Consider the following 71,596-nt stretch of genomic DNA (forward strand, 5'->3'; position numbering starts at 1 on the left):
CAACTGTGCTTGATTTTGCTCCTTTCTGACTCAGTCCACCCCCTGGCACCTTTTAGCAAGGCTTGTGAAAATCCCCATTTTTGACTTTTTCGACACTACCGGCCCTGTCGTTTTTTTCAATTTTTGCCCACTTTGGAAAATCCTTCACAATTTTCACAAAACGCCCCAACTGTGCTTGATTTTGCTCCTTTTTCACCCAGCCCCCCCCTCTGGCCTCTTTAAGCAAAGTTTGGGAAAATCCCCATTTTTGACTTTTTCGACACTACCGGACCTGTCGTTTTTTTCAAATTTTGCCCGGTTTGGAAAATCCTTCACAATTTTCACAAAACGCCCCAACTGTGCTTGATTTTCTCGTTTTTCAATCAGCCCGCCCCCTGGCCCCTTTTAGCAAAGTTTGGGAAAATCCCCATTTTTGACTTTTTCGACACTACCGGCCCTGTCTTTTTTTCAAATTTTGCCCGGTTTGGAAAATCCTTCACAATTTTCACAAAACGCCCCAACTGTGCTTGATTTGTCTCCTTTCTGACTCAGTCCACCCCCTGGCACCTTTTAGCAAGGTTTGTGAAAATCCCCATTTTTGACTTTTTCGACACTACCGGCCCTGTCGTTTTTTTTCAATTTTTGCCCACTTTGGAAAATCCTTCACAATTTTCACAAAACGCCCCAACTGTGCTTGATTTTGCTCCTTTCTTACTTAGTCCGCCCCCCAGGCCCCTTTTAGCAAGGTTTTGGAAAATTCCCATTTTTGACTTTTTCGACACTACCGGACCTGTCGTTTTTTTCAAATTTTGCCCGGTTTGGAAAATCCTTCACAATTTTCACAAAACGCCCCAACTGTGCTTGATTTGTCTCCTTTCTGACTCAGTCCACCCCCTGGCACCTTTTAGCAAGGTTTGTGAAAATCCCCATTTTTGACTTTTTCGACACTACCGGCCCTGTCGTTTTTTTTCAATTTTTGCCCACTTTGGAAAATCCTTCACAATTTTCACAAAACGCCCCAACTGTGCTTGATTTTGCTCCTTTCTTACTTAGTCCGCCCCCCAGGCCCCTTTTAGCAAGGTTTTGGAAAATTCCCATTTTTGACTTTTTCGACACTACCGGACCTGTCGTTTTTTTCAAATTTTGCCCGGTTTGGAAAATCCTTCACAATTTTCCCAAAACGCCCCAACTGTGCTTGATTTTGCTCGTTTTTCAATCAGCCCGCCCCCTGGCCCCTTTTAGCAAAAATTTGGGAAAATCCCAATTTTTGACTTTTTCGACACTACCGGACCTGTCGTTTTTTTCAAATTTTGCCCACTTTGGAAAATCCTTCACAATTTTCTCAAAACGCCCCAACTGTGCTTGATTTTGCTCCTTTCTGACTCAGTCCACCCCCTGGCACCTTTTAGCAAGGCTTGTGAAAATCCCCATTTTTGACTTTTTCGACAATACCGGCCCTGTCGTTTTTTTCAATTTTTGCCCACTTTGGAAAATCCTTCACAATTTTCACAAAACGCCCCAACTGTGCTTGATTTTGCTCCTTTTTCACCCAGCCCCCCCCTCTGGCCTCTTTAAGCAAAGTTTGGGAAAATCCCCATTTTTGACTTTTTCGACACTACCGGCACTGTCGTTTTTTTCAAATTTTGCCCGGTTTGGAAAATCCTTCACAATTTTCTCAAAACGCCCCAACTGTGCTTGATTTTGCTCCTTTCTGACTCAGTCCACCCCCTGGCACCTTTTAGCAAGGTTTGTGAAAATCCCCATTTTTGACTTTTTCGACACTACCGCCCCTGTCTTTTTTTTCAAATTTTGCCCGGTTTGGAAAATCCTTCACAATTTTCCCAAAACGCCCCAACTGTGCTTGATTTTGCTCCTTTCTTACTTAGTCCGCCCCCCTGGCCCCTTTTAGCAAGGTTTGGGAAAATCCCCATTTTTGACTTTTTCGACACTACCGGCCCTGTCTTTTTTTTCAAATTTTACCCGGTTTGGAAAATCCTTCACAATTTTCACAAAACGCCCCAACTGTGCTTGATTTTGCACGTTTTTCAATAAGCCCGCCCCCTGGCCCCTTTTAGCAAAGATTTGGGAAAATCCGCATTTTTGACTTTTTCGACAACACCGGCCCTGTCGTTTTTTTCAAATTTTGCCCGGTTTGGAAAATCCTTCACAATTTTCCCAAAACGCCCCAACTGTGCTTGATTTTGCTCCTTTCTTACTTAGTCCGCCCCCCTGGCCCCTTTTAGCAAGGTTTTGGAAAATCCCCATTTTTGACTTTTTTGACACTACCGGCCCTGTCGTTTTTTTCAAATTTTGCCCGGTTTGGAAAATCCTTCACAATTTTCTCAAAACGCCCCAACTGTGCTTGATTTTGCTCATTTCTGACTCGGTCCGCCCCCCTGGCCCCTTTTAGCAAGGTTTGGGAAAATCCGCATTTTTGACTTTTTCGACACTACCGGACCTGTCGTTTTTTTTCAAATTTTGCCCACTTTGGAAAATCCTTCACAATTTTCTCAAAACGCCCCAACTGTGCTTGATTTTGCTCCTTTCTGACTCAGTCCACCCCCTGGCACCTTTTAGCAAGGTTTGTGAAAATCCCCATTTTTGACTTTTTCGACACTACCGGCCCTGTCGTTTTTTTCAATTTTTGCCCACTTTGGAAAATCCTTCACAATTTTCACAAAACGCCCCAACTGTGCTTGATTTTGCTCGTTTTTCAATAAGCCCGCCCCCTGGCCCCTTTTAGCAAAGATTTGGGAAAATCCGCATTTTTGACTTTTTCGACAACACCGGCCCTGTCGTTTTTTTCAAATTTTGCCCGGTTTGGAAAATCCTTCACAATTTTCCCAAAACGCCCCAACTGTGCTTGATTTTGCTCCTTTCTTACTTAGTCCGCCCCCCTGGCCCCTTTTAGCAAGGTTTTGGAAAATCCCCATTTTTGACTTTTTCGACACTACCGGCCCTGTCGTTTTTTTCAAATTTTTCCCGGTTTGGAAAATCCTTCACAATTTTCTCAAAACGCCCCAACTGTGCTTGATTTTGCTCATTTCTGACTCAGTCCGCCCCCCTGGCCCCTTTTAGCAAGGTTTGGGAAAATCCCCATTTTTGACTTTTTCGACACTACCGGCCCTGTCGTTTTTTTCAATTTTTGCCCACTATGGAAAATCCTTCACAATTTTCACAAAACGCCCCAACTGTGCTTGATTTTTCTCGTTTTTCACTCAGCCCCCCCCTCTGGCCTCTTTAAGCAAATTTTGTGAAAATCCCCATTTTTGACTTTTTCGACACTACCGGACCTGTCGTTTTTTTCAAATTTTGCCCGGTTTGGAAAATCCTTCACAATTTTCACAAAACGCCCCAACTGTGCTTGATTTTGCTCCCTTTTCACCCTGCCCCCCCCCCTGGCCTCTTTAAGCAAAGTTTGGGAAAATCCCCATTTTTGACTTTTTCGACACTACCGGCCCTGTCTTTTTTTCAAATTTTGCCCGGTTTGGAAAATCCTTCACAATTTTCACAAAACGCCCCAACTGTGCTTGATTTTGCTCGTTTTTCAATCAGCCCGCCCCCTGGCCCCTTTTAGCAAAAATTTGGGAAAATCCCAATTTTTGACTTTTTCGACACTACCGGACCTGTCGTTTTTTTCAAATTTTGCCCGGTTTGGAAAATCCTTCACAATTTTCTCAAAACGCCCCAACTGTGCTTGATTTTGCTCCTTTCTGACTCAGTCCACCCCCTGGCACCTTTTAGCAAGGTTTGTGAAAATCCCCATTTTTGACTTTTTCGACACTACCGGCCCTGTCGTTTTTTTCAATTTTTGCCCACTTTGGAAAATCCTTCACAATTTTCACAAAACGCCCCAACTGTGCTTGATTTTGCTCCTTTTTCACCCAGCCCCCCCCCTCTGGCCTCTTTAAGCAAATTTTGGGAAAATCCCCATTTTTGACTTTTTCAACACTACCGGCACTGTCGTTTTTTTCAAATTTTTCCCGGTTTGGAAAATCCTTCACAATTTTCCCAAAACGCCCCAACTGTGCTTGATTTTGCTCCTTTCTTACTTAGTCCGCCCCCCTGGCCCCTTTTAGCAAGGTTTGGGAAAATCCCCATTTTTGACTTTTTCGACACTACCGGCCCCTTCTTTTTTTTTCAAATTTTACCCGGTTTGGAAAATCCTTCACAATTTTCCCAAAACGCCCCAACTGTGCTTGATTTTGCTCCTTTCTGACTCAGTCCGCCCCCCTGGCCCGTTTTAGCAAGGTTTGGGAAAATCCCAATTTTTGACTTTTTTGACACTACCGGACCTGTCGTTTTTTTCAAATTTTGCCCGGTTTGGAAAATCCTTCACAATTTTCTCAAAACGCCCCAACTGTGCTTGATTTTGCTCCTTTCTGACTCAGTCCACCCCCTGGCACCTTTTAGCAAGGTATGTGAAAATCCCCATTTTTGACTTTTTCGACACTACCGCCCCTGTCTTTTTTTTCAAATTTTGCCCGGTTTGGAAAATCCTTCACAATTTTCCCAAAACGCCCCAACTGTGCTTGATTTTGCTCCTTTCTTACTTAGTCCGCCCCCCTGGCCCCTTTTAGCAAGGTTTGGGAAAATCCCCATTTTTGACTTTTTCGACACTACCGGCCCTGTCTTTTTTTTCAAATTTTACCCGGTTTGGAAAATCCTTCACAATTTTCACAAAACGCCCCAACTGTGCTTGATTTTGCTCGTTTTTCAATAAGCCCGCCCCCTGGCCCCTTTTAGCAAAGATTTGGGAAAATCCGCATTTTTGACTTTTTCGACACTACCGGCCCTGTCGTTTTTTTCAAATTTTGCCCGGTTTGGAAAATCCTTCACAATTTTCACAAAACGCCCCAACTGTGCTTGATTTTGCTCCTTTCTTACTTAGTCCGGCCCCCTGGCCCCTTTTAGCAAGGTTTTGGAAAATCCCCATTTTTGACTTTTTCGACACTACCGGCCCTGTCGTTTTTTTCAAATTTTGCCCGGTTTGGAAAATCCTTCACAATTTTCTCAAAACGCCCCAACTGTGCTTGATTTTGCTCATTTCTGACTCAGTCCGCCCCCCTGGCCCCTTTTAGCAAGGTTTGGGAAAATCCCCATTTTTGACTTTTTCGACACTACCGGCCCTGTCGTTTTTTTCAATTTTTGCCCACTATGGAAAATCCTTCACAATTTTCACAAAACGCCCCAACTGTGCTTGATTTTGCTCGTTTTTCACTCAGCCCCCCCCTCTGGCCTCTTTAAGCAAATTTTGTGAAAATCCCCATTTTTGACTTTTTCGACACTACCGGCCCTGTCTTTTTTTTCAAATTTTGCCCGGTTTGGAAAATCCTTCACAATTTTCACACAACGCCCCAACTGTGCTTGATTTTGCTCCTTTCTTACTTAGTCCGCCCCCCAGGCCCCTTTTAGCAAGGTTTTGGAAAATTCCCATTTTTGACTTTTTCGACACTACCGGACCTGTCGTTTTTTTCAAATTTTGCCCGGTTTGGAAAATCCTTCACAATTTTCTCAAAACGCCCCAACTGTGCTTGATTTTGCTCATTTCTGACTCAGTCCGCCCCCCTGGCCCCTTTTAGCAAGGTTTGGGAAATTCCGCATTTTTGACTTTTTCGACACTACCGGCCCTGTCGTTTTTTTCAATTTTTGCCCACGTTGGAAAATCCTTCACAATTTTCCCAAAACGCCCCAACTGTGCTTGATTTTGCTCGTTTTTCAATCAGCCCGCACCCTGGCCCCTTTTAGCAAAAATTTGGGAAAATCCCCATTTTTGACTTTTTCGACACTACCGGCCCTGTCTTTTTTTTCAAATTTTGCCCGGTTTGGAAAATCCTTCACAATTTTCACACAACCCCCCAACTGTGCTTGATTTTGCTCCTTTCTCACTCAGCCCGCCCCCCTGGCCCCTTTTAGCAAGGATTTGGGAAAATCCCCATTTTTGACTTTCCGACACTACCGGCCCTGTCGTTTTTTTCAAATTTTGCCCGGTTTGGAAAATCCTTCACAATTTTCCCAAAACGCCCCAACTGTGCTTGATTTTGCTCCTTTCTGACTCAGTCCACACCCCAGGCCCCTTTTAGCAAGGTTTTGGAAAATTCCCATTTTTGACTTTTTCGACACTACCGGACCTGTCGTTTTTTTCAAATTTTGCCCGGTTTGGAAAATCCTTCACAATTTTCTCAAAACGCCCCACCTGTGCTTGATTTTGCTCATTTCTGACTCAGTCCGCCCCCCTGGCCCCTTTTAGCAAGGTTTGGGAAAATCCGCATTTTTGACTTTTTCGACACTACCGGCCCTGTCGTTTTTTTCAATTTTTGCCCACGTTGGAAAATCCTTCACAATTTTCCCAAAACGCCCCAACTGTGCTTGATTTTGCTCCTTTCTGACTCAGTCCGCCCCCTGGCACCTTTTAGCAAGGTTTGGGAAAATCCCCATTTTTGACTTTTTCGACAATACCGGCCCTGTTTTTTTTTCAAATTTTGCCCGGTTTGGAAAATCCTTCACAATTTTCACAAAACGCCCCAACTGTGCTTGATTTTGCTCGTTTTTCAATCAGCCCGCCCCCTGGCCCCTTTTAGCAAAAATTTGGGAAAATCCCAATTTTTGACTTTTTCGACACTACCGGACCTGTCGTTTTTTTCAAATTTTACCCACTTTGGAAAATCCTTCACAATTTTCTCAAAACGCCCCAACTGTGCTTGATTTTGCTCCTTTCTGACTCAGTCCACCCCCTGGCACCTTTTAGCAAGGTTTGTGAAAATCCCCATTTTTGACTTTTTCGACACTACCGGCCCTGTCGTTTTTTTCAAATTTTACCCGGTTTGGAAAATCCTTCACAATTTTCACAAAACGCCCCAACTGTGCTTGATTTTGCACGTTTTTCAATAAGCCCGCCCCCTGGCCCCTTTTAGCAAAGATTTGGGAAAATCCGCATTTTTGACTTTTTCGACAACACCGGCCCTGTCGTTTTTTTCAAATTTTGCCCGGTTTGGAAAATCCTTCACAATTTTCCCAAAACGCCCCAACTGTGCTTGATTTTGCTCCTTTCTTACTTAGTCCGCCCCCCTGGCCCCTTTTAGCAAGGTTTTGGAAAATCCCCATTTTTGACTTTTTCGACACTACCGGCCCTGTCGTTTTTTTCAAATTTTGCCCGGTTTGGAAAATCCTTCACAATTTTCTCAAAACGCCCCAACTGTGCTTGATTTTGCTCATTTCTGACTCGGTCCGCCCCCCTGGCCCCTTTTAGCAAGGTTTGGGAAAATCCGCATTTTTGACTTTTTCGACACTACCGGACCTGTCGTTTTTTTTCAAATTTTGCCCACTTTGGAAAATCCTTCACAATTTTCTCAAAACGCCCCAACTGTGCTTGATTTTGCTCCTTTCTGACTCAGTCCACCCCCTGGCACCTTTTAGCAAGGTTTGTGAAAATCCCCATTTTTGACTTTTTCGACACTACCGGCCCTGTCGTTTTTTTCAATTTTTGCCCACTTTGGAAAATCCTTCACAATTTTCACAAAACGCCCCAACTGTGCTTGATTTTGCTCGTTTTTCAATAAGCCCGCCCCCTGGCCCCTTTTAGCAAAGATTTGGGAAAATCCGCATTTTTGCCTTTTTCGACAACACCGGCCCTGTCGTTTTTTTCAAATTTTGCCCGGTTTGGAAAATCCTTCACAATTTTCCCAAAACGCCCCAACTGTGCTTGATTTTGCTCCTTTCTTACTTAGTCCGCCCCCCTGGCCCCTTTTAGCAAGGTTTTGGAAAATCCCCATTTTTGACTTTTTCGACACTACCGGCCCTGTCGTTTTTTTCAAATTTTTCCCGGTTTGGAAAATCCTTCACAATTTTCTCAAAACGCCCCAACTGTGCTTGATTTTGCTCATTTCTGACTCAGTCCGCCCCCCTGGCCCCTTTTAGCAAGGTTTGGGAAAATCCCCATTTTTGACTTTTTCGACACTACCGGCCCTGTCGTTTTTTTCAATTTTTGCCCACTATGGAAAATCCTTCACAATTTTCACAAAACGCCCCAACTGTGCTTGATTTTTCTCGTTTTTCACTCAGCCCCCCCCTCTGGCCTCTTTAAGCAAATTTTGTGAAAATCCCCATTTTTGACTTTTTCGACACTACCGGACCTGTCGTTTTTTTCAAATTTTGCCCGGTTTGGAAAATCCTTCACAATTTTCTCAAAACGCCCCAACTGTGCTTGATTTTGCTCATTTCTGACTCGGTCCGCCCCCCTGGCCCCTTTTAGCAAGGTTTGGGAAAATCCGCATTTTTGACTTTTTCGACACTACCGGACCTGTCGTTTTTTTCAAATTTTGCCCACTTTGGAAAATCCTTCACAATTTTCTCAAAACGCCGCAACTGTGCTTGATTTTGCTCCTTTCTGACTCAGTCCATACCCTGGCACCTTTTAGCAAGGTTTGTGAAAATCCCCATTTTTGACTTTTTCGACACTACCGGCACTGTCGTTTTTTTCAATTTTTGCCCACTTTGGAAAATCCTTCACAATTTTCACAAAACGCCCCAACTGTGCTTGATTTTGCTCCCTTTTCACCCTGCCCCCCCCCCTGGCCTCTTTAAGCAAAGTTTGGGAAAATCCCCATTTTTGACTTTTTCGACACTACCGGCCCTGTCTTTTTTTCAAATTTTGCCCGGTTTGGAAAATCCTTCACAATTTTCACAAAACGCCCCAACTGTGCTTGATTTTGCTCGTTTTTCAATCAGCCCGCCCCCTGGCCCCTTTTAGCAAAAATTTGGGAAAATCCCAATTTTTGACTTTTTCGACACTACCGGACCTGTCGTTTTTTTCAAATTTTGCCCGGTTTGGAAAATCCTTCACAATTTTCTCAAAACGCCCCAACTGTGCTTGATTTTGCTCCTTTCTGACTCAGTCCACCCCCTGGCACCTTTTAGCAAGGTTTGTGAAAATCCCCATTTTTGACTTTTTCGACACTACCGGCCCTGTCGTTTTTTTCAATTTTTGCCCACTTTGGAAAATCCTTCACAATTTTCACAAAACGCCCCAACTGTGCTTGATTTTGCTCCTTTTTCACCCAGCCCCCCCCCTCTGGCCTCTTTAAGCAAATTTTGGGAAAATCCCCATTTTTGACTTTTTCAACACTACCGGCACTGTCGTTTTTTTCAAATTTTTCCCGGTTTGGAAAATCCTTCACAATTTTCCCAAAACGCCCCAACTGTGCTTGATTTTGCTCCTTTCTTACTTAGTCCGCCCCCCTGGCCCCTTTTAGCAAGGTTTGGGAAAATCCCCATTTTTGACTTTTTCGACACTACCGGCCCCTTCTTTTTTTTTCAAATTTTACCCGGTTTGGAAAATCCTTCACAATTTTCCCAAAACGCCCCAACTGTGCTTGATTTTGCTCCTTTCTGACTCAGTCCGCCCCCCTGGCCCGTTTTAGCAAGGTTTGGGAAAATCCCAATTTTTGACTTTTTTGACACTACCGGACCTGTCGTTTTTTTCAAATTTTGCCCGGTTTGGAAAATCCTTCACAATTTTCTCAAAACGCCCCAACTGTGCTTGATTTTGCTCCTTTCTGACTCAGTCCACCCCCTGGCACCTTTTAGCAAGGTATGTGAAAATCCCCATTTTTGACTTTTTCGACACTACCGGCCCTGTCTTTTTTTCAAATTTTGCCCGGTTTGGAAAATCCTTCACAATTTTCCCAAAACGCCCCAACTGTGCTTGATTTTGCTCCTTTCTTACTTAGTCCGCCCCCCTGGCCCCTTTTAGCAAGGTTTGGGAAAATCCCCATTTTTGACTTTTTCGACACTACCGGCCCTGTCTTTTTTTTCAAATTTTACCCGGTTTGGAAAATCCTTCACAATTTTCACAAAACGCCCCAACTGTGCTTGATTTTGCTCGTTTTTCAATAAGCCCGCCCCCTGGCCCCTTTTAGCAAAGATTTGGGAAAATCCGCAATTTTGACTTTTTCGACACTACCGGCCCTGTCGTTTTTTTCAAATTTTGCCCGGTTTGGAAAATCCTTCACAATTTTCACAAAACGCCCCAACTGTGCTTGATTTTGCTCCTTTCTTACTTAGTCCGGCCCCCTGGCCCCTTTTAGCAAGGTTTTGGAAAATCCCCATTTTTGACTTTTTCGACACTACCGGCCCTGTCGTTTTTTTCAAATTTTGCCCGGTTTGGAAAATCCTTCACAATTTTCTCAAAACGCCCCAACTGTGCTTGATTTTGCTCATTTCTGACTCAGTCCGCCCCCCTGGCCCCTTTTAGCAAGGTTTGGGAAAATCCCCATTTTTGACTTTTTCGACACTACCGGCCCTGTCGTTTTTTTCAATTTTTGCCCACTATGGAAAATCCTTCACAATTTTCACAAAACGCCCCAACTGTGCTTGATTTTGCTCGTTTTTCACTCAGCCCCCCCCTCTGGCCTCTTTAAGCAAATTTTGTGAAAATCCCCATTTTTGACTTTTTCGACACTACCGGCACTGTCTTTTTTTTCAAATTTTGCCCGGTTTGGAAAATCCTTCACAATTTTCACACAACGCCCCAACTGTGCTTGATTTTGCTCTTTTCTTACTTTGTCCGCCCCCCAGGCCCCTTTTAGCAAGGTTTTGGAAAATTCCCATTTTTGACTTTTTCGACACTACCGGACCTGTCGTTTTTTTCAAATTTTGCCCGGTTTGGAAAATCCTTCACAATTTTCTCAAAACGCCCCAACTGTGCTTGATTTTGCTCATTTCTGACTCAGTCCGCCCCCCTGGCCCCTTTTAGCAAGGTTTGGGAAAATCCGCATTTTTGACTTTTTCGACACTACCGGCCCTGTCGTTTTTTTCAATTTTTGCCCACGTTGGAAAATCCTTCACAATTTTCCCAAAACGCCCCAACTGTGCTTGATTTTGCTCGTTTTTCAATCAGCCCGCACCCTGGCCCCTTTTAGCAAAAATTTGGGAAAATCCCCATTTTTGACTTTTTCGACACTACCGGCCCTGTCTTTTTTTTCAAATTTTGCCCGGTTTGGAAAATCCTTCACAATTTTCACACAACCCCCCAACTGTGCTTGATTTTGCTCCTTTCTCACTCAGCCCGCCCCCCTGGCCCCTTTTAGCAAGGATTTGGGAAAATCCCCATTTTTGACTTTCCGACACTACCGGCCCTGTCGTTTTTTTCAAATTTTGCCCGGTTTGGAAAATCCTTCACAATTTTCCCAAAACGCCCCAACTGTGCTTGATTTTGCTCCTTTCTGACTCAGTCCACACCCCTGGCCCCTTTTAGCAAGGTTTGGGAAAATCCCCATTTTTGACTTTTTCGACACTACCGGCCCTGTCGTTTTTTAAAATTTTTGCCCACTTTGGAAAATCCTTCACAATTTTCACACAACGCCCCAACTGTGCTTGATTTTGCTCCTTTCTTACTTAGTCCGCCCCCCAGGCCCCTTTTAGCAAGGTTTTGGAAAATTCCCATTTTTGACTTTTTCGACACTACCGGACCTGTCGTTTTTTTCAAATTTTGCCCGGTTTGGAAAATCCTTCACAATTTTCTCAAAACGCCCCAACTGTGCTTGATTTTGCTCATTTCTGACTCAGTCCGCCCCCCTGGCCCCTTTTAGCAAGGTTTGGGAAAATCCGCATTTTTGACTTTTTCGACACTACCGGCCCTGTCGTTTTTTTCAATTTTTGCCCACGTTGGAAAATCCTTCACAATTTTCCCAAAACGCCCCAACTGTGCTTGATTTTGCTCCTTTCTGACTCAGTCCGCCCCCTGGCACCTTTTAGCAAGGTTTGGGAAAATCCCCATTTTTGACTTTTTCGACAATACCGGCCCTGTCTTTTTTTCAAATTTTGCCCGGTTTGGAAAATCCTTCACAATTTTCACAAAACGCCCCAACTGTGCTTGATTTTGCTCGTTTTTCAATTCACCCGCCCCCTGGCCCCTTTTAGCAAAAATTTGGGAAAATCCCAATTTTTGACTTTTTCGACACTGCCGGACCTGTCGTTTTTTTCAAATTTTGCCAACTTTGGAAAATCCTTCACAATTTTCTCAAAACGCCCCAACTGTGCTTGATTTTGCTCCTTTCTGACTCAGTCCACCCCCTGGCACCTTTTAGCAAGGTTTGTGAAAATCCCCATTTTTGACTTTTTCGACACTACTGGCCCTGTCGTTTTTTTCAATTTTTGCCCACTTTGGAAAATCCTTCACAATTTTCACAAAACGCCCCAACTGTGCTTGATTTTGCTCCTTTTTCACCCAGCCCCCCCTCTGGCCTCTTTAAGCAAAGTTTGGGAAAATCCCCATTTTTGACTTTTTCGACACTACCGGCACTGTCGTTTTTTTCAAATTTTGCCCGGTTTGGAAAATCCTTCACAATTTTCCCAAAACGCCCCAACTGTGCTTGATTTTGCTCCTTTCTTACTTAGTCCGCCCCCCTGGCCCCTTTTAGCAAGAATTTGGAAAATCCACATTTTTGACTTTTTCGACACTACCGGACCTGTCGTTTTTTTCAAATTTTGCCCGGTTTGGAAAATCCTTCACAATTTTCTCAAAACGCCCCAACTGTGCTTGATTTTGCTCCTTTCTGACTCAGTCCACCCCCTGGCACCTTTTAGCAAGGCTTGTGAAAATCCCCATTTTTGACTTTTTCGACACTACCGGCCCTGTCGTTTTTTTCAATTTTTGCCCACTTTGGAAAATCCTTCACAATTTTCACAAAACGCCCCAACTGTGCTTGATTTTGATCCTTTTTCACCCAGCCCCCCCCTCTGGCCTCTTTAAGCAAAGTTTGGGAAAATCCCCATTTTTGACTTTTTCGACACTACCGGCCCTGTCTTTTTTTCAAATTTTGCCCGGTTTGGAAAATCCTTCACAATTTTCACAAAACGCCCCAACTGTGCTTGATTTGTCTCCTTTCTGACTCAGTCCACCCCCTGGCACCTTTTAGCAAGGTTTGTGAAAATCCCAATTTTTGACTTTTTCGACACTACCGGCCCTGTCGTTTTTTTCAATTTTTGCCCACGTTGGAAAATCCTTCACAATTTTCCCAAAACGCCCCAACTGTGCTTGATTTTGCTCCTTTCTTACTTAGTCCGCCCCCCAGGCCCCTTTTAGCAAGGTTTTGGAAAATTCCCATTTTTGACTTTTTCGACACTACCGGACCTGTCGTTTTTTTCAAATTTTGCCCGGTTTGGAAAATCCTTCACAATTTTCCCAAAACTCCCCAACTGTGCTTGATTTTGCTCGTTTTTCAATCAGCCCGCCCCCTGGCCCCTTTTAGCAAAAATTTGGGAAAATCCCAATTTTTGACTTTTTCGACACTACCGGACCTGTCGTTTTTTTCAAATTTTGCCCACTTTGGAAAATCCTTCACAATTTTCTCAAAACGCCCCAACTGTGCTTGATTTTGCTCCTTTCTGACTCAGTCCACCCCCTGGCACCTTTTAGCAAGGCTTGTGAAAATCCCCATTTTTGACTTTTTCGACACTACCGGCCCTGTCGTTTTTTTCAATTTTTGCCCACTTTGGAAAATCCTTCACAATTTTCACAAAACGCCCCAACTGTGCTTGATTTTGCTCCTTTTTCACCCAGCCCCCCCCTCTGGCCTCTTTAAGCAAAGTTTGGGAAAATCCCCATTTTTGACTTTTTCGACACTACCGGACCTGTCGTTTTTTTCAAATTTTGCCCGGTTTGGAAAATCCTTCACAATTTTCACAAAACGCCCCAACTGTGCTTGATTTTCTCGTTTTTCAATCAGCCCGCCCCCTGGCCCCTTTTAGCAAAGTTTGGGAAAATCCCCATTTTTGACTTTTTCGACACTACCGGCCCTGTCTTTTTTTCAAATTTTGCCCGGTTTGGAAAATCCTTCACAATTTTCACAAAACGCCCCAACTGTGCTTGATTTGTCTCCTTTCTGACTCAGTCCACCCCCTGGCACCTTTTAGCAAGGTTTGTGAAAATCCCCATTTTTGACTTTTTCGACACTACCGGCCCTGTCGTTTTTTTTCAATTTTTGCCCACTTTGGAAAATCCTTCACAATTTTCACAAAACGCCCCAACTGTGCTTGATTTTGCTCCTTTCTTACTTAGTCCGCCCCCCAGGCCCCTTTTAGCAAGGTTTTGGAAAATTCCCATTTTTGACTTTTTCGACACTACCGGACCTGTCGTTTTTTTCAAATTTTGCCCGGTTTGGAAAATCCTTCACAATTTTCACAAAACGCCCCAACTGTGCTTGATTTGTCTCCTTTCTGACTCAGTCCACCCCCTGGCACCTTTTAGCAAGGTTTGTGAAAATCCCCATTTTTGACTTTTTCGACACTACCGGCCCTGTCGTTTTTTTCAATTTTTGCCCACTTTGGAAAATCCTTCACAATTTTCACAAAACGCCCCAACTGTGCTTGATTTTGCTCCTTTTTCACCCAGCCCCCCCCTCTGGCCTCTTTAAGCAAAGTTTGGGAAAATCCCCATTTTTGACTTTTTCGACACTACCGGCACTGTCGTTTTTTTCAAATTTTGCCCGGTTTGGAAAATCCTTCACAATTTTCCCAAAACGCCCCAACTGTGCTTGATTTTGCTCCTTTCTTACTTAGTCCGCCCCCCTGGCCCCTTTTAGCAAGGTTTGGGAAAATCCCCATTTTTGACTTTTTCGACACTACCGGCCCCTTCTTTTTTTTTCAAATTTTACCCGGTTTGGAAAATCCTTCACAATTTTCCCAAAACGCCCCAACTGTGCTTGATTTTGCTCCTTTCTGACTCAGTCCGCCCCCCTGGCCCGTTTTAGCAAGGTTTGGGAAAATCCCAATTTTTGACTTTTTCGACACTACCGGACCTGTCGTTTTTTTCAAATTTTGCCCGGTTTGGAAAATCCTTCACAATTTTCTCAAAACGCCCCAACTGTGCTTGATTTTGCTCCTTTCTGACTCAGTCCACCCCCTGGCACCTTTTAGCAAGGTTTGTGAAAATCCCCATTTTTGACTTTTTCGACACTACCGGCCCTGTCTTTTTTTTCAAATTTTGCCCGGTTTGGAAAATCCTTCACAATTTTCCCAAAACGCCCCAACTGTGCTTGATTTTGCTCCTTTCTTACTTAGTCCGCCCCCCTGGCCCCTTTTAGCAAGGTTTGGGAAAATCCCCATTTTTGACTTTTTCGACACTACCGGCCCTGTCTTTTTTTTCAAATTTTACCCGGTTTGGAAAATCCTTCACAATTTTCACAAAACGCCCCAACTGTGCTTGATTTTGCACGTTTTTCAATAAGCCCGCCCCCTGGCCCCTTTTAGCAAAGATTTGGGAAAATCCGCATTTTTGACTTTTTCGACAACACCGGCCCTGTCGTTTTTTTCAAATTTTGCCCGGTTTGGAAAATCCTTCACAATTTTCCCAAAACGCCCCAACTGTGCTTGATTTTGCTCCTTTCTTACTTAGTCCGCCCCCCTGGCCCCTTTTAGCAAGGTTTTGGAAAATCCCCATTTTTGACTTTTTCGACACTACCGGCCCTGTCGTTTTTTTCAAATTTTCCCGGTTTGGAAAATCCTTCACAATTTTCTCAAAACGCCCCAACTGTGCTTGATTTTGCTCATTTCTGACTCGGTCCGCCCCCCTGGCCCATTTTAGCAAGGTTTGGGAAAATCCGCATTTTTGACTTTTTCGACACTACCGGACCTGTCTTTTTTTTTCAATTTTTGCCCACTATGGAAAATCCTTCACAATTTTCACAAAACGCCCCAACTGTGCTTGATTTTGCTCGTTTTTCACTCAGCCCCCCCCTCTGGCCTCCTTAAGCAAATTTTGTGAAAATCCCCATTTTTGACTTTTTCGACACTACCGGCCCTGTCTTTTTTTTCAAATTTTGCCCACTTTGGAAAATCCTTCACAATTTTCACAAAACGCCCCAACTGTGCTTGATTTTGCTCCTTTTTCACCCAGCCCCCCCTCTGGCCTCTTTAAGCAAAGTTTGGGAAAATCCCCATTTTTGACTTTTTCGACACTACCGGCACTGTCGTTTTTTTCAAATTTTGCCCGGTTTGGAAAATCCTTCACAATTTTCCCAAAACGCCCCAACTGTGCTTGATTTTGCTCCTTTCTTACTTAGTCCGCCCCCCTGGCCCCTTTTAGCAAGAATTTGGAAAATCCACATTTTTGACTTTTTCGACACTACCGGACCTGTCGTTTTTTTCAAATTTTGCCCGGTTTGGAAAATCCTTCACAATTTTCTCAAAACGCCCCAACTGTGCTTGATTTTGCTCATTTCTGACTCAGTCCGCCCCCCTGGCCCCTTTTAGCAAGGTTTGGGAAAATCCCCATTTTGACTTTTTCGACACTACCGGCCCTGTCGTTTTTTTCAATTTTTGCCCACTATGGAAAATCCTTCACAATTTTCACAAAACGCCCCAACTGTGCTTGATTTTTCTCGTTTTTCACTCAGCCCCCCCCTCTGGCCTCTTTAAGCAAATTTTGTGAAAATCCCCATTTTTGACTTTTTCGACACTACCGGACCTGTCGTTTTTTTCAAATTTTGCCCGGTTTGGAAAATCCTTCACAATTTTCTCAAAACGCCCCAACTGTGCTTGATTTTGCTCATTTCTGACTCGGTCCGCCCCCCTGGCCCCTTTTAGCAAGGTTTGGGAAAATCCGCATTTTTGACTTTTTCGACACTACCGGACCTGTCGTTTTTTTCAAATTTTGCCCACTTTGGAAAATCCTTCACAATTTTCTCAAAACGCCGCAACTGTGCTTGATTTTGCTCCTTTCTGACTCAGTCCATACCCTGGCACCTTTTAGCAAGGTTTGTGAAAATCCCCATTTTTGACTTTTTCGACACTACCGGCACTGTCGTTTTTTTCAAATTTTGCCCACTTTGGAAAATCCTTCACAATTTTCACAAAACGCCCCAACTGTGCTTGATTTTGCTCCCTTTTCACCCTGCCCCCCCCCCTGGCCTCTTTAAGCAAAGTTTGGGAAAATCCCCATTTTTGACTTTTTCGACACTACCGGCCCTGTCTTTTTTTCAAATTTTGCCCGGTTTGGAAAATCCTTCACAATTTTCACAAAACGCCCCAACTGTGCTTGATTTTGCTCGTTTTTCAATCAGCCCGCCCCCTGGCCCCTTTTAGCAAAAATTTGGGAAAATCCCAATTTTTGACTTTTTCGACACTACCGGACCTGTCGTTTTTTTCAAATTTTGCCCGGTTTGGAAAATCCTTCACAATTTTCTCAAAACGCCCCAACTGTGCTTGATTTTGCTCCTTTCTGACTCAGTCCACCCCCTGGCACCTTTTAGCAAGGTTTGTGAAAATCCCCATTTTTGACTTTTTCGACACTACCGGCCCTGTCGTTTTTTTCAATTTTTGCCCACTTTGGAAAATCCTTCACAATTTTCACAAAACGCCCCAACTGTGCTTGATTTTGCTCCTTTTTCACCCAGCCCCCCCCCCTCTGGCCTCTTTAAGCAAATTTTGGGAAAATCCCCATTTTTGACTTTTTCAACACTACCGGCACTGTCGTTTTTTTCAAATTTTTCCCGGTTTGGAAAATCCTTCACAATTTTCCCAAAACGCCCCAACTGTGCTTGATTTTGCTCCTTTCTTACTTAGTCCGCCCCCCTGGCCCCTTTTAGCAAGGTTTGGGAAAATCCCCATTTTTGACTTTTTCGACACTACCGGCCCCTTCTTTTTTTTTCAAATTTTACCCGGTTTGGAAAATCCTTCACAATTTTCCCAAAACGCCCCAACTGTGCTTGATTTTGCTCCTTTCTGACTCAGTCCGCCCCCCTGGCCCGTTTTAGCAAGGTTTGGGAAAATCCCAATTTTTGACTTTTTTGACACTACCGGACCTGTCGTTTTTTTCAAATTTTGCCCGGTTTGGAAAATCCTTCACAATTTTCTCAAAACGCCCCAACTGTGCTTGATTTTGCTCCTTTCTGACTCAGTCCACCCCCTGGCACCTTTTAGCAAGGTATGTGAAAATCCCCATTTTTGACTTTTTCGACACTACCGCCCCTGTCTTTTTTTTCAAATTTTGATCGGTTTGGAAAATCCTTCACAATTTTCCCAAAACGCCCCAACTGTGCTTGATTTTGCTCCTTTCTTACTTAGTCCGCCCCCCTGGCCCCTTTTAGCAAGGTTTGGGAAAAATCCCCATTTTTGACTTTTTCGACACTACCGGCCCTGTCTTTTTTTTCAAATTTTACCCGGTTTGGAAAATCCTTCACAATTTTCACAAAACGCCCCAACTGTGCTTGATTTTGCTCGTTTTTCAATAAGCCCGCCCCCTGGCCCCTTTTAGCAAATATTTGGGAAAATCCGCAATTTTGACTTTTTCGACACTACCGGCCCTGTCGTTTTTTTCAAATTTTGCCCGGTTTGGAAAATCCTTCACAATTTTCACAAAACGCCCCAACTGTGCTTGATTTTGCTCCTTTCTTACTTAGTCCGGCCCCCTGGCCCCTTTTAGCAAGGTTTTGGAAAATCCCCATTTTTGACTTTTTCGACACTACCGGCCCTGTCGTTTTTTTCAAATTTTGCCCGGTTTGGAAAATCCTTCACAATTTTCTCAAAACGCCCCAACTGTGCTTGATTTTGCTCATTTCTGACTCAGTCCGCCCCCCTGGCCCCTTTTAGCAAGGTTTGGGAAAATCCCCATTTTTGACTTTTTCGACACTACCGGCCCTGTCGTTTTTTTCAATTTTTGCCCACTATGGAAAATCCTTCACAATTTTCACAAAACGCCCCAACTGTGCTTGATTTTGCTCGTTTTTCACTCAGCCCCCCCCTCTGGCCTCTTTAAGCAAATTTTGTGAAAATCCCCATTTTTGACTTTTTCGACACTACCGGCCCTGTCTTTTTTTTCAAATTTTGCCCGGTTTGGAAAATCCTTCACAATTTTCCCAAAACGCCCCAACTGTGCTTGATTTTGCTCCTTTCTTACTTAGTCCGCCCCCCAGGCCCCTTTTAGCAAGGTTTTGGAAAATTCCCATTTTTGACTTTTTCGACACTACCGGACCTGTCGTTTTTTTCAAATTTTGCCCGGTTTGGAAAATCCTTCACAATTTTCTCAAAACGCCCCAACTGTGCTTGATTTTGCTCATTTCTGACTCAGTCCGCCCCCCTGGCCCCTTTTAGCAAGGTTTGGGAAAATCCGCATTTTTGACTTTTTCGACACTACCGGCCCTGTCGTTTTTTTCAATTTTTGCCCACGTTGGAAAATCCTTCACAATTTTCCCAAAACGCCCCAACTGTGCTTGATTTTGCTCGTTTTTCAATCAGCCCGCACCCTGGCCCCTTTTAGCAAAAATTTGGGAAAATCCCCATTTTTGACTTTTTCGACACTACCGGCCCTGTCTTTTTTTTCAAATTTTGCCCGGTTTGGAAAATCCTTCACAATTTTCACACAACCCCCCAACTGTGCTTGATTTTGCTCCTTTCTCACTCAGCCCGCCCCCCTGGCCCCTTTTAGCAAGGATTTGGGAAAATCCCCATTTTTGACTTTCCGACACTACCGGCCCTGTCGTTTTTTTCAAATTTTGCCCGGTTTGGAAAATCCTTCACAATTTTCCCAAAACGCCCCAACTGTGCTTGATTTTGCTCCTTTCTGACTCAGTCCACACCCCTGGCCCCTTTTAGCAAGGTTTGGGAAAATCCCCATTTTTGACTTTTTCGACACTACCGGCCCTGTCGTTTTTTAAAATTTTTGCCCACTTTGGAAAATCCTTCACAATTTTCACACAACGCCCCAACTGTGCTTGATTTTGCTCCTTTCTTACTTAGTCCGCCCCCCAGGCCCCTTCTTTGCAAGGTTTTGGAAAATTCCCATTTTTGACTTTTTCGACACTACCGGACCTGTCGTTTTTTTCAAATTTTGCCCGGTTTGGAAAATCCTTCACAATTTTCTCAAAACGCCCCAACTGTGCTTGATTTTGCTCATTTCTGACTCAGTCCGCCCCCCTGGCCCCTTTTAGCAAGGTTTGGGAAAATCCGCATTTTTGACTTTTTCGACACTACCGGCCCTGTCGTTTTTTTCAATTTTTGCCCACGTTGGAAAATCCTTCACAATTTTCCCAAAACGCCCCAACTGTGCTTGATTTTGCTCCTTTCTGACTCAGTCCGCCCCCTGGCACCTTTTAGCAAGGTTTGGGAAAATCCCCATTTTTGACTTTTTCGACAATACCGGCCCTGTCTTTTTTTCAAATTTTGCCCGGTTTGGAAAATCCTTCACAATTTTCACAAAACGCCCCAACTGTGCTTGATTTTGCTCGTTTTTCAATCAGCCCGCCCCCTGGCCCCTTTTAGCAAAAATTTGGGAAAATCCCAATTTTTGACTTTTTCGACACTGCCGGACCTGTCGTTTTTTTCAAATTTTGCCAACTTTGGAAAATCCTTCACAATTTTCTCAAAACGCCCCAACTGTGCTTGATTTTGCTCCTTTCTGACTCAGTCCACCCCCTGGCACCTTTTAGCAAGGTTTGTGAAAATCCCCATTTTTGACTTTTTCGACACTACTGGCCCTGTCGTTTTTTTCAATTTTTGCCCACTTTGGAAAATCCTTCACAATTTTCACAAAACGCCCCAACTGTGCTTGATTTTGCTCCTTTTTCACCCAGCCCCCCCTCTGGCCTCTTTAAGCAAAGTTTGGGAAAATCCCCATTTTTGACTTTTTCGACACTACCGGCACTGTCGTTTTTTTCAAATTTTGCCCGGTTTGGAAAATCCTTCACAATTTTCCCAAAACGCCCCAACTGTGCTTGATTTTGCTCCTTTCTTACTTAGTCCGCCCCCCTGGCCCCTTTTAGCAAGAATTTGGAAAATCCACATTTTTGACTTTTTCGACACTACCGGACCTGTCGTTTTTTTCAAATTTTGCCCGGTTTGGAAAATCCTTCACAATTTTCTCAAAACGCCCCAACTGTGCTTGATTTTGCTCATTTCTGACTCAGTCCGCCCCCCTGGCCCCTTTTAGCAAGGTTTGGGAAAATCCCCATTTTTGACTTTTTCGACACTACCGGCCCTGTCTTTTTTTTCAAATTTTACCCGGTTTGGAAAATCCTTCACAATTTTCACAAAACGCCCCAACTGTGCTTGATTTTGCTAGTTTTTCAATAATCCCGCCCCCTGGCCCCTTTTAGCAAAGATTTGGGAAAATCCGCATTTTTGACTTTCTCGACACTACCGGCCCTGTCGTTTTTTTCAAATTTTGCCCGGTTTGGAAAATCCTTCACAATTTTCCCAAAACGCCCCAACTGTGCTTGATTTTGCTCCTTTCTTACTTAGTCCGCCCCCCTGGCCCCTTTTAGCAAGGTTTTGGAAAATCCCCATTTTTGACTTTTTCGACACTACCGGCCCTGTCGTTTTTTTCAAATTTTGCCCGGTTTGGAAAATCCTTCACAATTTTCTCAAAACGCCCCAACTGTGCTTGATTTTGCTCATTTCTGACTCAGTCCACCCCCTGGCACCTTTTAGCAAGGTTTGTGAAAATTGCCATTTTTGACTTTTTCGACACTACCGGCCCTGTCGTTTTTTTTTCAATTTTTGCCCACTATGGAAAATCCTTCACAATTTTCACAAAACGCCCCAACTGTGCTTGATTTTGCTCGTTTTTCACTCAGCCCCCCCCCTCTGGCCTCCTTAAGCAAATTTTGTGAAAATCCCCATTTTTGACTTTTTCGACACTACCGGCCCTGTCTTTTTTTTCAAATTTTGCCCACTTTGGAAAATCCTTCACAATTTTCACAAAACGCCCCAACTGTGCTTGATTTTGCTCCTTTTTCACCCAGCCCCCCCTCTGGCCTCTTTAAGCAAAGTTTGGGAAAATCCCCATTTTTGACTTTTTCGACACTACCGGCACTGTCGTTTTTTTCAAATTTTGCCCGGTTTGGAAAATCCTTCACAATTTTCCCAAAACGCCCCAACTGTGCTTGATTTTGCTCCTTTCTTACTTAGTCCGCCCCCCTGGCCCCTTTTAGCAAGAATTTGGAAAATCCACATTTTTGACTTTTTCGACACTACCGGACCTGTCGTTTTTTTCAAATTTTGCCCGGTTTGGAAAATCCTTCACAATTTTCTCAAAACGCCCCAACTGTGCTTGATTTTGCTCATTTCTGACTCAGTCCGCCCCCCTGGCCCCTTTTAGCAAGGTTTGGGAAAATCCCCATTTTTGACTTTTTCGACACTACCGGCCCTGTCTTTTTTTTCAAATTTTACCCGGTTTGGAAAATCCTTCACAATTTTCACAAAACGCCCCAACTGTGCTTGATTTTGCTAGTTTTTCAATAAGCCCGCCCCCTGGCCCCTTTTAGCAAAGATTTGGGAAAATCCGCATTTTTGACTTTCTCGACACTACCGGCCCTGTCGTTTTTTTCAAATTTTGCCCGGTTTGGAAAATCCTTCACAATTTTCCCAAAACGCCCCAACTGTGCTTGATTTTGCTCCTTTCTTACTTAGTCCGCCCCCCTGGCCCCTTTTAGCAAGGTTTTGGAAAATCCCCATTTTTGACTTTTTCGACACTACCCGGCCCTGTCGTTTTTTTCAAATTTTGCCCGGTTTGGAAAATCCTTCACAATTTTCTCAAAACGCCCCAACTGTGCTTGATTTTGCTCATTTCTGACTCAGTCCACCCCCTGGCACCTTTTAGCAAGGTTTGTGAAAATTGCCATTTTTGACTTTTTCGACACTACCGGCCCTGTCGTTTTTTTCAAATTTTGCCCACTTTGGAAAATCCTTCACAATTTTCACAAAACGCCCCAACTGTGCTTGATTTTGCTCCTTTTTCACCCAGCCCCCCCTCTGGCCTCTTTAAGCAAAGTTTGGGAAAATCCCCATTTTTGACTTTTTCGACACTACCGGCACTGTCGTTTTTTTCAAATTTTGCCCGGTTTGGAAAATCCTTCACAATTTTCCCAAAACGCCCCAACTGTGCTTGATTTTGCTCATTTCTTACTTAGTCCGCTCCCCTGGCCCCTTTTAGCAAGAATTTGGAAAATCCACATTTTTGACTTTTTCGACACTACCGGACCTGTCGTTTTTTTCAAATTTTGCCCACTTTGGAAAATCCTTCACAATTTTCACAAAACGCCCCAACTGTGCTTGATTTTGCTAGTTTTTCAATAAGCCCGCCCCCTGGCCCCTTTTAGCAAAGATTTGGGAAAATCCGCATTTTTGACTTTTTCGACACTACCGGCCCTGTCGTTTTTTTCAAATTTTGCCCGGTTTGGAAAATCCTTCACAATTTTCCCAAAACGCCCCAACTGTGCTTGATTTTGCTCCTTTCTTACTTAGTCCGCCCCCCTGGCCCCTTTTAGCAAGGTTTTGGAAAATCCCCATTTTTGACTTTTTCGACACTACCGGCCCTGTCGTTTTTTTCAAATTTTGCCCGGTTTGGAAAATCCTTCACAATTTTCTCAAAACGCCCCAACTGTGCTTGATTTTGCTCATTTCTGACTCAGTCCGCCCCCCTGGCCCCTTTTAACAAGGTTTGGGAAAATCCGCATTTTTGACTTTTTCGACACTACCGGCCCTGTCGTTTTTTTCAATTTTTGCCCACGTTGGAAAATCCTTCACAATTTTCCCAAAACGCCCCAACTGTGCTTGATTTTGCTCCTTTCTGACTCAGTCCGCCCCCTGGCACCTTTTAGCAAGGTTTGGGAAAATCCCCATTTTTGACTTTTTCGACAATACCGGCCCTGTCTTTTTTTCAAATTTTGCCCGGTTTGGAAAATCCTTCACAATTTTCACAAAACGCCCCAACTGTGCTTGATTTTGCTTGTTTTTCAATCAGCCCGCCCCCTGGCCCCTTTTAGCAAAAATTTGGGAAAATCCCAATTTTTGACTTTTTCGACACTACCGGACCTGTCGTTTTTTTCAAATTTTACCCACTTTGGAAAATCCTTCACAATTTTCTCAAAACGCCCCAACTGTGCTTGATTTTGCTCCTTTTTCACCCAGCCCCCCCCTCTGGCCTCTTTAAGCAAAGTTTGGGAAAATCCCCATTTTTGACTTTTTCGACACTACCGGACCTGTCGTTTTTTTCAAATTTTGCCCGGTTTGGATAATCCTTCACAATTTTCTCAAAACGCCCCAACTGTGCTTGATTTTGCTCATTTCTGACTCAGTCCGCCCCCCTGGCCCCTTTTAGCAAGGTTTGGGAAAATCCGCATTTTTGACTTTTTCGACACTACCGGCACTGTCGTTTTTTGAATTTTTGCCCACGTTGGAAAATCCTTCACAATTTCCCCAAAACGCCCCAACTGTGCTTGATTTTGCTCGTTTTTCAATCAGCCCGCCCCCTGGCCCCTTTTAGCAAAAATTTGGGAAAATCCCAATTTTTGACTTTTTCGACACTACCGGACCTGTCGTTTTTTTTCAAATTTTGCCCGGTTTGGAAAATCCTTCACAATTTTCTCAAAACGCCCCAACTGTGCTTGATTTTGCTCCTTTCTGACTCAGTCCGCCCCCCTGGCCCGTTTTAGCAAGGTTTGGGAAAATCCCCATTTTTGACTTTTTCGACACTACCCGGCACTGTCGTTTTTTTCAAATTTTGCCCGGTTTGGAAAATCCTTCACAATTTTCCCAAAACGCCCCAACTGTGCTTGATTTTGCTCATTTCTTACTTAGTCCGCTCCCCTGGCCCCTTTTAGCAAGAATTTGGAAAATCCACATTTTGACTTTTTCGACACTACCGGACCTGTCGTTTTTTTCAAATTTTGCCCACTTTGGAAAATCCTTCACAATTTTCACAAAACGCCCCAACTGTGCTTGATTTTGCTAGTTTTTCAATAAGCCCGCCCCCTGGCCCCTTTTAGCAAAGATTTGGGAAAATCCGCATTTTTGACTTTTTCGACACTACCGGCCCTGTCGTTTTTTTCAAATTTTGCCCGGTTTGGAAAATCCTTCACAATTTTCCCAAAACGCCCCAACTGTGCTTGATTTTGCTCCTTTCTTACTTAGTCCGCCCCCCTGGCCCCTTTTAGCAAGGTTTTGGAAAATCCCCATTTTTGACTTTTTCGACACTACCCGGCCCTGTCGTTTTTTTCAAATTTTGCCCGGTTTGGAAAATCCTTCACAATTTTCTCAAAACGCCCCAACTGTGCTTGATTTTGCTCATTTCTGACTCAGTCCGCCCCCCTGGCCCCTTTTAACAAGGTTTGGGAAAATCCGCATTTTTGACTTTTTCGACACTACCGGCCCTGTCGTTTTTTTCAATTTTTGCCCACGTTGGAAAATCCTTCACAATTTTCCCAAAACGCCCCAACTGTGCTTGATTTTGCTCCTTTCTGACTCAGTCCGCCCCCTGGCACCTTTTAGCAAGGTTTGGGAAAATCCCCATTTTTGACTTTTTCGACAATACCGGCCCTGTCTTTTTTTCAAATTTTGCCCGGTTTGGAAAATCCTTCACAATTTTCACAAAACGCCCCAACTGTGCTTGATTTTGCTTGTTTTTCAATCAGCCCGCCCCCTGGCCCCTTTTAGCAAAAATTTGGGAAAATCCCAATTTTTGACTTTTTCGACACTACCGGACCTGTCGTTTTTTTCAAATTTTACCCACTTTGGAAAATCCTTCACAATTTTCTCAAAACGCCCCAACTGTGCTTGATTTTGCTCCTTTTTCACCCAGCCCCCCCCTCTGGCCTCTTTAAGCAAAGTTTGGGAAAATCCCCATTTTTGACTTTTTCGACACTACCGGACCTGTCGTTTTTTTCAAATTTTGCCCGGTTTGGATAATCCTTCACAATTTTCTCAAAACGCCCCAACTGTGCTTGATTTTGCTCATTTCTGACTCAGTCCGCCCCCCTGGCCCCTTTTAGCAAGGTTTGGGAAAATCCGCATTTTTGACTTTTTCGACACTACCGGCACTGTCGTTTTTTTGAATTTTTGCCCACGTTGGAAAATCCTTCACAATTTCCCCAAAACGCCCCAACTGTGCTTGATTTTGCTCGTTTTTCAATCAGCCCGCCCCCTGGCCCCTTTTAGCAAAAATTTGGGAAAATCCCAATTTTTGACTTTTTCGACACTACCGGACCTGTCGTTTTTTTCAAATTTTGCCCGGTTTGGAAAATCCTTCACAATTTTCTCAAAACGCCCCAACTGTGCTTGATTTTGCTCCTTTCTGACTCAGTCCGCCCCCCCTGGCCCGTTTTAGCAAGGTTTGGGAAAATCCCCATTTTTGACTTTTTCGACACTACCGGCCCTGTCTTTTTTTTCAAATTTTGCCCGGTTTGGAAAATCCTTCACAATTTTCCCAAAACGCCCCAACTGTGCTTGATTTTGCTCCTTTCTGACTCAGTCCGCCCCCCTGGCCCGTTTTAGCAAGGTTTGGGAAAATCCCAATTTTTGACTTTTTCGACACTACCGGACCTTTCGTTTTTTTCAAATTTTGCCCGGTTTGGAAAATCCTTCACAATTTTCTCAAAACGCCCCAACTGTGCTTGATTTTGCTCCTTTCTGACTCAGTCCACCCCCTGGCACCTTTTAGCAAGGTTTGTGAAAATCCCCATTTTTTACTTTTTCGACACTACCGCCCCCTGTCGTTTTTTTCAATTTTTGCCCTCTTTGGAAAATCCTTCACAATTTTCACAAAACGCCCCAACTGTGCTTGATTTTGCTCCTTTTTCACCCAGCCCCCCCCCTCTGGCCTCTTTAAGCAAAGTTTGGGAAAATCCCCATTTTTGACTTTTTCGACACTACCGGCACTGTCGTTTTTTTCAAATTTTGCCCGGTTTGGAAAATCCTTCACAATTTTCCCAAAACGCCCCAACTGTGCTTGATTTAGCTCCTTTCTGACTCAGTCCGCCCCCCTGGCCCCTTTTAGCAAGGTTTGGGAAAATCCCCATTTTTGACTTTTTCGACACTACCGGTCCTGTCTTTTTTTTCAATTTATGCCCGGTTTGGAAAATCCTTCACAATTTTCTCAAAACGCCCCAACTGTGCTTGATTTTGCTCATTTCTGACTCAGTCCGCCCCCCTGGCCCCTTTTAGCAAGGTTTGGGAAAATCCGCATTTTTGACTTTTTCGACACTACCGGCCCTGTCGTTTTTTTCAATTTTTGCCCACTTTGGAAAATCCTTCACAATTTTCTCAAAACGCCCCAACTGTGCTTGATTTTGCTCATTTCTGACTCAGTCCGCCCCCCTGGCCCCTTTTAGCAAGGTTTGGGAAAATCCGCATTTTTGACTTTTTCGACACTACCGGCCCTGTCGTTTTTTTCAATTTTTGCCCACTTTGGAAAATCCTTCACAATATTCCCAAAACGCCCCAACTGTGCTTGATTTTGCTCCTTTCTGACTCAGTCCGCCCCCTGGCACCTTTTAGCAAGGTTTGGGAAAATCCCCATTTTTGACTTTTTCGACAATACCGGCCCTGTCTTTTTTTCAAATTTTGCCCGGTTTGGAAAATCCTTCACAATTTTCACAAAACGCCCCAACTGTGCTTGATTTTGCTCGTTTTTCAATCAGCCCGCCCCCTGGCCCCTTTTAGCAAAAATTTGGGAAAATCCCAATTTTTGACTTTTTCGACACTACCGGACCTGTCGTTTTTTTCAAATTTTACCCACTTTGGAAAATCCTTCACAATTTTCTCAAAACGCCCCAACTGTGCTTGATTTTGCTCCTTTTTCACCCAGCCCCCCCCTCTGGCCTCTTTAAGCAAAGTTTGGGAAAATCCCCATTTTTGACTTTTTCGACACTACCGGACCTGTCGTTTTTTTCAAATTTTGCCCGGTTTGGAAAATCCTTCACAATTTTCACACAACGCCCCAACTGTGCTTGATTTTGCTCCTTTCTCACTCAGTCCGCCCCTGGCACCTTTTAGCAAAAATTTGGGAAAATCCCAATTTTTGACTTTTTCGACACTACCGGCCCTGTCGTTTTTTTCAATTTTTGCCCACTTTGGAAAATCCTTCACAATTTTCAAACAACGCCCCAACTGTGCTTGATTTTGCTCCTTTCTGACTCAGCCCGCCCCCCTGGCCCCTTTTAGCAAGGTTTGTGAAAATCCCCATTTTTGACTTTTTCGACACTACCGGCCCTGTCGTTTTTTTCAATTTTTGCCCACTTTGGAAAATCCTTCACAATTTTCACAAAACGCCCCAACTGTGCTTGATTTTGCTCCTTTCTCACTCAGCCCGCCCCCCTGGCCCCTTTTAGCAAGGATTTGGGAAAATCCCCATTTTTGACTTTTTCGACACTACCGGCCCTGTCGTTTTTTTCAAATTTTGCCCGGTTTGGAAAATCCTTCACAATTTTCACAAAACGCCCCAACTGTGCTTGATTTTGCTAGTTTTTCAATAAGCCCGCCCCCTGGCCCCTTTTAGCAAAGATTTGGGAAAATCCGCATTTTTGACTTTTTCGACACTACCGGCCCTGTCGTTTTTTTCAAATTTTGCCCGGTTTGGAAAATCCTTCACAATTTTCCCAAAACGCCCCAACTGTGCTTGATTTTGCTCCTTTCTTACTTAGTCCGCCCCCCTGGCCCCTTTTAGCAAGGTTTTGGAAAATCCCCATTTTTGACTTTTTCGACACTACCGGCCCTGTCGTTTTTTTCAAATTTTGCCCGGTTTGGAAAATCCTTCACAATTTTCTCAAAACGCCCCAACTGTGCTTGATTTTGCTCATTTCTGACTCAGTCCGCCCCCCTGGCCCCTTTTAACAAGGTTTGGGAAAATCCGCATTTTTGACTTTTTCGACACTACCGGCCCTGTCGTTTTTTTCAATTTTTGCCCACGTTGGAAAATCCTTCACAATTTTCCCAAAACGCCCCAACTGTGCTTGATTTTGCTCCTTTCTGACTCAGTCCGCCCCCTGGCACCTTTTAGCAAGGTTTGGGAAAATCCCCATTTTTGACTTTTTCGACAATACCGGCCCTGTCTTTTTTTCAAATTTTGCCCGGTTTGGAAAATCCTTCACAATTTTCACAAAACGCCCCAACTGTGCTTGATTTTGCTCGTTTTTCAATCAGCCCGCCCCCTGGCCCCTTTTAGCAAAAATTTGGGAAAATCCCAATTTTTGACTTTTTCGACACTACCGGACCTGTCGTTTTTTTCAAATTTTACCCACTTTGGAAAATCCTTCACAATTTTCTCAAAACGCCCCAACTGTGCTTGATTTTGCTCCTTTTTCACCCAGCCCCCCCCTCTGGCCTCTTTAAGCAAAGTTTGGGAAAATCCCCATTTTTGACTTTTTCGACACTACCGGACCTGTCGTTTTTTTCAAATTTTGCCCGGTTTGGAAAATCCTTCACAATTTTCACACAACGCCCCAACTGTGCTTGATTTTGCTCCTTTCTGACTCAGTCCGCCCCCCTGGCCCGTTTTAGCAAGGTTTGGGAAAATCCCCATTTTTGACTTTTTCGACACTACCGGCCCTGTCTTTTTTTTCAAATTTTGCCCGGTTTGGAAAATCCTTCACAATTTTCCCAAAACGCCCCAACTGTGCTTGATTTTGCTCCTTTCTGACTCAGTCCGCCCCCCTGGCCCGTTTTAGCAAGGTTTGGGAAAATCCCAATTTTTGACTTTTTCGACACTACCGGACCTTTCGTTTTTTTCAAATTTTGCCCGGTTTGGAAAATCCTTCACAATTTTCTCAAAACGCCCCAACTGTGCTTGATTTTGCTCCTTTCTGACTCAGTCCACCCCCTGGCACCTTTTAGCAAGGTTTGTGAAAATCCCCATTTTTTACTTTTTCGACACTACCGCCCCTGTCGTTTTTTTCAATTTTTGCCCTCTTTGGAAAATCCTTCACAATTTTCACAAAACGCCCCAACTGTGCTTGATTTTGCTCCTTTTTCACCCAGCCCCCCCCTCTGGCCTCTTTAAGCAAAGTTTGGGAAAATCCCCATTTTTGACTTTTTCGACACTACCGGCACTGTCGTTTTTTTCAAATTTTGCCCGGTTTGGAAAATCCTTCACAATTTTCCCAAAACGCCCCAACTGTGCTTGATTTAGCTCCTTTCTGACTCAGTCCGCCCCCCTGGCCCCTTTTAGCAAGGTTTGGGAAAATCCCCATTTTTGACTTTTTCGACACTACCGGTCCTGTCTTTTTTTTCAATTTATGCCCGGTTTGGAAAATCCTTCACAATTTTCTCAAAACGCCCCAACTGTGCTTGATTTTGCTCATTTCTGACTCAGTCCGCCCCCCTGGCCCCTTTTAGCAAGGTTTGGGAAAATCCGCATTTTTGACTTTTTCGACACTACCGGCCCTGTCGTTTTTTTCAATTTTTGCCCACTTTGGAAAATCCTTCACAATTTTCTCAAAACGCCCCAACTGTGCTTGATTTTGCTCATTTCTGACTCAGTCCGCCCCCCTGGCCCCTTTTAGCAAGGTTTGGGAAAATCCGCATTTTTGACTTTTTCGACACTACCGGCCCTGTCGTTTTTTTCAATTTTTGCCCACTTTGGAAAATCCTTCACAATATTCCCAAAACGCCCCAACTGTGCTTGATTTTGCTCCTTTCTGACTCAGTCCGCCCCCTGGCACCTTTTAGCAAGGTTTGGGAAAATCCCCATTTTTGACTTTTTCGACAATACCGGCCCTGTCTTTTTTTCAAATTTTGCCCGGTTTGGAAAATCCTTCACAATTTTCACAAAACGCCCCAACTGTGCTTGATTTTGCTCGTTTTTCAATCAGCCCGCCCCCTGGCCCCTTTTAGCAAAAATTTGGGAAAATCCCAATTTTTGACTTTTTCGACACTACCGGACCTGTCGTTTTTTTCAAATTTTACCCACTTTGGAAAATCCTTCACAATTTTCTCAAAACGCCCCAACTGTGCTTGATTTTGCTCCTTTTTCACCCAGCCCCCCCCTCTGGCCTCTTTAAGCAAAGTTTGGGAAAATCCCCATTTTTGACTTTTTCGACACTACCGGACCTGTCGTTTTTTTCAAATTTTGCCCGGTTTGGAAAATCCTTCACAATTTTCTCAAAACGCCCCAACTGTGCTTGATTTTGCTCATTTCTGACTCAGTCCGCCCCCCTGGCCCCTTTTAGCAAGGTTTGGGAAAATCCGCATTTTTGACTTTTTCGACACTACCGGCACTGTCGTTTTTTTGAATTTTTGCCCACGTTGGAAAATCCTTCACAATTTCCCCAAAACGCCCCAACTGTGCTTGATTTTGCTCGTTTTTCAATCAGCCCGCCCCCTGGCCCCTTTTAGCAAAAATTTGGGAAAATCCCAATTTTTGACTTTTTCGACACTACCGGACCTGTCGTTTTTTTCAAATTTTGCCCGGTTTGGAAAATCCTTCACAATTTTCTCAAAACGCCCCAACTGTGCTTGATTTTGCTCATTTCTGACTCAGTCCGCCCCCCTGGCCCCTTTTAGCAAGGTTTGGGAAAATCCGCATTTTTGACTATTTCGACACTACCGGCCCTGTCGTTTTTTTCAATTTTTGCCCACGTTGGAAAATCCTTCACAATTTTCCCAAAACGCCCCAACTGTGCTTGATTTTGCTCGTTTTTCAATCAGCCCGCCCCCTGGCCCCTTTTAGCAAAAATTTGGGAAAATCCCCATTTTTGACTTTTTCGACACTACCGGACCTGTCGTTTTTTTCAAATTTTGCCCACTTTGGAAAATCCTTCACAATTTTCACACAACGCCCCAACTGTGCTTGATTTTGCTCCTTTCTGACTCAGCCCGCCCCCCTGGCCCCTTTTAGCAAGGTTTGGGAAAATCCCCATTTTTGACTTTTTCGACACTACCGGCCCTGTCGTTTTTTTCAATTTTTGCCCACTTTGGAAAATCCTTCACAATTTTCACAAAACGCCCCAACTGTGCTTGATTTTGCTCGTTTTTCACTCAGCCCCCCCCTCTGGCCTCTTTAAGCAAATTTTGTGAAAATCCCCATTTTTGACTTTTTCGACACTACCGGCCCTGTCGTTTTTTTCAAATTTTGCCCGGTTTGGAAAATCCTTCACAATTTTCACACAACGCCCCAACTGTGCTTGATTTTGCTCCTTTCTCACTCAGTCCGCCCCTGGCACCTTTTAGCAAAAATTTGGGAAAATCCCAATTTTTGACTTTTTCGACACTACCGGCCCTGTCGTTTTTTTCAATTTTTGCCCACTTTGGAAAATCCTTCACAATTTTCAAACAACGCCCCAACTGTGCTTGATTTTGCTCCTTTCTGACTCAGCCCGCCCCCCTGGCCCCTTTTAGCAAGGTTTGTGAAAATCCCCATTTTTGACTTTTTCGACACTACCGGCCCTGTCGTTTTTTTCAATTTTTGCCCACTTTGGAAAATCCTTCACAATTTTCACAAAACGCCCCAACTGTGCTTGATTTTGCTCCTTTCTCACTCAGCCCGCCCCCCTGGCCCCTTTTAGCAAGGATTTGGGAAAATCCCCATTTTTGACTTTTTCGACACTACCGGCCCTGTCGTTTTTTTCAAATTTTGCCCGGTTTGGAAAATCCTTCACAATTTTCACACAACGCCCCAACTGTGCTTGATTTTGCTCCTTTCTCACTCAGCCCGCCCCCCTGGCCCCTTTTAGCAAGGATTTGGGAAAATCCCCATTTTTGACTTTCCGACACTACCGGCCCTGTCGTTTTTTTCAAATTTTGCCCGGTTTGGAAAATCCTTCACAATTTTCCCAAAACGCCCCAACTGTGCTTGATTTTGCTCCTTTCTGACTCAGTCCGCCCCCCTGGCCCCTTTTAGCAAGGTTTGGGAAAATCCCCATTTTTGACTTTTTCGACACTACCGGCCCTGTCTTTTTTTTCAAATTTTGCCCGGTTTGGAAAATCCTTCACAATTTTCACACAACGCCCCAACTGTGCTTGATTTTGCTCCTTTCTCACTCAGCCCGCCCCCCTGGCCCCTTTTAGCAAGGATTTGGGAAAATCCCCATTTTTGACTTTTTCGACACTATCGACCCTGTCGTTTTTTTCAAATTTTGCCCGGTTTGGAAAATCCTTCACAAATTTCCCAAAACGCCCCAACTGTGCTTGATTTTGCTCCTTTCTGACTCAGTCCGCCCCCCTGGCCCCTTTTAACAAGGTTTGGGAAAATCCCCATTTTTGACTTTTTCGACACTACCGGCCCTGTCTTTTTTTTCAATTTATGCCCGGTTTGGAAAATCCTTCACAATTTTCCCAAAACGCCCCAACTGTGCTTGATTTTGCTCCTTTCTGACTCAGTCCACACCCCTGGCCCCTTTTAGCAAGGTTTGGGAAAATCCCCATTTTTGACTTTTTCGACACTACCGACCCTGTCGTTTTTTAAAATTTTTGCCCACTTTGGAAAATCCTTCACAATTTTCACACAACGCCCCAACTGTGCTTGATTTTGCTCCTTTCTTACTTAGTCCGCCCCCCAGGCCCCTTTTAGCAAGGTTTTGGAAAATTCCCATTTTTGACTTTTTCGACACTACCGGACCTGTCGTTTTTTTCAAATTTTGCCCGGTTTGGAAAATCCTTCACAATTTTCACACAACGCCCCAACTGTGCTTGATTTTGCTCCTTTCTCACTCAGTCCGCCCCCTGGCACCTTTTTGCAAAAATTTGGGAAAATCCCAATTTTTGACTTTTTCGACACTACCGGCCCTGTCGTTTTTTTCAATTTTTGCCCACTTTGGAAAATCCTTCACAATTTTCACACAACGCCCCAACTGTGCTTGATTTTTCTCCTTTCTGACTCAGCCCGCCCCCCTGGCCCCTTTTAGCAAGGTTTGTGAAAATCCCCATTTTTGACTTTTTCGACACTACCGGCCCTGTCGTTTTTTTCAATTTTTGCCCACTTTGGAAAATCCTTCACAATTTTCACAAAACGCCCCAACTGTGCTTGATTTTGCTCGTTTTTCACTCAGCCCCCCCCTCTGGCCTCTTTAAGCAAATTTTGTGAAAATCCCCATTTTTGACTTTTTCGACACTACCGGCCCTGTCGTTTTTTTCAAATTTTGCCCGGTTTGGAAAATCCTTCACAATTTTCACACAACGCCCCAACTGTGCTTGATTTTGCTCCTTTCTCACTCAGCCCGCCCCCCTGGCCCCTTTTAGCAAGGATTTGGGAAAATCCCCATTTTTGACTTTTTCGACACTACCGGCCCTGTCGTTTCTTTCAAATTTTGCCCGGTTTGGAAAATCCTTCACAATTTTCTCAAAACGCCCCAACTGTGCTTGATTTTGCTCCTTTCTGACTCAGTCCACCCCCTGGCACCTTTTAGCAAGGTTTGTGAAAATCCCCATTTTTGACTTTTTCGACACTACCGGCCCTGTCGTTTTTTTCAATTTTTGCCCACTTTGGAAAATCCTTCACAATTTTCACAAAACGCCCCAACTGTGCTTGATTTTGCTCCTTTTTCACCCAGCCCCCCCCCTCTGGCCTCTTTAAGCAAAGTTTGGGAAAATCCCCATTTTTGACTTTTTCGACACTACCGGCACTGTCGTTTTTTTCAAATTTTGCCCACTTTGGAAAATCCTTCACAATTTTCCCAAAACGCCCCAACTGTGCTTGATTTTGCTCCTTTCTGACTCAGTCCGCCCCCCTGGCCCCTTTTAGCAAGGTTTGTGAAAATCCCCATTTTTGACTTTTTCGACACTACCGGCCCTGTCGTTTTATTCAATTTTTGCCCACTTTGGAAAATCCTTCACAATTTTCACACAACGCCCCAACTGTGCTTGATTTTGCTCCTATCTGACTCAGCCCGCCCCCCTGGCCCCTTTTAGCAAGGTTTGTGAAAATCCCCATTTTTGACTTTTTCGACACTACCGGCCCTGTCGTTTTTTTTCAATTTTTGCCCACTTTGGAAAATCCTTCACAATTTTCACACAACGCCCCAACTGTGCTTGATTTTGCTCCTATCTGACTCAGCCCGCCCCCCTGGCCCCTTTTAGCAAGGTTTGTGAAAATCCCCATTTTTGACTTTTTCGACACTACCGGCCCTGTCGTTTTTTTAAATTTTTGCCCACTTTGGAAAATCCTTCACAATTTTCACAAAACGCCCCAACTGTGCTTGATTTTGCTCCTTTTTCACCCAGCCCCCCCCTCTGGCCTCTTTAAGCAAAGTTTGGGAAAATCCCCATTTTTGACTTTTTCGACACTACCGGCACTGTCGTTTTTTTCAAATTTTGCCCGGTTTGGAAAATCCTTCACAATTTTCCCAAAACGCCCCAACTGTACTTGATTTTGCTCCTTTCTGACTCAGTCCGCCCCCCTGGCCCCTTTTAGCAAGGTTTGTGAAAATCCCCATTTTTGACTTTTTCGACACTACCGGCCCTGTCGTTTTATTCAATTTTTGCCCACTTTGGAAAATCCTTCACAATTTTCACAAAACGCCCCAACTGTGCTTGATTTTGCTCGTTTTTCACTCAGCCCCCCCCTCTGGCCTCTTTAAGCAAATTTTGTGAAAATCCCCATTTTTGACTTTTTCGACACTACCGGCCCTGTCGTTTTTTTCAAATTTTGCCCGGTTTGGAAAATCCTTCACAATTTTCACACAACGCCCCAACTGTGCTTGATTTTGCTCCTTTCTCACTCAGCCCGCCCCCCTGGCCCCTTTTAGCAAGGATTTGGGAAAATCCCCATTTTTGACTTTTTCGACACTACCGGCCCTGTCGTTTTTTTCAAATTTTGCCCGGTTCGGAAAATCCTTCACAATTTTCTCAAAACGCCCCAACTGTGCTTGATTTTGCTCCTTTCTGACTCAGTCCACCCCCTGGCACCTTTTAGCAAGGTTTGTGAAAATCCCCATTTTTGACTTTTTCGACACTACCGGCCCTGTCGTTTTCTTCCATTTTTGCCCACTTTGGAAAATCCTTCACAATTTTCACAAAACGCCCCAACTGTGCTTGATTTTGCTCCTTTTTCACCCAGCCCCCCCCTCTGGCCTCTTTAAGCAAAGTTTGGGAAAATCCCCATTTTTGACTTTTTCGACACTACCGGCACTGTCGTTTATTTCAAATTTTGCCCGGTTTGGAAAATCCTTCACAATTTTCCCAAAACGCCCCAACTGTGCTTGATTTTGCTCCTTTCTGACTCAGTCCGCCCCCCTGGCCCCTTTTAGCAAGGTTTGGGAAAATCCCCATTTTTGACTTTTTCGACACTACCGGCCCTGTCGTTTTTTTCAATTTTTGCCCACTTTGGAAAATCCTTCACAATTTTCACAAAACGCCCCAACTGTGCTTGATTTTGCTCGTTTTTCACTCAGCCCCCCCCTCTGGCCTCTTTAAGCAAATTTTGTGAAAATCCCCATTTTTGACTTTTTCGACACTACCGGCCCTGTCGTTTTTTTCAAATTTTGCCCGGTTTGGAAAATCCTTCACAATTTTCACACAACGCCCCAACTGTGCTTGATTTTGCTCCTTTCTCACTCAGCCCGCCCCCCTGGCCCCTTTTAGCAAGGATTTGGGAAAATCCCCATTTTTGACTTTTTCGACACTACCGGCCCTGTCGTTTTTTTCAAATTTTGCCCGGTTTGGAAAATCCTTCACAATTTTCTCAAAACGCCCCAACTGTGCTTGATTTTGCTCCTTTCTGACTCAGTCCACCCCCTGGCACCTTTTAGCAAGGTTTGTGAAAATCCCCATTTTTGACTTTTTCGACACTACCGGCCCTGTCGTTTTTTTCAATTTTTGCCCACTTTGGAAAATCCTTCACAATTTTCACAAAACGCCCCAACTGTGCTTGATTTTGCTCCTTTTTCACCCAGCCCCCCCCTCTGGCCTCTTTAAGCAAAGTTTGGGAAAATCCCCATTTTTGACTTTTTCGACACTACCGGCACTGTCGTTTTTTTCAAATTTTGCCCGGTTTGGAAAATCCTTCACAATTTTCCCAAAACGCCCCAACTGTGCTTGATTTTGCTCCTTTCTGACTCAGTCCGCCCCCCTGGCCCCTTTTAGCAAGGTTTGGGAAAATCCCCATTTTTTACTTTTTCGACACTACCGGCCCTGTCGTTTTTTTCAATTTTTGCCCACTTTGGAAAATCCTTCACAATTTTCACAAAACGCCCCAACTGTGCTTGATTTTGCTCCTTTTTCACCCAGCCCCCCCCTCTGGCCTCTTTAAGCAAAGTTTGGGAAAATCCCCATTTTTGACTTTTTCGACACTACCGGCACTGTCGTTTTTTTCAAATTTTGCCCACTTTGGAAAATCCTTCACAATTTTCCCAAAACAACCCAACTGTGCTTGATTTTGCTCCTTTCTGACTCAGTCCGCCCCCCTGGCCCCTTTTAGCAAGGTTTGTGAAAATCCCCATTTTTGACTTTTTCGACACTACCGGCCCTGTCGTTTTATTCAATTTTTGCCCACTTTGGAAAATCCTTCACAATTTTCACAAAACGCCCCAACTGTGCTTGATTTTGCTCGTTTTTCACTCAGCCCCCCCCTCTGGCCTCTTTAAGCAAATTTTGTGAAAATCCCCATTTTTGACTTTTTCGACACTACCGGCCCTGTCGTTTTTTTCAAATTTTGCCCGGTTTGGAAAATCCTTCACAATTTTCACACAACGCCCCAACTGTGCTTGATTTTGCTCCTTTCTCACTCAGCCCGCCCCCCTGGCCCCTTTTAGCAAGGATTTGGGAAAATCCCCATTTTTGACTTTTTCGACACTACCGGCCCTGTCGTTTTTTTCAAATTTTGCCCGGTTTGGAAAATCCTTCACAATTTTCTCAAAACGCCCCAACTGTGCTTGATTTTGCTCCTTTCTGACTCAGTCCACCCCCTGGCACCTTTTAGCAAGGTTTGTGAAAATACCCATTTTTGACTTTTTCGACACTACCGGCCCTGTCGTTTTTTTCAATTTTTGCCCACTTTGGAAAATCCTTCACAATTTTCACAAAACGCCCCAACTGTGCTTGATTTTGCTCCTTTTTCACCCAGCCCCCCCCTCTGGCCTCTTTAAGCAAAGTTTGGGAAAATCCCCATTTTTGACTTTTTCGACACTTCCGGCACTGTCGTTTTTTTCAAATTTTGCCCGGTTTGGAAAATCCTTCACAATTTTCCCAAAACGACCCAACTGTGCTTGATTTTGCTCCTTTCTGACTCAGTCCGCCCCCCTGGCCCCTTTTAGCAAGGTTTGGGAAAATCCCCATTTTTGACTTTTTCGACACTACCGGCCCTGTCTTTTTTTTCAAATTTTGCCCGGTTTGGAAAATCCTTCACAATTTTCCCAAAACGCCCCAACTGTGCTTGATTTTGCTCCTTTCTTACTTAGTCCGCCCCCCTGGCCCCTTTTAGCAAGGTTTTGGAAAATCCCCATTTTTGACTTTTTCGACACTACCGGACCTGTCGTTTTTTTCAAATTTTGCCCGGTTTGGAAAATCCTTCACAATTTTCACAAAACGCCCCAACTGTGCTTGATTTTGCTCCTTTTTCACCCAGCCCCCCCCTCTGGCCTCTTTAAGCAAAGTTTGGGAAAATCCCCATTTTTGACTTTTTCGACACTACCGGCACTGTCGTTTTTTTCAAATTTTGCCCGGTTTGGAAAATCCTTCACAATTTTCCCAAAACGCCCCAACTGTGCTTGATTTTGCTCCTTTCTGACTCAGTCCGCCCCCCTGGCCCCTTTTAGCAAGGTTTGGGAAAATCCCCATTTTTTACTTTTTCGACACTACCGGCCCTGTCTTTTTTTTCAAATTTTGCCCGGTTTGGAAAATCCTTCACAATTTTCCCAAAACGCCCCAACTGTGCTTGATTTTGCTCCTTTCTTACTTAGTCCGCCCCCCTGGCCCCTTTTAGCAAGGTTTTGGAAAATCCCCATTTTTGACTTTTTCGACACTACCGGACCTGTCGTTTTTTTCAAATTTTGCCCGGTTTGGAAAATCCTTCACAATTTTCTCAAAACGCCCCAACTGTGCTTGATTTTGCTCATTTCTGACTCAGTCCGCCCCACTGGCCCCTTTTAGCAAGGTTTGGGAAAATCCGCATTTTTGACTTTTTCGACACTACCGGCCCTGTCGTTTTTTTCAATTTTTGCCCACTTTGGAAAATCCTTCACAATTTTCACACAACGCCCCAACTGTGCTTGATTTTGCTCCTTTCTGACTCAGCCCGCCCCCCTGGCCCCTTTTAGCAAGGTTTGGGAAAATCCCCATTTTTGACTTTTTCGACACTACCGGCCCTGTCGTTTTTTTCAATTTTTGCCCACTATGGAAAATCCTTCACAATTTTCACAAAACGCCCCAACTGTGCTTGATTTTGCTCGTTTTTCACTCAGCACCCCCCTCTGGCCTCTTTAAGCAAATTTTGTGAAAATCCCCATTTTTGACTTTTTCGACACTACCGGCCCTGTCGTTTTTTTCAAATTTTGCCCGGTTTGGAAAATCCTTCACAATTTTCACACAACGCCCCAACTGTGCTTGATTTTGCTCCTTTCTCACTCAGCCCGCCCCCCTGGCCCGTTTTAGCAAGGATTTGGGAAAATCCCCATTTTTGACTTTTTCGACACTACCGGCCCTGTCGTTTTTTTCAAATTTTGCCCGGTTTGGAAAATCCTTCACAATTTTCCCAAAACGCCCCAACTGTGCTTGATTTTGCTCCTTTCTGACTCAGCCCGCCCCCCTGGCCCCTTTTAGCAAGGTTTGGGAAAATCCCCATTTTTGACTTTTTCGACACTACCGGCCCTGTCGTTTTTTTCAATTTTTGCCCACTTTGGAAAATCCTTCACAATTTTCACAAAACGCCCCAACTGTGCTTGATTTTGCTCCTTTCTGACTCAGCCCGCCCCCCTGGCCCCTTTTAGCAAAGTTTGGGAAAATCCCCATTTTTGACTTTTTCGACACTACCGGCCCTGTCGTTTTTTTCAATTTTTGCCCACTTTGGAAAATCCTTCACAATTTTCACACAACGCCCCAACTGTGCTTGATTTTGCTCCTTTCTGACTCAGCCCGCCCCCCTGGCCCCTTTTAGCAAGGTTTGGGAAAATCCCCATTTTTGACTTTTTCGACACTACCGGCCCTGTCGTTTTTTTCAATTTTTGCCCACTATGGAAAATCCTTCACAATTTTCACAAAACGCCCCAACTGTGCTTGATTTTGCTCGTTTTTCACTCAGCCCCCCCCTCTGGCCTCTTTAAGCAAATTTTGTGAAAATCCCCATTTTTGACTTTTTCGACACTACCGGCCCTGTCTTTTTTTTCAAATTTTGCCCGGTTTGGAAAATCCTTCACAATTTTCTCAAAACGCCCCAACTGTGCTTGATTTTGCTCATTTCTGACTCAGTCCGCCCCCCTGGCCCGTTTTAGCAAGGTTTGGGAAAATCCGCATTTTTGACTTTTTCGACACTACCGGCCCTGTCGTTTTTTTCAATTTTTGCCCACGTTGGAAAATCCTTCACAATTTTCCCAAAACGCCCCAACTGTGCTTGATTTTGCTCCTTTCTGACTCAGTCCGCCCCCTGGCACCTTTTAGCAAGGTTTGGGAAAATCCCCATTTTTGACTTTTTCGACACTACCGGCCCTGTCGTTTTTTTCAATTATTGCCCACTTTGGAAAATCCTTCACAATTTTCACAAAACGCCCCAACTGTGCTTGATTTTGCTCCTTTCTGACTCAGCCCGCCCCCCTGGCCCCTTTTAGCAAGGTTTGGGAAAATCCCCATTTTTGACTTTTTCGACACTACCGGCCCTGTCGTTTTTTTCAATTTTTGCCCACTTTGGAAAATCCTTCACAATTTTCACACAACGCCCCAACTGTGCTTGATTTTGCTCCTTTCTGACTCAGCCCGCCCCCCTGGCCCCTTTTAGCAAGGTTTGGGAAAATCCCCATTTTTGACTTTTTCGACACTACCGGCCCTGTCGTTTTTTTCAATTTTTGCCCACGTTGGAAAATCCTTCACAATTTTCACAAAACGCCCCAACTGTGCTTGATTTTGCTCGTTTTTCACTCAGCCCCCCCCTCTGGCCTCTTTAAGCAAATTTTGTGAAAATCCCCATTTTTGACTTTTTCGACACTACCGGACCTGTCTTTTTTTTCAAATTTTGCCCGGTTTGGAAAATCCTTCACAATTTTCTCAAAACGCCCCAACTGTGCTTGATTTTGCTCATTTCTGACTCAGTCCGCCCCCCTGGCCCGTTTTAGCAAGGTTTGGGAAAATCCGCATTTTTGACTTTTTCGACACTACCGGCCCTGTCGTTTTTTTCAATTTTTGCCCACGTTGGAAAATCCTTCACAATTTTCCCAAAACGCCCCAACTGTGCTTGATTTTGCTCCTTTCTGACTCAGTCCGCCCCCTGGCACCTTTTAGCAAGGTTTGGGAAAATCCCCATTTTTGACTTTTTCGACACTACCGGCCCTGTCTTTTTTTCAAATTTTGCCCGGTTTGGAAAATCCTTCACAATTTTCACAAAACGCCCCAACTGTGCTTGATTTTGCTCGTTTTTCAATCAGCCCGCCCCCTGGCCCCTTTTAGCAAAAATTTGGGAAAATCCCAATTTTAGACTTTTTCGACACTACCGGACCTGTCGTTTTTTTCAAATTTTGCCCACTTTGGAAAATCCTTCACAATTTTCTCAAAACGCCCCAACTGTGCTTGATTTTGCTCCTTTCTGACTCAGTCCACCCCCTGGCACCTTTTAGCAAAGTTTGGGAAAATCCCCATTTTTGACTTTTTCGACACTACCGGCCCTGTCGTTTTTTTCAATTTTTGCCCACTATGGAAAATCCTTCACAATTTTCACAAAACGCCCCAACTGTGCTTGATTTTGCTCCTTTTTCACCCAGCCCCCCCCTCTGGCCTCTTTAAGCAAAGTTTGGGAAAATCCCCATTTTTGACTTTTTCGACACTACCGGCACTGTCGTTTTTTTCAAATTTTGCCCGGTTTGGAAAATCCTTCACAATTTTCACAAAACGCCCCAACTGTGCTTGATTTTGCTCGTTTTTCAATCAGCCCGCCCCCTGGCCCCTTTTAGCAAAAATTTGGGAAAATCCCCATTTTTGACTTTTTCGACACTACCGGCCCTGTCGTTTTTTTCAATTTTTGCCCACTTTGGAAAATCCTTCACAATTTTCACACAACGCCCCAACTGTGCTTGATTTTGCTCCTTTCTGACTCAGCCCGCCCCCCTGGCCCCTTTTAGCAAGGTTTGGGAAAATCCCCATTTTTGACTTTTTCGACACTACCGGCCCTGTCTTTTTTTTCAAATTTTGAGCGGTTTGGAAAATCCTTCACAATTTTCCCAAAACGCCCCAACTGTGCTTGATTTTGCTCCTTTCTGACTCAGTCTGCCCCCCTGGCCCCTTTTAGCAAGGTTTGGGAAAATCCCCATTTTTGACTTTTTCGACACTACCGGCCCTGTCTTTTTTTTCAAATTTTGCCCGGTTTGGAAAATCCTTCACAATTTTCCCAAAACGCCCCAACTGTGCTTGATTTTGCTCCTTTCTTACTTAGTCCGCCCCCCTGGCCCCTTTTAGCAAGGTTTTGGAAAATCCCCATTTTTGACTTTTTCGACACTACCGGACCTGTCGTTTTTTTCAAATTTTGCCCGGTTTGGAAAATCCTTCACAATTTTCACACAACGCCCCAACTGTGCTTGATTTTGCTCCTTTCTCACTCAGCCCGCCCCCCTGGCCCCTTTTAGCAAGGATTTGGGAAAATCCCCATTTTTGACTTTTTCGACACTACCGGCCCTGTCGTTTTTTTCAAATTTTGCCCACTTTGGAAAATCCTTCACAATTTTCACACAACGCCCCAACTGTGCTTGATTTTGCTCCTTTCTGACTCAGCCCGCCCCCCTGGCCCCTTTTAGCAAGGTTTGGGAAAATCCCCATTTTTGACTTTTTCGACACTACCGGCCCTGTCGTTCTTTTCAATTTTGCCCGGTTTGGAAAATCCTTCACAATTTTCACAAAACGCCCCAACTCTGCTTGATTTTGCTCGTTTTTCAATCAGCCCGCCCCCCTGGCCCCTTTTAGCAAAAATTTGGGAAAATCCCCATTTTTGACTTTTTCGACACTACCGGCCCTGTCGTTTTTTTCAATTTTTGCCCACTTTGGAAAATCCTTCACAATTTTCACACAACGCCCCAACTGTGCTTGATTTTGCTCCTTTCTGACTCAGCCCGCCCCCCTGGCCCCTTTTAGCAAGGTTTGGGAAAATCCCCATTTTTGACTTTTTCGACACTACCGGCCCTGTCTTTTTTTTCAAATTTTGAGCGGTTTGGAAAATCCTTCACAATTTTCACACAACGCCCCAACTGTGCTTGATTTTGCTCCTTTCTCACTCAGCCCGCCCCCCTGGCCCCTTTTAGCAAGGATTTGGGAAAATCCCCATTTTTGACTTTCCGACACTACCGGCCCTGTCGTTTTTTTCAAATTTTGCCCGGTTTGGAAAATCCTTCACAATTTTCCCAAAACGCCCCAACTGTGCTTGATTTTGCTCCTTTCTGACTCAGTCCGCCCCCCTGGCCCCTTTTAGCAAGGTTTGGGAAAATCCCCATTTTTGACTTTTTCGACACTACCGGCCCTGTCGTTTTTTCAAATTTTTGCCCACTTTGGAAAATCCTTCACAATTTTCACACAACGCCCCAACTGTGCTTGATTTTGCTCCTTTCTGACTCAGCCCGCCCCCCTGGCCCCTTTTAGCAAGGTTTGGGAAAATCCCCATTTTTGACTTTTTCGACACTACCGGCCCTGTCGTTTTTTTCTATTTTTGCCAACTATGGAAAATCCTTCACAATTTTCCCAAAACGCCCCAACTGTGCTTGATTTTGCTCCTTTCTGACTCAGTCCACACCCCTGGCCCCTTTTAGCAAGGTTTGGGAAAATCCCCATTTTTGACTTTTTCGACACTACCGGCCCTGTCGTTTTTAAAAATTTTTGCCCACTTTGGAAAATCCTTCACAATTTTCACAAAACGCCCCAACTGTGCTTGATTTTGCTCGTTTTTCACTCAGCCCCCCCCTCTGGCCTCTTTAAGCAAATTTTGTGAAAATCCCCATTTTTGACTTTTTCGACACTACCGCCCCTGTCTTTTTTTTCAAATTTTGCCCGGTTTGGAAAATCCTTCACAATTTTCACAAAACGCCCCAACTGTGCTTGATTTTGCTCCTTTCTCACTCAGCCCGCCCCCCTGGCCCCTTTTAGCAAGGATTTGGGAAAATCCCCATTTTTGACTTTTTCGACACTATCGACCCTGTCGTTTTTTTCAAATTTTGCCCGGTTTGGAAAATCCTTCACAATTTTCCCAAAACGCCCCAACTGTGCTTGATTTTGCTCCTTTCTGACTCAGTCCGCCCCCATGGCCCCTTTTAACAAGGTTTGGGAAAATCCCCATTTTTGACTTTTTCGACACTACCGGCCCTGTCTTTTTTTTCAATTTATGCCCGGTTTGGAAAATCCTTCACAATTTTCCCAAAACGCCCCAACTGTGCTTGATTTTGCTCCTTTCTGACTCAGTCCACACCCCTGGCCCCTTTTAGCAAGGTTTGGGAAAATCCCCATTTTTGACTTTTTCGACACTACCGGCCCTGTCGTTTTTAAAATTTTTTGCCCACTTTGGAAAATCCTTCACAATTTTCACACAACGCCCCAACTGTGCTTGATTTTGCTCCTTTCTTACTTAGTCCGCCCCCCAGGCCCCTTTTAGCAAGGTTTTGGAAAATTCCCATTTTTGACTTTTTCGACACTACCGGACCTGTCGTTTTTTTCAAATTTTGCCCGGTTTGGAAAATCCTTCACAATTTTCTCAACACGCCCCAACTGTGCTTGATTTTGCTCATTTCTGACTCAGTCCGCCCCCCTGGCCCCTTTTAGCAAGGTTTGGGAAAATCCGCATTTTTGACTTTTTCGACACTACCGGCCCTGTCGTTTTTTTCAATTTTTGCCCACGTTGGAAAATCCTTCACAATTTTCCCAAAACGCCCCAACTGTGCTTGATTTTGCTCGTTTTTCAATCAGCCCGCCCCCTGGCCCCTTTTAGCAAAAATTTGGAGAAAATCCCCATTTTTGACTTTTTCGACACTACCGGACCTGTCGTTTTTTTCTAATTTTGCCCACTTTGGAAAATCCTTCACAATTTTCACACAACGCCCCAACTGTGCTTGATTTTGCTCCTTTCTGACTCAGCCCGCCCCCCTGGCCCCTTTTACCAAGGTTTGTGAAAATCCCCATTTTTGACTTTTTCGACACTACCGGCCCTGTCGTTTTTTTCAAATTTTGCCCGGTTTGGAAAATCCTTCACAATTTTCACACAACGCCCCAACTGTGCTTGATTTTGCTCCTTTCTCACTCAGCCCGCCCCCCTGGCCCCTTTTAGCAAGGATTTGGGAAAATCCCCATTTTTGACTTTTTCGACACTACCGGCCCTGTCGTTTTTTTCAAATTTTGCCCGGTTTGGAAAATCCTTCACAATTTTCTCAAAACGCCCCAACTGTGCTTGATTTTGCTCCTTTCTGACTCAGTCCACCCCCTGGCACCTTTTAGCAAGGTTTGTGAAATTCCCCATTTTTGACTTTTTCGACACTACCGGCCATGTCGTTTTTTTCAATTTTTGCCCACTTTGGAAAATCCTTCACAATTTTCACAAAACGCCCCAACTGTGCTTGATTTTGCTCCTTTTTCACCCAGCCCCCCCCTCTGGCCTCTTTAAGCAAAGTTTGGGAAAATCCCCATTTTTGACTTTTTCGACACTACCGGCACTGTCGTTTTTTTCAAATTTTGCCCGGTTTGGAAAATCCTTCACAATTTTCCCAAAACGCCCCAACTGTGCTTGATTTTGCTCCTTTCTGACTCAGTCCGCCCCCTGGCCCCTTTTAGCAAGGTTTGGGAAAATCCCCATTTTTGACTTTTTCGACACTACCGGCCCTGTCTTTTTTTCAAATTTTGCCCGGTTTGGAAAATCCTTCACAATTTTCCCAAAACGCCCCAACTGTGCTTGATTTTGCTCCTTTCTTACTTAGTCCGCCCCCCTGGCCCCTTTTAGCAAGGTTTGGGAAAATCCCCATTTTTGACTTTTTCGACACTACCGGCCCTGTCTTTTTTTTCAAATTTTGCCCGGTTTGGAAAATCCTTCACAATTTTCCCAAAACGCCCCAACTGTGCTTGATTTTGCTCCTTTCTTACTTAGTTCGCCCCCCTGGCCCCTTTTAGCAAGGTTTTGGAAAATCCCCATTTTTGACTTTTTCGACACTACCGGACCTGTCGTTTTTTTCAAATTTTGCCCGGTTTGGAAAATCCTTCACAATTTTCTCAAAACGCCCCAACTGTGCTTGATTTTGCTCATTTCTGACTCAGTCCGCCCCACTGGCCCCTTTTAGCAAGGTTTGGGAAAATCCGCATTTTTGACTTTTTCGACACTACCGGCCCTGTCGTTTTTTTCAATTTTTGCCCACTTTGGAAAATCTTTCACAATTTTCACACAACGCCCCAACTGTGCTTGATTTTGCTCCTTTCTGACTCAGCCCGCCCCCCTGGCCCCTTTTAGCAAGGTTTGGGAAAATCCCCATTTTTGACTTTTTCGACACTACCGGCCCTGTCGTTTTTTTCAATTTTTGCCCACTTTGGAAAATCCTTCACAATTTTCACAAAACGCCCCAACTGTGCTTGATTTTGCTCGTTTTTCACTCAGCCCCCCCCTCTGGCCTCTTTAAGCAAATTTTGTGAAAATCCCCATTTTTGACTTTTTCGACACTACCGGCCCTGTCGTTTTTTTCAAATTTTGCCCGGTTTGGAAAATCCTTCACAATTTTCACACAACGCCCCAACTGTGCTTGATTTTGCTCCTTTCTCACTCAGCCCGCCCCCCTGGCCCCTTTTAGCAAGGATTTGGGAAAATCCCCATTTTTGACTTTTTCGACACTACCGGCCCTGTCGTTTTTTTCAAATTTTGCCCGGTTTGGAAAATCCTTCACAATTTTCCCAAAACGCCCCAACTGTGCTTGATTTTGCTCCTTTCTGACTCAGCCCGCCCCCCTGGCCCCTTTTAGCAAGGTTTGTGAAAATCCCCATTTTTGACTTTTTCGACACTACCGGCCCTGTCGTTTTTTTCAATTTTGCCCGGTTTGGAAAATCCTTCACAATTTTCACAAAACGCCCCAACTGTGCTTGATTTTGCTCGTTTTTCAATCAGCCCGCCCCCTGGCCCCTTTTAGCAAAAATTTGGGAAAATCCCCATTTTTGACTTTTTCGACACTACCGGACCTGTCGTTTTTTTCAAATTTTGCCCACTTTGGAAAATCCTTCACAATTTTCTCAAAACGCCCCAACTGTGCTTGATTTTGCTCCTTTCTGACTCAGTCCACCCCCTGGCACCTTTTAGCAAGGTTTGTGAAAATCCCCATTTTTGACTTTTTCGACACTACCGGCCCTGTCGTTTTTTTCAATTTTTGCCCACTTAGGAAAATCTTTCACAATTTTCACACAACGCCCCAACTATGCTTGTTTTTGCTCCTTTCTGACTCAGCCCGCCCCCCTGGCCCCTTTTAGCAAGGTTTGGGAAAATCCCCATTTTTGACTTTTTCGACACTACCGGCCCTGTCGTTTTTTTCAATTTTTGCCCACTTTGGAAAATCCTTCACAATTTTCACACAACGCCCCAACTGTGCTTGATTTTGCTCCTTTCTGACTCAGCCCGCCCCCCTGGCCCCTTTTAGCAAGGTTTGGGAAAATCCCCATTTTTGACTTTTTCGACACTACCGGCCCTGTCTTTTTTTTCAAATTTTGCCCGGTTTGGAAAATCCTTCACAATTTTCACACAACGCCCCAACTGTGCTTGATTTTGCTCCTTTCTCACTCAGCCCGCCCCCCTGGCCCCTTTTAGCAAGGATTTGGGAAAATCCCCATTTTTGACTTTCCGACACTACCGGCCCTGTCGTTTTTTTCAAATTTTGCCCCGTTTGGAAAATCCTTCACAATTTTCCCAAAACGCCCCAACTGTGCTTGATTTTGCTCCTTTCTGACTCAGTCCGCCCCCCTGGCCCCTTTTAGCAAGGTTTGGGAAAATCCCCGTTTTTGACTTTTTCGACACTACCGGCCCTGTCGTTTTTTAAACTTTTTTCCCACTTTGGAAAATCCTTCACAATTTTCACACAACGCCCCAACTGTGCTTGATTTTGCTCCTTTCTGACTCAGCCCGCCCCCCTGGCCCCTTTTAGCAAGGTTTGGGAAAATCCCCATTTTTGACTTTTTCGACACTACCGGCCCTGTCGTTTTTTTTCTATTTTTGCCCACTATGGAAAATCCTTCACAATTTTCACAAAACGCCCCAACTGTGCTTGATTTTGCTCGTTTTTCACTCAGCCCCCCCCTCTGGCCTCTTTAAGCAAGGTTTGTGAAAATCCCCATTTTTGACTTTTTCGACACTACCGGTCCTGTCTTTTTTTTCAAATTTTGCCCGGTTTGGAAAATCCTTCACAATTTTCACACAACGCCCCAACTGTGCTTGATTTTGCTCCTTTCTCACTCAGCCCGCCCCCCTGGCCCCTTTTAGCAAGGATTTGGGAAAATCCCCATTTTTGACTTTTTCGACACTATCGACCCTGTCGTTTTTTTCAAATTTTGCCCGGTTTGGAAAATCCTTCACAATTTTCCCAAAACGCCCCAACTGTGCTTGATTTTGCTCCTTTCTGACTCAGTCCACACCCCTGGCCCCTTTTAGCAAGGTTTGGGAAAATCCCCATTTTTGACTTTTTCGACACTACCGGCCCTGTCGTTTTTTAAAATTTTTGTCCACTTTGGAAAATCCTTCACAATTTTCACACAACGCCCCAACTGTGCTTGATTTTGCTCCTTTCTTACTTAGTCCGCCCCCCAGGCCCCTTTTAGCAAGGTTTTGGAAAATTCCCATTTTTGACTTTTTCGACACTACCGGACCTGTCGTTTTTTTCAAATTTTGCCCGGTTTGGAAAATCCTTCACAATTTTCTCAAAACGCCCCAACTGTGCTTGATTTTGCTCATTTCTGACTCAGTCCGCCCGCCTGGCCCCTTTTAGCAAGGTTTGGGAAAATCCGCATTTTTGACTTTTTCGACACTACCGGCCCTGTCGTTTTTTTCAATTTTTGCCCGGTTTGGAAAATCCTTCACAATTTTCCCAAAACGCCCCAACTGTGCTTGATTTTGCTCGTTTTTCAATCAGCCCGCCCCCTGGCCCCTTTTAGCAAAAATTTGGGAAAATCCCCATTTTTGACTTTTTCGACACTACCGGACCTGTCGTTTTTTTCAAATTTTGCCCACTTTGGAAAATCCTTCACAATTTTCTCAAAACGCCCCAACTGTACTTGATTTTGCTCCTTTCTGACTCAGTCCACCCCCTGGCACCTTTTAGCAAGGTTTGGGAAAATCCCCATTTTTGACTTTTTCGACACTACCGGCCCTGTCGTTTTTTTCAATTTTTGCCCACTTTGGAAAATCCTTCACAATTTTCACAAAACGCCCCAACTGTGCTTGATTTTGCTCGTCATTCACTCAGCCCCCCCCTCTGGCCTCTTTAAGTAAATTTTGTGAAAATCCCCATTTTTGACTTTTTCGACACTACCGGCCCTGTCGTTTTTTTCAAATTTTGCCCGGTTTGGAAAATCCTTCACAATTTTCACACAACGCCCCAACTGTGCTTGATTTTGCTCCTTTCTCACTCAGTCCGCCCCCTGGCACCTTTAAGCAAAAATTTGGGAAAATCCCAATTTTTGACTTTTTCGACACTACCGGCCCTGTCGTTTTTTTCAATTTTTGCCCACTTTGGAAAATCCTTCACAATTTTCACACAACGCCCCAACTGTGCTTGATTTTGCTCCTATCTGACTCAGCCCGCCCCCCTGGCCCCTTTTAGCAAGGTTTGTGAAAATCCCCATTTTTGACTTTTTCGACACTACCGGCCCTGTCGTTTTTTTCAATTTTTGCCCACTTTGGAAAATCCTTCACAATTTTCACAAAACGCCCCAACTGTGCTTGATTTTGCTCCTTTCTCACTCAGCCCGCCCCCCTGGCCCCTTTTAGCAAGGTTTGTGAAAATCCCCATTTTTGACTTTTTCGACACTACCGGCCCTGTCGTTTTTTTCAATTTTTGCCCACTATGGAAAATCCTTCACAATTTTCACAAAACGCCCCAACTGTGCTTGATTTTGCTCGTTTTTCACTCAGCCCCCCCCTCTGGCCTCTTTAAGCAAATTTTGTGAAAATCCCCATTTTTGACTTTTTCGACACTACCGGCCCTGTCGTTTTTTTCAAATTTTGCCCGGTTTGGAAAATCCTTCACAATTTTCACACAACGCCCCAACTGTGCTTGATTTTGCTCCTTTCTCACTCAGCCCGCCCCCCTGGCCCCTTTTAGCAAGGATTTGGGAAAATCCCCATTTTTGACTTTTTCGACACTACCGGCCCTGTCGTTTTTTTCAAATTTTGCCCGGTTTGGAAAATCCTTCACAATTTTCCCAAAACGCCCCAACTGTGCTTGATTTTGCTCCTTTCTGACTCAGCCCGCCCCCCTGGCCCCTTTTAGCAAGGTTTGTGAAAATCCCCATTTTTGACTTTTTCGACACTACCGGCCCTGTCGTTTTTTTCAATTTTGCCCGGTTTGGAAAATCCTTCACAATTTTCACAAAACGCCCCAACTGTGCTTGATTTTGCTCGTTTTTCAATCAGCCCGCCCCCTGGCCCCTTTTAGCAAAAATTTGGGAAAATCCCCATTTTTGACTTTTTCGACACTACCGGACCTGTCGTTTTTTTTTTTCAAATTTTGCCCACTTTGGAAAATCCTTCACAATTTTCTCAAAACGCCCCAACTGTACTTGATTTTGCTCCTTTCTGACTCAGTCCACCCCCTGGCACCTTTTAGCAAGGTTTGGGAAAATCCCCATTTTTGACTTTTTCGACACTACCGGCCCTGTCGTTTTTTTCAATTTTTGCCCACTTTGGAAAATCCTTCACAATTTTCACAAAACGCCCCAACTGTGCTTGATTTTGCTCGTCATTCACTCAGCCCCCCCCTCTGGCCTCTTTAAGTAAATTTTGTGAAAATCCCAATTTTTGACTTTTTCGACACTACCGGCCCTGTCGTTTTTTTCAATTTTTGCCCACTTTGGAAAATCCTTCACAATTTTCACACAACGCCCCAACTGTGCTTGATTTTGCTCCTTTCTCACTCAGTCCGCCCCCTGGCACCTTTTAGCAAAAATTTGGGAAAATCCCAATTTTTGACTTTTTCGACACTACCGGCCCTGTCGTTTTTTTCAATTTTTGCCCACTTTGGAAAATCCTTCACAATTTTCACACAACGCCCCAACTGTGCTTGATTTTGCTCCTATCTGACTCAGCCCGCCCCCCTGGCCCCTTTTAGCAAGGTTTGTGAAAATCCCCATTTTTGACTTTTTCGACACTACCGGCCCTGTCGTTTTTTTCAATTTTTGCCCACTTTGGAAAATCCTTCACAATTTTCACAAAACGCCCCAACTGTGCTTGATTTTGCTCCTTTCTCACTCAGCCCGCCCCCCTGGCCCCTTTTAGCAAGGATTTGTGAAAATCCCCATTTTTGACTTTTTCGACACTACCGGCACTGTCGTTTTTTTCAAATTTTGCCCGGTTTGGAAAATCCTTCACAATTTTCCCAAAACGCCCCAACTGTGCTTGATTTTGCTCCTTTCTGACTCAGTCCGCCCCCCTGGCCCCTTTTAGCAAGGTTTGTGAAAATCCCCATTTTTGACTTTTTCGACACTACCGGCCCTGTCGTTTTATTCAATTTTTGCCCACTTTGGAAAATCCTTCACAATTTTCACAAAACGCCCCAACTGTGCTTGATTTTGCTCGTTTTTCACTCAGCCCCCCCCCTCTGGCCTCTTTAAGCAAATTTTGTGAAAATCCCCATTTTTGACTTTTTCGACACTACCGGCCCTGTCGTTTTTTTCAAATTTTGCCCGGTTTGGAAAATCCTTCACAATTTTCACACAACGCCCCAACTGTGCTTGATTTTGCTCCTTTCTCACTCAGCCCGCCCCCCTGGCCCCTTTTAGCAAGGATTTGGGAAAATCCCCATTTTTGACTTTTTCGACACTACCGGCCCTGTCGTTTTTTTCAAATTTTGCCCGGTTTGGAAAATCCTTCACAATTTTCTCAAAACGCCCCAACTGTGCTTGATTTTGCTCATTTCTGACTCAGTCCGCCCGCCTGGCCCCTTTTAGCAAGGTTTGGGAAAATCCGCATTTTTGACTTTTTCGACACTACCGGCCCTGTCGTTTTTTTCAATTTTTGCCCGGTTTGGAAAATCCTTCACAATTTTCCCAAAACGCCCCAACTGTGCTTGATTTTGCTCGTTTTTCAATCAGCCCGCCCCCTGGCCCCTTTTAGCAAAAATTTGGGAAAATCCCCATTTTTGACTTTTTCGACACTACCGGACCTGTCGTTTTTTTCAAATTTTGCCCACTTTGGAAAATCCTTCACAATTTTCTCAAAACGCCCCAACTGTACTTGATTTTGCTCCTTTCTGACTCAGTCCACCCCCTGGCACCTTTTAGCAAGGTTTGGGAAAATCCCCATTTTTGACTTTTTCGACACTACCGGCCCTGTCGTTTTTTTCAATTTTTGCCCACTTTGGAAAATCCTTCACAATTTTCACAAAACGCCCCAACTGTGCTTGATTTTGCTCGTCATTCACTCAGCCCCCCCCTCTGGCCTCTTTAAGTAAATTTTGTGAAAATCCCCATTTTTGACTTTTTCGACACTACCGGCCCTGTCGTTTTTTTCAAATTTTGCCCGGTTTGGAAAATCCTTCACAATTTTCACACAACGCCCCAACTGTGCTTGATTTTGCTCCTTTCTCACTCAGTCCGCCCCCTGGCACCTTTTAGCAAAAATTTGGGAAAATCCCAATTTTTGACTTTTTCGACACTACCGGCCCTGTCGTTTTTTTCAATTTTTGCCCACTTTGGAAAATCCTTCACAATTTTCACACAACGCCCCAACTGTGCTTGATTTTGCTCCTATCTGACTCAGCCCGCCCCCCTGGCCCCTTTTAGCAAGGTTTGTGAAAATCCCCATTTTTGACTTTTTCGACACTACCGGCCCTGTCGTTTTTTTCAATTTTTGCCCACTTTGGAAAATCCTTCACAATTTTCACAAAACGCCCCAACTGTGCTTGATTTTGCTCCTTTCTCACTCAGCCCGCCCCCCTGGCCCCTTTTAGCAAGGTTTGTGAAAATCCCCATTTTTGACTTTTTCGACACTACCGGCCCTGTCGTTTTTTTCAATTTTTGCCCACTATGGAAAATCCTTCACAATTTTCACAAAACGCCCCAACTGTGCTTGATTTTGCTCGTTTTTCACTCAGCCCCCCCCTCTGGCCTCTTTAAGCAAATTTTGTGAAAATCCCCATTTTTGACTTTTTCGACACTACCGGCCCTGTCGTTTTTTTCAAATTTTGCCCGGTTTGGAAAATCCTTCACAATTTTCACACAACGCCCCAACTGTGCTTGATTTTGCTCCTTTGTCACTCAGCCCGCCCCCCTGGCCCCTTTTAGCAAGGATTTGGGAAAATCCCCATTTTTGACTTTTTCGACACTACCGGCCCTGTCGTTTTTTTCAAATTTTGCCCGGTTTGGAAAATCCTTCACAATTTTCCCAAAACGCCCCAACTGTGCTTGATTTTGCTCCTTTCTGACTCAGCCCGCCCCCCTGGCCCCTTTTAGCAAGGTTTGTGAAAATCCCCATTTTTGACTTTTTCGACACTACCGGCCCTGTCGTTTTTTTCAATTTTGCCCGGTTTGGAAAATCCTTCACAATTTTCACAAAACGCCCCAACTGTGCTTGATTTTGCTCGTTTTTCAATCAGCCCGCCCCCTGGCCCCTTTTAGCAAAAATTTGGGAAAATCCCCATTTTTGACTTTTTCGACACTACCGGACCTGTCGTTTTTTTCAAATTTTGCCCACTTTGGAAAATCCTTCACAATTTTCTCAAAACGCCCCAACTGTGCTTGATTTTGCTCCTTTCTGACTCAGTCCACCCCCTGGCACCTTTTAGCAAGGTTTGTGAAAATCCCCATTTTTGACTTTTTCGACACTACCGGCCCTGTCGTTTTTTTCAATTTTTGCCCACTTAGGAAAATCTTTCACAATTTTCACACAACGCCCCAACTATGCTTGATTTTGCTCCTTTCTGACTCAGCCCGCCCCCCTGGCCCCTTTTAGCAAGGTTTGGGAAAATCCCCATTTTTGACTTTTTTGACACTACCGGCCCTGTCGTTTTTTTCAATTTTTGCCCACTTTGGAAAATCCTTCACAATTTTCACACAACGCCCCAACTGTGCTTGATTTTGCTCCTTTCTGACTCAGCCCGCCCCCCTGGCCCCTTTTAGCAAGGTTTGGGAAAATCCCCATTTTTGACTTTTTCGACACTACCGGCCCTGTCTTTTTTTTCAAATTTTGCCCGGTTTGGAAAATCCTTCACAATTTTCACACAACGCCCCAACTGTGCTTGATTTTGCTCCTTTCTCACTCAGCCCGCCCCCCTGGCCCCTTTTAGCAAGGATTTGGGAAAATCCCCATTTTTGACTTTCCGACACTACCGGCCCTGTCGTTTTTTTCAAATTTTGCCCGGTTTGGAAAATCCTTCACAATTTTCCCAAAACGCCCCAACTGTGCTTGATTTTGCTCCTTTCTGACTCAGTCCGCCCCCCTGGCCCCTTTTAGCAAGGTTTGGGAAAATCCCCATTTTTGACTTTTTCGACACTACCGGCCCTGTCGTTTTTTAAACTTTTTTCCCACTTTGGAAAATCCTTCACAATTTTCACACAACGCCCCAACTGTGCTTGATTTTGCTCCTTTCTGACTCAGCCCGCCCCCCTGGCCCCTTTTAGCAAGGTTTGGGAAAATCCCCATTTTTGACTTTTTCGACACTACCGGCCCTGTCGTTTTTTTTCTATTTTTGCCCACTATGGAAAATCCTTCACAATTTTCACAAAACGCCCCAACTGTGCTTGATTTTGCTCGTTTTTCACTCAGCCCCCCCCTCTGGCCTCTTTAAGCAAGGTTTGTGAAAATCCCCATTTTTGACTTTTTCGACACTACCGGTCCTGTCTTTTTTTTCAAATTTTGCCCGGTTTGGAAAATCCTTCACAATTTTCACACAACGCCCCAACTGTGCTTGATTTTGCTCCTTTCTCACTCAGCCCGCCCCCCTGGCCCCTTTTAGCAAGGATTTGGGAAAATCCCCATTTTTGACTTTTTCGACACTATCGACCCTGTCGTTTTTTTCAAATTTTGCCCGGTTTGGAAAATCCTTCACAATTTTCCCAAAACGCCCCAACTGTGCTTGATTTTGCTCCTTTCTGACTCAGTCCACACCCCTGGCCCCTTTTAGCAAGGTTTGGGAAAATCCCCATTTTTGACTTTTTCGACACTACCGGCCCTGTCGTTTTTTTCAATTTTTGCCCGGTTTGGAAAATCCTTCACAATTTTCCCAAAACGCCCCAACTGTGCTTGATTTTGGTCGTTTTTCAATCAGCCCGCCCCCTGGCCCCTTTTAGCAAAAATTTGGGAAAATCCCCATTTTTGACTTTTTCGACACTACCGGACCTGTCGTTTTTTTCAAATTTTGCCCACTTTGGAAAATCCTTCACAATTTTCTCAAAACGCCCCAACTGTACTTGATTTTGCTCCTTTCTGACTCAGTCCACCCCCTGGCACCTTTTAGCAAGGTTTGGGAAAATCCCCATTTTTGACTTTTTCGACACTACCGGCCCTGTCGTTTTTTTCAATTTTTGCCCACTTTGGAAAATCCTTCACAATTTTCACAAAACGCCCCAACTGTGCTTGATTTTGCTCGTCATTCACTCAGCCCCCCCCTCTGGCCTCTTTAAGTAAATTTTGTGAAAATCCCCATTTTTGACTTTTTCGACACTACCGGCCCTGTCGTTTTTTTCAAATTTTGCCCGGTTTGGAAAATCCTTCACAATTTTCACACAACGCCCCAACTGTGCTTGATTTTGCTCCTTTCTCACTCAGTCCGCCCCCTGGCACCTTTTAGCAAAAATTTGGGAAAATCCCAATTTTTGACTTTTTCGACACTACCGGCCCTGTCGTTTTTTTCAATTTTTGCCCACTTTGGAAAATCCTTCACAATTTTCACACAACGCCCCAACTGTGCTTGATTTTGCTCCTATCTGACTCAGCCCGCCCCCCTGGCCCCTTTTAGCAAGGTTTGTGAAAATCCCCATTTTTGACTTTTTCGACACTACCGGCCCTGTCGTTTTTTTCAATTTTTGCCCACTTTGGAAAATCCTTCACAATTTTCACAAAACGCCCCAACTGTGCTTGATTTTGCTCCTTTCTCACTCAGCCCGCCCCCCTGGCCCCTTTTAGCAAGGTTTGTGAAAATCCCCATTTTTGACTTTTTCGACACTACCGGCCCTGTCGTTTTTTTCAATTTTTGCCCACTATGGAAAATCCTTCACAATTTTCACAAAACGCCCCAACTGTGCTTGATTTTGCTCGTTTTTCACTCAGCCCCCCCCTCTGGCCTCTTTAAGCAAATTTTGTGAAAATCCCCATTTTTGACTTTTTCGACACTACCGGCCCTGTCGTTTTTTTCAAATTTTGCCCGGTTTGGAAAATCCTTCACAATTTTCACACAACGCCCCAACTGTGCTTGATTTTGCTCCTTTGTCACTCAGCCCGCCCCCCTGGCCCCTTTTAGCAAGGATTTGGGAAAATCCCCATTTTTGACTTTTTCGACACTACCGGCCCTGTCGTTTTTTTCAAATTTTGCCCGGTTTGGAAAATCCTTCACAATTTTCCCAAAACGCCCCAACTGTGCTTGATTTTGCTCCTTTCTGACTCAGCCCGCCCCCCTGGCCCCTTTTAGCAAGGTTTGTGAAAATCCCCATTTTTGACTTTTTCGACACTACCGGCCCTGTCGTTTTTTTCAATTTTGCCCGGTTTGGAAAATCCTTCACAATTTTCACAAAACGCCCCAACTGTGCTTGATTTTGCTCGTTTTTCAATCAGCCCGCCCCCTGGCCCCTTTTAGCAAAAATTTGGGAAAATCCCCATTTTTGACTTTTTCGACACTACCGGACCTGTCGTTTTTTTCAAATTTTGCCCACTTTGGAAAATCCTTCACAATTTTCTCAAAACGCCCCAACTGTGCTTGATTTTGCTCCTTTCTGACTCAGTCCACCCCCTGGCACCTTTTAGCAAGGTTTGTGAAAATCCCCATTTTTGACTTTTTCGACACTACCGGCCCTGTCGTTTTTTTCAATTTTTGCCCACTTAGGAAAATCTTTCACAATTTTCACACAACGCCCCAACTATGCTTGATTTTGCTCCTTTCTGACTCAGCCCGCCCCCCTGGCCCCTTTTAGCAAGGTTTGTGAAAATCCCCATTTTTGACTTTTTCGACACTACCGGCCCTGTCGTTTTTTTCAATTTTTGCCCACTTTGGAAAATCCTTCACAATTTTCACACAACGCCCCAACTGTGCTTGATTTTGCTCCTTTCTGACTCAGCCCGCCCCCCTGGCCCCTTTTAGCAAGGTTTGGGAAAATCCCCATTTTTGACTTTTTCGACACTACCGGCCCTGTCTTTTTTTTCAAATTTTGCCCGGTTTGGAAAATCCTTCACAATTTTCACACAACGCCCCAACTGTGCTTGATTTTGCTCCTTTCTCACTCAGCCCGCCCCCCTGGCCCCTTTTAGCAAGGATTTGGGAAAATCCCCATTTTTGACTTTCCGACACTACCGGCCCTGTCGTTTTTTTCAAATTTTGCCCGGTTTGGAAAATCCTTCACAATTTTCCCAAAACGCCCCAACTGTGCTTGATTTTGCTCCTTTCTGACTCAGTCCGCCCCCCTGGCCCCTTTTAGCAAGGTTTGGGAAAATCCCCATTTTTGACTTTTTCGACACTACCGGCCCTGTCGTTTTTTAAACTTTTTTCCCACTTTGGAAAATCCTTCACAATTTTCACACAACGCCCCAACTGTGCTTGATTTTGCTCCTTTCTGACTCAGCCCGCCCCCCTGGCCCCTTTTAGCAAGGTTTGGGAAAATCCCCATTTTTGACTTTTTCGACACTACCGGCCCTGTCGTTTTTTTTCTATTTTTGCCCACTATGGAAAATCCTTCACAATTTTCACAAAACGCCCCAACTGTGCTTGATTTTGCTCGTTTTTCACTCAGCCCCCCCCTCTGGCCTCTTTAAGCAAGGTTTGTGAAAATCCCCATTTTTGACTTTTTCGACACTACCGGTCCTGTCTTTTTTTTCAAATTTTGCCCGGTTTGGAAAATCCTTCACAATTTTCACACAACGCCCCAACTGTGCTTGATTTTGCTCCTTTCTCACTCAGCCCGCCCCCCTGGCCCCTTTTAGCAAGGATTTGGGAAAATCCCCATTTTTGACTTTTTCGACACTATCGACCCTGTCGTTTTTTTCAAATTTTGCCCGGTTTGGAAAATCCTTCACAATTTTCCCAAAACGCCCCAACTGTGCTTGATTTTGCTCCTTTCTGACTCAGTCCACACCCCTGGCCCCTTTTAGCAAGGTTTGGGAAAATCCCCATTTTTGACTTTTTCGACACTACCTGCCCTGTCGTTTTTTAAAATTTTTGTCCACTTTGGAAAATCCTTCACAATTTTCACACAACGCCCCAACTGTGCTTGATTTTGCTCCTTTCTTACTTAGTCCGCCCCCCTGGCCCCTTTTAGCAAGGTTTTGGAAAATTCCCATTTTTGACTTTTTCGACACTACCGGACCTGTCGTTTTTTTCAAATTTTGCCCGGTTTGGAAAATCCTTCACAATTTTCTCAAAACGCCCCAACTGTGCTTGATTTTGCTCATTTCTGACTCAGTCCGCCCGCCTGGCCCCTTTTAGCAAGGTTTGGGAAAATCCGCATTTTTGACTTTTTCGACACTACCGGCCCTGTCGTTTTTTTCAATTTTTGCCCGGTTTGGAAAATCCTTCACAATTTTCCCAAAACGCCCCAACTGTGCTTGATTTTGCTCGTTTTTCAATCAGCCCGCCCCCTGGCCCCTTTTAGCAAAAATTTGGGAAAATCCCCATTTTTGACTTTTTCGACACTACCGGACCTGTCGTTTTTTTCAAATTTTGCCCACTTTGGAAAATCCTTCACAATTTTCTCAAAACGCCCCAACTGTACTTGATTTTGCTCCTTTCTGACTCAGTCCACCCCCTGGCACCTTTTAGCAAGGTTTGGGAAAATCCCCATTTTTGACTTTTTCGACACTACCGGCCCTGTCGTTTTTTTCAATTTTTGCCCACTTTGGAAAATCCTTCACAATTTTCACAAAACGCCCCAACTGTGCTTGATTTTGCTCGTCATTCACTCAGCCCCCCCCTCTGGCCTCTTTAAGTAAATTTTGTGAAAATCCCCATTTTTGACTTTTTCGACACTACCGGCCCTGTCGTTTTTTTCAAATTTTGCCCGGTTTGGAAAATCCTTCACAATTTTCACACAACGCCCCAACTGTGCTTGATTTTGCTCCTTTCTCACTCAGTCCGCCCCCTGGCACCTTTTAGCAAAAATTTGGGAAAATCCCAATTTTTGACTTTTTCGACACTACCGGCCCTGTCGTTTTTTTCAATTTTTGCCCACTTTGGAAAATCCTTCACAATTTTCACACAACGCCCCAACTGTGCTTGATTTTGCTCCTATCTGACTCAGCCCGCCCCCCTGGCCCCTTTTAGCAAGGTTTGTGAAAATCCCCATTTTTGACTTTTTCGACACTACCGGCCCTGTCGTTTTTTTCAATTTTTGCCCACTTTGGAAAATCCTTCACAATTTTCACAAAACGCCCCAACTGTGCTTGATTTTGCTCCTTTCTCACTCAGCCCGCCCCCCTGGCCCCTTTTAGCAAGGATTTGTGAAAATCCCCATTTTTGACTTTTTCGACACTACCGGCACTGTCGTTTTTTTCAAATTTTGCCCGGTTTGGAAAATCCTTCACAATTTTCCCAAAACGCCCCAACTGTGCTTGATTTTGCTCCTTTCTGACTCAGTCCGCCCCCCTGGCCCCTTTTAGCAAGGTTTGTGAAAATCCCCATTTTTGACTTTTTCGACACTACCGGCCCTGTCGTTTTATTCAATTTTTGCCCACTTTGGAAAATCCTTCACAATTTTCACAAAACGCCCCAACTGTGCTTGATTTTGCTCGTTTTTCACTCAGCCCCCCCCCTCTGGCCTCTTTAAGCAAATTTTGTGAAAATCCCCATTTTTGACTTTTTCGACACTACCGGCCCTGTCGTTTTTTTCAAATTTTGCCCGGTTTGGAAAATCCTTCACAATTTTCACACAACGCCCCAACTGTGCTTGATTTTGCTCCTTTCTCACTCAGCCCGCCCCCCTGGCCCCTTTTAGCAAGGATTTGGGAAAATCCCCATTTTTGACTTTTTCGACACTACCGGCCCTGTCGTTTTTTTCAAATTTTGCCCGGTTCGGAAAATCCTTCACAATTTTCTCAAAACGCCCCAACTGTGCTTGATTTTGCTCCTTTCTGACTCAGTCCACCCCCTGGCACCTTTTAGCAAGGTTTGTGAAAATCCCCATTTTTGACTTTTTCGACACTACCGGCCCTGTCGTTTTCTTCCATTTTTGCCCACTTTGGAAAATCCTTCACAATTTTCACAAAACGCCCCAACTGTGCTTGATTTTGCTCCTTTTTCACCCAGCCCCCCCCTCTGGCCTCTTTAAGCAAAGTTTGGGAAAATCCCCATTTTTGACTTTTTCGACACTACCGGCACTGTCGTTTTTTTCAAATTTTGCCCGGTTTGGAAAATCCTTCACAATTTTCCCAAAACGCCCCAACTGTGCTTGATTTTGCTCCTTTCTGACTCAGTCCGCCCCCCTGGCCCCTTTTAGCAAGGTTTGGGAAAATCCCCATTTTTGACTTTTTCGACACTACCGGCCCTGTCGTTTTTTTCAATTTTTGCCCACTTTGGAAAATCCTTCACAATTTTCACAAAACGCCCCAACTGTGCTTGATTTTGCTCCTTTTTCACCCAGCCCCCCCCTCTGGCCTCTTTAAGCAAAGTTTGGGAAAATCCCCATTTTTGACTTTTTCGACACTACCGGCACTGTCGTTTTTTTCAAATTTTGCCCACTTTGGAAAATCCTTCACAATTTTCCCAAAACGCCCCAACTGTGCTTGATTTTGCTCCTTTCTGACTCAGTCCGCCCCCCTGGCCCCTTTTAGCAAGGTTTGTGAAAATCCCCATTTTTGACTTTTTCGACACTACCGGCCCTGTCGTTTTATTCAATTTTTGCCCACTTTGGAAAATCCTTCACAATTTTCACAAAAAGCCCCAACTGTGCTTGATTTTGCTCGTTTTTCACTCAGCCCCCCCCTCTGGCCCCTTTTAGCAAGGATTTGGGAAAATCCCCATTTTTGACTTTTTCGACACTACCGGCCCTGTCGTTTTTTTCAAATTTTGCCCGGTTTGGAAAATCCTTCACAATTTTCTCAAAACGCCCCAACTGTGCTTGATTTTGCTCCTTTCTGACTCAGTCCACCCCCTGGCACCTTTTAGCAAGGTTTGTGAAAATCCCCATTTTTGACTTTTTCGACACTACCGGCCCTGTCGTTTTTTTCAATTTTTGCCCACTTTGGAAAATCCTTCACAATTTTCACAAAACGCCCCAACTGTGCTTGATTTTGCTCCTTTTTCACCCAGCCCCCCCCTCTGGCCTCTTTAAGCAAAGTTTGGGAAAATCCCCATTTTTGACTTTTTCGACACTACCGGCACTGTCGTTTTTTTCAAATTTTGCCCGGTTTGGAAAATCCTTCACAATTTTCCCAAAACGCCCCAACTGTGCTTGATTTTGCTCCTTTCTGACTCAGTCCGCCCCCCTGGCCCCTTTTAGCAAGGTTTTGGAAAATCGCCATTTTTGACTTTTTCGACACTACCGGACCTGTCGTTTTTTTCAAATTTTGCCCGGTTTGGAAAATCCTTCACAATTTTCTCAAAACGCCCCAACTGTGCTTGATTTTGCTCATTTCTGACTCAGTCCGCCCCACTGGCCCCTTTTAGCAAGGTTTGGGAAAATCCGCATTTTTGACTTTTTCGACACTACCGGCCCTGTCGTTTTTTTCAATTTTTGCCCACTTTGGAAAATCCTTCACAATTTTCACACAACGCCCCAACTGTGCTTGATTTTGCTCCTTTCTGACTCAGCCCGCCCCCCTGGCCCCTTTTAGCAAGGTTTGGGAAAATCCCCATTTTTGACTTTTTCGACACTACCGGCCCTGTCGTTTTTTTCAATTTTTGCCCACTATGGAAAATCCTTCACAATTTTCACAAAACGCCCCAACTGTGCTTGATTTTGCTCGTTTTTCACTCAGCACCCCCCTCTGGCCTCTTTAAGCAAATTTTGTGAAAATCCCCATTTTTGACTTTTTCGACACTACCGGCCCTGTCGTTTTTTTCAAATTTTGCCCGGTTTGGAAAATCCTTCACAATTTTCACACAACGCCCCAACTGTGCTTGATTTTGCTCCTTTCTCACTCAGCCCGCCCCCCTGGCCCGTTTTAGCAAGGATTTGGGAAAATCCCCATTTTTGACTTTTTCGACACTACCGGCCCTGTCGTTTTTTTCAAATTTTGCCCGGTTTGGAAAATCCTTCACAATTTTCCCAAAACGCCCTAACTGTGCTTGATTTTGCTCCTTTCTGACTCAGCCCGCCCCCTGGCCCCTTTTAGCAAGGTTTGGGAAAATCCCCATTTTTGACTTTTTCGACACTACCGGCCCTGTCGTTTTTTTCAATTTTTGCCCACTATGGAAAATCCTTCACAATTTTCACAAAACGCCCCAACTGTGCTTGATTTTGCTCCTTTCTGACTCAGCCCGCCCCCCTGGCCCCTTTTAGCAAGGTTTGGGAAAATCCCCATTTTTGACTTTTTCGACACTACCGGCCCTGTCGTTTTTTTCAATTTTTGCCCACTTTGGAAAATCCTTCACAATTTTCACACAACGCCCCAACTGTGCTTGATTTTGCTCCTTTCTGACTCAGCCCGCCCCCCTGGCCCCTTTTAGCAAGGTTTGGGAAAATCCCCATTTTTGACTTTTTCGACACTACCGGCCCTGTCGTTTTTTTCAATTTTTGCCCACTATGGAAAATCCTTCACAATTTTCCCAAAACGCCCCAACTGTGCTTGATTTTGCTTGTTTTTCACTCAGCCCCCCCCTCTGGCATCTTTAAGCAAATTTTGTGAAAATCCCCATTTTTGACTTTTTCGACACTACCGGACCTGTCTTTTTTTTCAAATTTTGCCCGGTTTGGAAAATCCTTCACAATTTTCTCAAAACGCCCCAACTGTGCTTGATTTTGCTCATTTCTGACTCAGTCCGCCCCCCTGGCCCGTTTTAGCAAGGTTTGGGAAAATCCCCATTTTTGACTTTTTCGACACTACCGGCCCTGTCGTTTTTTTCAAATTTTGCCCGGTTTGGAAAATCCTTCACAATTTTCACAAAACGCCCCAACTGTGCTTGATTTTGCTCGTTTTTCAATCAGCCCGCCCCCTGGCCCCTTTTAGCAAAAATTTGGGAAAATCCCAATTTTAGACTTTTTCGACACTACCGGACCTGTCGTTTTTTTCAAATTTTGCCCGGTTTGGAAAATCCTTCACAATTTTCTCAAAACGCCCCAACTGTGCTTGATTTTGCTCCTTTCTGACTCAGTCCACCCCCTGGCACCTTTTAGCAAGGTTTGTGAAAATCCCCATTTTTGACTTTTTCGACACTACCGGCCCTGTCGTTTTTTTCAATTTTTGCCCACTATGGAAAATCCTTCACAATTTTCACAAAACGCCCCAACTGTGCTTGATTTTGCTCGTTTTTCACTAAGCCCCCCCCTCTGGCCTCTTTAAGCAAATTTTGTAAAAATCCCCATTTTTGACTTTTTCGACACTACCGGCCCTGTCGTTTTTTTCAAATTTTGCCCGGTTTGGAAAATCCTTCACAATTTTCTCAAAACGCCCCAACTGTGCTTGATTTTGCTCCTTTCTCACTCAGCCCGCCCCCCTGGCCCGTTTTAGCAAGGATTTGGGAAAATCCCCATTTTTGACTTTTTCGACACTACCGGCCCTGTCGTTTTTTTCAAATTTTGCCCGGTTTGGAAAATCCTTCACAATTTTCCCAAAACGCCCTAACTGTGCTTGATTTTGCTCCTTTCTGACTCAGCCCGCCCCCTGGCCCCTTTTAGCAAGGTTTGGGAAAATCCCCATTTTTGACTTTTTCGACACTACCGGCCCTGTCGTTTTTTTCAATTTTTGCCCACTATGGAAAATCCTTCACAATTTTCACAAAACGCCCCAACTGTGCTTGATTTTGCTCCTTTCTGACTCAGCCCGCCCCCCTGGCCCCTTTTAGCAAGGTTTGGGAAAATCCCCATTTTTGACTTTTTCGACACTACCGGCCCTGTCGTTTTTTTCAATTTTTGCCCACTTTGGAAAATCCTTCACAATTTTCACACAACGCCCCAACTGTGCTTGATTTTGCTCCTTTCTGACTCAGCCCGCCCCCCTGGCCCCTTTTAGCAAGGTTTGGGAAAATCCCCATTTTTGACTTTTTCGACACTACCGGCCCTGTCGTTTTTTTCAATTTTTGCCCACTATGGAAAATCCTTCACAATTTTCCCAAAACGCCCCAACTGTGCTTGATTTTGCTTGTTTTTCACTCAGCCCCCCCCTCTGGCATCTTTAAGCAAATTTTGTGAAAATCCCCATTTTTGACTTTTTCGACACTACCGGACCTGTCTTTTTTTTCAAATTTTGCCCGGTTTGGAAAATCCTTCACAATTTTCTCAAAACGCCCCAACTGTGCTTGATTTTGCTCATTTCTGACTCAGTCCGCCCCCCTGGCCCGTTTTAGCAAGGTTTGGGAAAATCCCCATTTTTGACTTTTTCGACACTACCGGCCCTGTCGTTTTTTTCAAATTTTGCCCGGTTTGGAAAATCCTTCACAATTTTCACAAAACGCCCCAACTGTGCTTGATTTTGCTCGTTTTTCAATCAGCCCGCCCCCTGGCCCCTTTTAGCAAAAATTTGGGAAAATCCCAATTTTAGACTTTTTCGACACTACCGGACCTGTCGTTTTTTTCAAATTTTGCCCGGTTTGGAAAATCCTTCACAATTTTCTCAAAACGCCCCAACTGTGCTTGATTTTGCTCCTTTCTGACTCAGTCCACCCCCTGGCACCTTTTAGCAAGGTTTGTGAAAATCCCCATTTTTGACTTTTTCGACACTACCGGCCCTGTCGTTTTTTTCAATTTTTGCCCACTATGGAAAATCCTTCACAATTTTCACAAAACGCCCCAACTGTGCTTGATTTTGCTCGTTTTTCACTAAGCCCCCCCCTCTGGCCTCTTTAAGCAAATTTTGTAAAAATCCCCATTTTTGACTTTTTCGACACTACCGGCCCTGTCGTTTTTTTCAAATTTTGCCCGGTTTGGAAAATCCTTCACAATTTTCTCAAAACGCCCCAACTGTGCTTGATTTTGCTCCTTTCTGACTCAGTCCACCCCCTGGCACCTTTTAGCAAGGTTTGTGAAAATCCCCATTTTTGACTTTTTCGACACTACCGGCCCTGTCGTTTTTTTCAATTTTTGCCCACTTTGGAAAATCCTTCACAATTTTCACAAAACGCCCCAACTGTGCTTGATTTTGCTCCTTTTTCACCCAGCCCCCCCTCTGGCCTCTTTAAGCAAAGTTTGGGAAAATCCCCATTTTTGACTTTTTCGACACTACCGGCCCTGTCTTTTTTTTCAAATTTTGCCCGGTTTGGAAAATCCTTCACAATTTTCACAAAACGCCCCAACTGTGCTTGATATTGCTCGTTTTTCAATCAGCCCGCCCCTTGGCCCCTTTTAGCAAAAATTTGGGAAAATCCCAATTTTTGACTTTTTCGACACTACCGGACCTGTCGTTTTTTTCAAATTTTGCCAACTTTGGAAAATCCTTCACAATTTTCTCAAAACGCCCCAACTGTACTTGATTTTGCTCCTTTCTGACTCAGTCCACCCCTGGCACCTTTTAGCAAGGTTTGTGAAAATCCCCATTTTTGACTTTTTCGACACTACCGGCCCTGTCGTTTTTTTCAATTTTTGCCCACTTTAGAAAATCCTTCACAATTTTCACAAAACGCCCCAACTGTGCTTGATTTTGCTCCTATTTCACCCAGCCCCCCCCCTCTGGCCTCTTTAAGCAAAGTTTGGGAAAATCCCCATTTTTGACTTTTTCGACACTACCGGTCCTGTCGTTTTTTTCAATTTTTGCCCACTTTGGAAAATCCTTCACAATTTTCACACAACGCCCCAACTGTGCTTGATTTTGCTCCTTTCTGACTCAGCCCGCCCCCCTGGCCCCTTTTAGCAAGGTTTGGGAAAATCCCCATTTTTGACTTTTTCGACACTACCGGCCCTGTCGTTTTTTTCAATTTTTGCCCACTATGGAAAATCCTTCACAATTTTCACAAAACGCCCCAACTGTGCTTGATTTTGCTCGTTTTTCACTCAGCCCCCCCCTCTGGCCTCTTTAAGCAAATTTTTTAAAAATCCCCATTTTTGACTTTTTCGACACTACCGGCCCTGTCGTTTTTTTCAAATTTTGCCCGGTTTGGAAAATCCTTCACAATTTTCACACAACGCCCCAACTGTGCTTGATTTTGCTCCTTTCTCACTCAGCCCGCCCCCCTGGCCCCTTTTAGCAAGGATTTGGGAAAATCCCCATTTTTGGATTTTTCGACACTACCGGCCCTGTCGTTTTTTTCAAATTTTGCCCGGTTTGGAAAATCCTTCACAATTTTCTCAAAACGCCCCAACTGTGCTTGATTTTGCTCCTTTCTGACTCAGTCCACCCCCTGGCACCTTTTAGCAAGGTTTGTGAAAATCCCCATTTTTGACTTTTTCGACACTACCGGCCCTGTCGTTTTTTTCAATTTTTGCCCACTATGGAAAATCCTTCACAATTTTCACAAAACGCCCCAACTGTGCTTGATTTTGCTCGTTTTTCACTCAGCCCCCCCCTCTGGCCTCTTTAAGCAAGGTTTGGGAAAATCCCCATTTTTGACTTTTTCGACACTACCGGACCTGTCTTTTTTTTCAAATTTTGCCCGGTTTGGAAAATCCTTCACAATTTTCTCAAAACGCCCCAACTGTGCTTGATTTTGCTCATTTCTGACTCAGTCCGCCCCCCTGGCCCCTTTTAGCAAGGTTTGGGAAAATCCGCATTTTTGACTTTTTCGACACTACCGGCCCTGTCGTTTTTTTCAAATTTTGCCCGGTTTGGAAAATCCTTCACAATTTTCACAAAACGCCCCAACTGTGCTTGATTTTGATCCTTTTTCACCCAGCCCCCCCCTCTGGCCTCTTTAAGCAAAGTTTGGGAAAATCCCCATTTTTGACTTTTTCGACACTACCGGCCCTGTCGTTTTTTTCAATTTTTGCCCACTTTGGAAAATCCTTCACAATTTTCCCAAAACGCCCCAACTGTGCTTGATTTTGCTCCTTTCTGACTCAGTCCGCCCCCTGGCAACTTTTAGCAAGGTTTGGGAAAATCCCCATTTTTGACTTTTTCGACACTACCGGCCCTGTCTTTTTTTCAAATTTTGCCCGGTTTGGAAAATCCTTCACAATTTTCTCAAAACGCCCCAACTGTGCTTGATTTTGCTCCTTTCTGACTCAGTCCACCCCCTGGCACCTTTTAGCAAGGTTTGTGAAAATCCCCATTTTTGACTTTTTCGACACTACCGGCCCTGTCGTTTTTTTCAATTTTTGCCCACTTTGGAAAATCCTTCACAATTTTCACAAAACGCCCCAACTGTGCTTGATTTTGCTCCTTTTTCACCCAGCCCCCCCCTCTGGCCTCTTTAAGCAAAGTTTGGGAAAATCCCCATTTTTGACTTTTTCGACACTACCGGCCCTGTCGTTTTTTTCAATTTTTGCCCACTTTGGAAAATCCTTCACAATTTTCACAAAACGCCCCAACTGTGCTTGATTTTGCTCCTTTCTGACTCAGCCCGCCCCCCTGGCCCCTTTTAGCAAGGTTTGGGAAAATCCCCATTTTTGACTTTTTCGACACTACGGGCCCTGTCGTTTTTTTCAATTTTTGCCCACTATGGAAAATCCTTCACAATTTTCACAAAACGCCCCAACTGTGCTTGATTTTGCTCGTTTTTCACTCAGCCCCCCCCTCTGGCCTCTTTAAGCAAATTTTGTAAAAATCCCCATTTTTGACTTTTTCGACACTACCGGCCCTGTCGTTTTTTTCAAATTTTGCCCGGTTTGGAAAATCCTTCACAATTTTCACACAACGCCCCAACTGTGCTTGATTTTGCTCCTTTCTCACTCAGCCCGCCCCCCTGGCCCCTTTTAGCAAGGATTTGGGAAAATCCCCATTTTTGACTTTTTCGACACTACCGGCCCTGTCGTTTTTTTCAAATTTTGCCCGGATTGGAAAATCCTTCACAATTTTCTCAAAACGCCCCAACTGTGCTTGATTTTGCTCCTTTCTGACTCAGTCCACCCCCTGGCACCTTTTAGCAAGGTTTGTGAAAATCCCCATTTTTGACTTTTTCGACACTACCGGCCCTGTCGTTTTTTTCAATTTTTGCCCACTTTGGAAAATCCTTCACAATTTTCACAAAACGCCCCAACTGTGCTTGATTTTGCTCCTTTTTCACCCAGCCCCCCCCTCTGGCCTCTTTAAGCAAAGTTTGGGAAAATCCCCATTTTTGACTTTTTCGACACTACCGGCCCTGTCGTTTTTTTCAAATTTTGCCCGGTTTGGAAAATCCTTCACAATTTTCACAAAACGCCCCAACTGTGCTTGATTTTGCTCCTTTTTCACCCAGCCCCCCCCTCTGGCCTCTTTAAGCAAAGTTTGGGAAAATCCCCATTTTTGACTTTTTCGACACTACCGGCCCTGTCGTTTTTTTCAATTTTTGCCCACTTTGGAAAATCCTTCACAATTTTCACACAACGCCCCAACTGTGCTTGATTTTGCTCCTTTCTGACTCAGCCCGCCCCCCTGGCCCCTTTTAGCAAGGTTTGGGAAAATCCCCATTTTTGACTTTTTCGACACTACCGGCACTGTCGTTTTTTTCAAATTTTGCCCGGTTTGGAAAATCCTTCACAATTTTCACAAAACGCCCCAACTGTGCTTGATTTTGCTCCTTTTTCACCCAGCCCCCCCCTCTGGCCTCTTTAAGCAAAGTTTGGGAAAATCCCCATTTTTGACTTTTTCGACACTACCGGCACTGTCGTTTTTTTCAAATTTTGCCCGGTTTGGAAAATCCTTCACAATTTTCCCAAAACGCCCTAACTGTGCTTGATTTTGCTCATTTCTGACTCAGTCCGCCCCCCTGGCCCCTTTTAGCAAGGTTTGGGAATATCCGCATTTTTGACTTTTTCGACACTACCGGCCCTGTCGTTTTTTTCAATTTTTGCCCACTTTGGAAAATCCTTCACAATTTTCACACAACGCCCCAACTGTGCTTGATTTTGCTCCTTTCTGACTCAGCCCGCCCCCCTGGCCCCTTTTAGCAAGGTTTGGGAAAATCCCCATTTTTGACTTTTTCGACACTACCGGCCCTGTCGTTTTTTTCAATTTTTGCCCACTATGGAAAATCCTTCACAATTTTCACAAAACGCCCCAACTGTGCTTGATTTTGCTCGTTTTTCACTCAGCCCCCCCCTCTGGCCTCTTTAAGCAAATTTTGTGAAAATCCCCATTTTTTACTTTTTCGACACTACCGGACCTGTCGTTTTTTTCAAATTTTGCCCGGTTTGGAAAATCCTTCACAATTTTCTCAAAACGCCCCAACTGTGCTTGATTTTGCTCATTTCTGACTCAGTCCGCCCCCCTGGCCCCTTTTAGCAAGGTTTGGGAAAATCCCAATTTTTGACTTTTTTGACACTACCGGCCCTGTCGTTTTTTTCAATTTTTGCCCACGTTGGAAAATCCTTCACAATTTTCCCAAAACGCCCCAACTGTGCTTGATTTTGCTCCTTTCTGACTCAGTCCGCCCCCTGGCACCTTTTAGCAAGGTTTGGGAAAATCCCCATTTTTGACTTTTTCGACACTACCGGCCCTGTCTTTTTTTCAAATTTTGCCCGGTTTGGAAAATCCTTCACAATTTTCAATAAAACGCCCCAACTGTGCTTGATTTTGCTCCTTTCTTACTTAGTCCGCCCCCCTGGCCCCTTTTAGCAAGGTTTTGGAAAATCCCCATTTTTGACTTTTTCGACACTACCGGCCCTGTCGTTTTTTTCAAATTTTGCCCGGTTTGGAAAATCCTTCACAATTTTCTCAAAACGCCCCAACTGTGCTTGATTTTGCTCATTTCTGACTCAGTCCGCCCCCCTGGCCCCTTTTAGCAAGGTTTGGGAATATCCGCATTTTTGACTTTTTCGACACTACCGGCCCTGTCGTTTTTTTCAATTTTTGCCCACTTTGGAAAATCCTTCACAATTTTCACACAACGCCCCAACTGTGCTTGATTTTGCTCCTTTGTGACTCAGCCCGCCCCCCTGGCCCCTTTTAGCAAGGTTTGGGAAAATCCCCATTTTTGACTTTTTCGACACTACCGGCCCTGTCGTTTTTTTCAATTTTTGCCCACTATGGAAAATCCTTCACAATTTTCACAAAACGCCCCAACTGTGCTTGATTTTGCTCGTTTTTCACTCAGCCCCCCCCTCTGGCCTCTTTAAGCAAATTTTGTGAAAATCCCCATTTTTGACTTTTTCGACACTACCGGACCTGTCGTTTTTTTCAAATTTTGCCCGGTTTGGAAAATCCTTCACAATTTTCTCAAAACGCCCCAACTGTGCTTGATTTTGCTCATTTCTGACTCAGTCCGCCCCCCTGGCCCCTTTTAGCAAGGTTTGGGAAAATCCCCATTTTTGACTTTTTCGACACTACCGGACCCTTCTTTTTTTTTCAAATTTTACCCGGTTTGGAAAATCCTTCACAATTTTCCCAAAACGCCCCAACTGTGCTTGATTTTGCTCGTTTCTGACTCAGTCCGCCCCCCTGGCCCGTTTTAGCAAGGTTTGGGAAAATCCCAATTTTTGACTTGTTCGACACTACCGGCCCTGTCGTTTTTTTCAAATTTTGCCCGGTTTGGAAAATCCTTCACAATTTTCACACAACGCCCCAACTGTGCTTGATTTTGCTCCTTTCTGACTCAGTCCGCCCCCCTGGCCCCTTTTAGCAAAAATTTGGGAAAATCCCCATTTTTGACTTTTTCGACACTACCGGCCCTGTCTTTTTTTCAAATTTTGCCCGGTTTGGAAAATCCTTCACAATTTTCACAAAACGCCCCAACTGTGCTTGATTTTGCTTGTTTTTCAATCAGCCCGCCCCCTGGCCCCTTTTAGCAAAAATTTGGCAAAATCCCAATTTTTGACTTTTTCGACACTACCGGACCTGTCGTTTTTTTTCAAATTTTGCCCACTTTGGAAAATCCTTCACAATTTTCTCAAAACGCCCCAACTGTGCTAGATTTTGCTCCTTTCTGACTCAGTCCACCCCCTGGCCCCTTTTAGCAAGGTTTGTGAAAATCCCCATTTTTGACTTTTTCGACACTACCGGCCCTGTCGTTTTTTTCAATTTTTGCCCACTTTGGAAAATCCTTCACAATTTTCACAAAACGCCCCAACTGTGCTTGATTTTGCTCCTTTTTCACCCAGCCCCCCCCTCTGGCCTCTTTAAGCAAAGTTTGGGAAAATCCCCATTTTTGACTTTTTCGACACTACCGGCACTGTCGTTTTTTTCAAATTTTGCCCGGTTTGGAAAATCCTTCACAATTTTCCC

The sequence above is a fragment of the Scomber scombrus genome, chromosome 12 (genome assembly GCF_963691925.1).
Source record: "Scomber scombrus chromosome 12, fScoSco1.1, whole genome shotgun sequence".
Classification (NCBI taxonomy): domain Eukaryota; kingdom Metazoa; phylum Chordata; class Actinopteri; order Scombriformes; family Scombridae; genus Scomber; species Scomber scombrus.